This window comes from Accipiter gentilis, chromosome 2, assembly GCF_929443795.1.
Source record: "Accipiter gentilis chromosome 2, bAccGen1.1, whole genome shotgun sequence".
Taxonomy (NCBI): Eukaryota; Metazoa; Chordata; class Aves; order Accipitriformes; family Accipitridae; genus Astur; species Astur gentilis.
This window is the reverse complement of record NC_064881.1, coordinates 19667548-19739636: the sequence shown is the minus strand read 5'-3', so window position 1 is coordinate 19739636 and position 72089 is coordinate 19667548. Positions and strand designations below refer to the sequence as shown.

General features: G+C 40.7%; 2 protein-coding genes across 4 annotated transcripts; one reads left to right on the top strand and one right to left on the bottom strand.

Annotated features, from left to right (window-relative positions):
- Nucleotides 1-36140: 36140 nt before the first annotated feature.
- SBSPON (somatomedin B and thrombospondin type 1 domain containing) lies at nt 36141-47930 on the top strand. The gene is made up of 5 exons (XM_049824120.1): nt 36141-36458; nt 44662-44856; nt 45433-45523; nt 46357-46533; nt 47183-47930. The coding sequence occupies exons 1-5, from the start codon at nt 36242-36244 to the stop codon at nt 47298-47300; spliced, it is 798 nt and encodes a 265-aa protein (XP_049680077.1). The 5' UTR covers nt 36141-36241; the 3' UTR covers nt 47301-47930.
- A 13-nt stretch (nt 47931-47943) lies between these two features.
- On the bottom strand, nt 47944-71818 carry TERF1 (telomeric repeat binding factor 1). 3 transcript variants are annotated; one of them, XM_049824092.1, is made up of 11 exons: nt 71564-71818; nt 68053-68148; nt 65696-65826; nt 64931-65017; nt 63897-64046; nt 60305-60405; nt 59498-59530; nt 59117-59182; nt 58982-59025; nt 57808-57872; nt 47944-49975 (listed from the first exon to the last, which is right to left on the bottom strand). In XM_049824092.1, the coding sequence occupies exons 1-11, from the start codon at nt 71784-71786 to the stop codon at nt 49817-49819; spliced, it is 1155 nt and encodes a 384-aa protein (XP_049680049.1). In that variant the 5' UTR covers nt 71787-71818; the 3' UTR covers nt 47944-49816. The 3 variants fall into 3 exon arrangements, with proteins under 3 accessions (XP_049680049.1, XP_049680064.1, XP_049680055.1); XM_049824107.1 differs by lacking the exon at nt 71564-71818 and adding an exon at nt 69267-69556 and having other exon boundaries at nt 47946-49975; XM_049824098.1 differs by lacking the exon at nt 59498-59530 and having other exon boundaries at nt 47947-49975.
- Nucleotides 71819-72089: the final 271 nt, after the last annotated feature.

Sequence of the window (72089 nt, the reverse complement as noted above, 5' to 3'; positions counted from 1 at the left end):
ATAAGAAGTGCATTCAACAGCCTTTATGCCATTCTTCTCACCAATTGCAGTCTCACTGTACAAACAGTAATATAGAAGCAGTATCAGTTACATTATACACTTAAACAAATGTGGATGGACCCCCATGGTTTTGTCAGTCAGGCTCTTCAAGAAGGTTGGAAAAAGCATTAGGCAAAAATTGCAAGAAATTAATGTCTTTGCAAAGATACTCTAAAAATCACTCAGGAAGTGTATTTAAAGACAAGGAAATAACAGGTTTAGAGGATTTTAATGTCAGTTTACAGTTTGCAATGTGCCTTAAAGCTGTAGGCTGCTTAGATTTAGTTCTCCCACTATAATTGTTGAGATTAATTTTCACTAATTACTAGCTTCTCTAGCCAGTTCCAGTAGTCTTCCCACCAACAGCACTGTAATCTTCTCCCTACTACTTCTTCATCTAGCAACTAATTTCAGTTAGAAAGAACTAGATCCCATTTTAAGAGGAACCTTATACAGTCATCAGTAAGAAGAATGAGATTTCATGGAAAGCTTTATAAGAGGAAGGAGGAACCTTTTCCCATATGCCCACGGGTCACAAGTTTTTCTTTTATTAAAACTGGGGATAATAATACCTATCATCTACCTTTCAGGTGAATAGCTAATAACTAGTAGCTAACTGCTGAAATAAAGAATGTCTTCAAAAGCTGTATGTTATTAGTATGCAGCTAAAGGAAAAAAGAGCCTTCTGTGTGAGACATTAAAGGGTACAAAAATCTCATGGAAAGAAAACACAGGTCTGTGTTACTGAGAGAATGAAATAAGGGACTAATGAGTGAGGACCTGGTGTACTGAGAACTCAGAGTTCCCCATGAAGACAGCATGAGCCTTAGTTGCTTAACATTTTTTTAAATCAAGTCCAATAGTTTGTATTTGTAAGAAACAGCAGCAATAGCATGTGGGAGGTGAAGAACAACATCTCTATTAGTAAAGAGAGATGTCTTTATTACCAAAACTGTAAGAAACCAGAGTTAAACCTTCATTCACCTGAAATATAACACACTGACAACTCGCTATCTCTCTCAACGACTTAAGGGAGGAGGTAACATGCCTTTTTTTCAACTCTTAGAAATGTGTTGAACAGCTTTCTACAAAAGATGAATGTTCAGTACTTGGCAGAATAAGGCACCTTTCTAGATGCTTGAGAAGTTTGGAATTTCTAACGAACGTTGAAGCCTTCCATGCCACCAGGATTCTAACACTAATGTCACACTAAGAATATGATTCTTGCATTATGTCCTGTGATCCCCCATCATCCAAGCCTGAGTTCACAACTTGTTCATGTTAATCTGTCAACACACAGCAGCTAAAATTAAGGTTTCAGTACCTCCTTATTACTGAGATCAGTAGAGAGAAGCAGGGCACACATGGTACAAACGGGGACTGTTACATGCATGAGAAAGTTAAACGCTAAGTTCTAGAAATCACGATAATTTTTCAGGTTGAAGAGTGCTGAAAATGTAACCATGTGGCTGCTTCGGTGCTTCTGTTCCAATGTATATTTTAGTCTCAGTTGTTTCCAAAGGCATATATTACATGCAAGACTCAACCAAAGCACAGCCAATGCCAGAGTTTTCTTAACAGTGCTGTGGTTCCCAGAACAACATTGAGAGCTGGTTGGATTGCGAGGAATCAGTTATGGGTGAAAGCCCTTCAAACCTATGGACTATGCAAGGTACTACCAATGTCAAAATCTATGGTATAGTATAAGAAATTTGTAAGAAAAGGGTGGAAACAGAGCAGATGTCATAGGCCAGCTTCTGTTCTTCTCATTGCAAGTCTGGTAACAGGGAGAGCCATCACAGTGCCTCTCATGCTATGAAGAAGGATGCTTGCAAGAGAAGGAGATGCTCACACATTCCTTTTCAGTTTTCTTTTAGCTTTCAGTAGTTCAGTTAACGCAAATTATCAAGTGAAGGGCGAGACATATGAAGCAAGCTGACTGGAAGAAATTCAACCTCTTATGGTAACTAAGGATTTAGCCAACATTATTCAGTGTTAGGATATGTACATTGTAACACATTAGGTCAGATTTCTGGCACAATTTTTGTGCACTGGTGGCTTCAGACATCAAAGGGAGTTGCAGCAGATTTATGTCCACAGAAAATAGGGGAGTTTACCCTGCCAGTTCCATGCTGGCCTGACTTATTGACGTGCTACCCAATTGTTAGCCACATATGCTGTAGACATGCCTGAGCTACTCCAAACCTGAGGAAAAAGTTGCAGATTCTTCCCCAAAACCTGCCAGTAAGCAAAAAAAAGCACCAAGTTCTTGAAGTAGCAGCTATATAATGTAAATAGTTTGTCCTGAATAAATGACAGCAAGATTTGACTTAAGACTCGGCAGTGTACGTGAAGTATTGAAGACTTGCAGACTCATTTTCATGTTTGTCAGCAGTTAACACACCTTTCATTGATTGCCCTGAAAATGCTTTGATAAGTAGCAGCAGGCCAGTGGGAGTAAAGGGTTTGCAATCTTATGTATATTAATTATTAATTACAAATTGAGACTTAGCTTGCACTTTTTCATTAACTCCTCTATGGCTGTCTGTCATGGTGATATATTCCCAGGCTTAATTTGTTTAGTTCTACATATATTTTGATAAACAGCAGGTAGATGCTGTTATGTGAAAAAGATAAGATGCCCATGAGTGCCAAGCACTTAATAAACTTCAGGTGTTTACAAACAATGTCTACAGATCACAGTTCAGGAATCAGAAAGAGCATAAATACTGACGTATTTGAACTTCTCCTTGGAAGACTGCAGTGGAATTATCCACATGAACACTTAACTGAGAACCAAATAAGTGTAGCAGTCATGCTCCAAAGAGCATAAAGCATCAGTAATAATCTCACCAGTTTCGACATGCCAGTCTGTCAATCTAATGGTAGCTTTTAAACTCTAATATGTCTTTCAAGGGAAGGGCAAACCTCAAAGGAAGTTAAAATGTTTCACTTTGGAATGACATAGAGAAAAATTTGGTCTTAATTTTTGTTTTTATTTACTAAGATACAAAAGAACGTTTTTCAAGTTACTTAGTGATCTCTGATGAACATGGAAAAAAATATTACAGATCTCAGTCCAAGCCCTACTCAACCTAATGATCTCTGTAACCACACTGAACATAAAAAATATGAGAGTTTCATTGCTTAGTATTTACATTTGGTTCAGATAAACCCTCTAGAATTCTTAGGAAAATTTATCAGTCTGATTATGTGCCCATCTTCCAACATGCTGGCAGAAAACAATGAAAAAAACCCAGTGATTATTCTTCTCCTTTCTTGGGGAAAAAAAACAAGGCAAAGAAAGGTTACTCATTCCCTCCTAATCAACTTTTTTCCTAGGGCCAAGTGAGTAAATAGAACCATTAAAAGATGCCAAATGTCCAAGGACTGAGCCATTTAAATGTGCAGAAACTAAGCACACAGGTTGGTTATTGGCTTACCCATGGCTATCTACAAACTGCTGAACTCAATACCCCTCTGCTACTGCTAAGTGGTAGTGATGATAGTTTTTGCACAGGCCTGAAATTTCTTTAAGTATCCCATTTGTTTCTGTTCCTGCAGGAATTATCTCTGAATCTTACTTACACTATGAGACTTTCTCACACTGGATGTGCATAGTCTCTACATTCATGCTGTGAGGTCCGTTTAAGTTTATTCATTGTGCAGATTATGTGATACTGTTGCAGCTCCTTCACATTTTTGGCACTTGTCTGGACTGATGCAGTGAATTCAGCTGCATTTTAAGGGTGAAATCGCACTTCATCAATACCCGTTTTTATGTTTGCTCATTTTATATACCATATGCAAAATCAGTGTGGTCTGACTGCCAGAACACAAGTCAGATCTGGGTAAGTGCATGCTTCCCTCTGGTCCACTGCCTCTTCTGAAAAGCAAGCAGAGAAGAGCTTTTTGGTTCTCTCTCTCAAGCTGCCTCTTATTGTGCTTGTGAGCGGTGTATATATGCTGAGCCACTTGTGCTGCATGAATGAAGAAGGGGATGGGCTTTGAAATGCATCTCCTGCTGCATGTGAATGCAGGTCTGGTTTCAGAGCCAGGAGCTACTAATGCTACACCAGAGTGATTCACAAAGGTGTCCTCCCACCCAGGAAGATGTATGGTACTTGGTGAGAGGAACTCTTCTGAATTCAGGTCTCTTCAATCTAGAAATGCTCTGCCAGCTCAGGCACTGACTCAGAAAATTGTGTTTTCTTTTTCTGAAGCAAAAATGCTCCCCAGTCACTGGTATAGAGACAGGCAGTCCTCTAAAATTTGACAAATCTCAGCTGATACTTGCTGGCATAATGGCAGGTCTCTGGCAAAGAAGCATTTAACAAACTTGAGTCTCTATATCATTCAATCAATCAGTTATTTTCTATCAACTGTACTATTAACAGTTATGTATTGTACCAATCTCACAACAGAGATGGCTTAATCTTTCACTGATCAAGTCACAAGTTCTATCTAATCCCTAAAGAGTCAAATATTTTAACCCTTAGTTTATCGAAAGAAACTTCTTATCCAGTCCTAGATGCTACGGTTTTCTGGTTTTTGTTTTTTTGTTTTTTAAAATTTCATTTTCACTTGGCCTGTTTCATAGATTTGGAAGACGGTAGGTTCTTAATTTCCTAGTTGTAATAGATTCTTTGTGGGTTTATTTGCTTGTATTTCTTAAAACAAACACATATGATTTTGTGAATGTGATTTTATTAGTAAAGGTAGGTAAGCTTCTTATCTTCTCCCCTATGGGGCAATTTGGTCTTTAGTCTCTCTCAGTAATTGCCATTTCTTTCCACCTTCATTTCGTGATTAAATGCTGTCTTTCAAAGTCCAAGCTCCGTAGGAGATTTCAGTGTTTGTGGCCATTTTCAGCAATTTACCTTCCACCTTTAATTCTTCCTGTTACTCAAAATCTGGTTGCCATCTAGCATCTTTCACTTTACCAATGCGGTTGTTCTCACTTGTCAGTCTGCCAGTGACCTACTCTATTGCCCTCCCCAGGAGCACGCAGGTAAGTGCATTTCCTTTCCTGGGTAGGAGTAGATCCAGTGCAACTTCTCTGGAGATCCTACACTTACCGTTACATGAGCTGACCTCTGCTCCTGCCTGCCCTGTCTGTTCTAAGACAGAAGAACTGGAGGTCTCTCCCCTCCTTGCTTACAACCCTTCATTATCACTACTGGTTTTCTTTTTTCCCCTTTGTCTTCACCAAAGACAGTCAGTGAAGCCTGCTTCTTCCTTCTCCTTGAGCTTCGGCATAAGGAAAGTTCAGAAAATCAGTATGTACCTTCTGTCCATACAACAGGTAACTTTTACTCCCTTTTTCCATCCTTTTCTTCCCGATCCTGCTATATCCTTCCACATCAGTTTTCTAGTCCTGTGTCTGGTGCTGGTCTTTGACAGAGACGGCAGGGCAGGATAGATTAAACATGACTGATCCTTAGCTGAGGCAATTCTGTGTTTCTTTTGAACGTTTTTTTTTTCATTTATGGGAGCCTACATTTTCTCCAGTGGGGGTGTTCCTATATAGTGAATTTGGACTTACTGATAACAGTTTTGCTATTCGTAGCTATAGACAGCTTAGAAGGAGCTCCAGAATGAAAGAAGTTTGCAGAAAAGTTGAAAACCAAAGGCACAAAAAAAATATTTGTGTTTGGGCCCAATCCTAGAGAAAACTCCCATTAAGCTCACCTGCACAAGGAATGGAAGATTATCCCCAATCAAGTTTTATAGGAAGTCTAACCCCACCCAGAAAAAGAAACTGTTTCCAGTCTTTGTTTCATATAATTATTTCTATCTGTCCTCTAGAACATGTGTGTTTCTTATGACTACAGTATATTCAGTCTTAGTTTAAACAGTGATAAGTATATTTATAGATCTGTGTAAAACAAAATATTACTAGCATGTCAGCATTTGGTTGATCTTCACATTCTTGGCTTCAGAATGGTTTAAAATAAAACATACACACAAAGCAGGGTTGTTTTTTTGGCTCTGGTTTCCTCATTTTTGCCCACAACAGACCTGGCAGATGTGGAATAGCTGGAATGTGCATATCTAACAATTCTCTTCTGTGCCATCATTTGAAGCTGTAGGAGTGCAGCTATTTGGCTGTAGCACGGAACAGTGATGAATGTGATGAAATACAGATTTTGTTTATGACCAGGGGATAAATGCTGTTCAGGTCACGAAAAGAGATTAGAGCATGGGGACAAAAAGTTCATGAAGAATTCCATTTTGGAGGTGGAGGGAAGGGTACTAAAGAACTGCAGTGATTAAACTGAAATTACTAGGTAGTTACTGAGAGGATATAAAAATAAATACAAAACAGGAACCACAAAAGGATGCAGGTTTCTTAATTGCTCTGGCCTTAGGATGGCCTTGCTGGGGAATCACAATCTGATTAATCATGGTAACAGAGAAACTGGATTGCTTCACAGAAAATTTTGCTTTCATAGTTTTGTAGAGAAGTTTAAAATTGTTTCAGGGGCCTCATACCCAAGATAAACCCAAAACAAATGAAAAGAAATCAGATAGCTGTAAAAATGAGTTATGATCCAAGACTTTCTCAGATGACTACTAAGCCTTCATCAGTTTATAACAGATCAAAGAAAGTCCTTCCCAGTGTAGGCAGGACTGTTATAGCAGAACTTGTGCTCTTATCAGAGCCAAACCCTCATCCTGAATTCAGATGTAGATGCAAGCTTGATAAATGAATCTGTTTTTAAAGCTGACTGCTCACAAATATAAGTGTGAGTAAAGGTGTTTTAAAGGTGGATTCATGGCATATAATGCCCTGCATCTGTGTGCTGGATCAACTTAAAAAATAAGGCTAAAAAGATATAGGTCTATATAAGGTTCAAAAAACCAGAAAAACTCCCTACTATTTTAGGAACAGTGGGATATTCTGCATTTTTCATGAAAGTGAGTTCATGAGAGTGTTTCTGCAGTAAGAATATCAGTACTGAATAGAAAGATATCTGATTGATAGATCAGATAGAAACACCCATTACCACTGAGGTCTTTGTTTAAAAACAAATCTGTTTTCCAGTCTGTACTTGGGTTTTTTTAACAGCTCGATTATTTCTTCCAGCAGGCTCTATCCATACAGCATTTTCCACAGAACAGGGCTCAGTGGCTGGCAGGTCAACGAAATCACAACTATCCAAGTCAGAAGCAGGGAGAGAGGAAATATTTTCCAAAAAACCTTTACTGTTTCCCATGTAGTTCAAAAAGGGTGTGTCTGACCAGAAAACCTTTCATATGAGAGAGCAACCCGATTGTGTGAGGTCCTTCTCACAGATGTCCAGGTGGGGAATAGGCTTGGCAGTTAATACCGGAATGATATGACCCAGCAAAACAGGGAGATAGAGATTTTCCTTCCACGCTGGAAAGTTTAAATGTTGTTTTGCCTCTAGTAAAAAATGTAGTTGATCTGGGAGGGAAAGAGTGTAAGCCTTCACTCATTGTGGGCATGTGGATGTGGGTGTGGAGAAGAGAGCAGAGGACAAGGAGAAGTGGAGGATTTTCCACCTGTTCTGAACTTTCTTGCAGCTTTGGGCTGTCCAGGGGGTATTGTTTATCCCCATCAACAGTCAGAGCAGTCTAACAGCGTCACTAGTCTCACTGGTTGCCTTACCTGAGGCAGCTCTTGTATCAGGAACGCTAGCCATAGGCCACGGTTCTGAGAGCTGTGCCCTTTGCACAGGAAATATTCTTCAAGGACAGGTCTCACTAGTATTATGGTCCACTTCCACATCTCCAGAGACCATCAGAGTGTGCAGAAATGACTCAAGTCGTAAAAAGAAAGTTTTCCAAAGCATCCAGACATACTATCTTTCTATTTCAATATAACATAAAATACAAGAAGGACGTGACTCTGGGCTGAAGGAACTCTGTTAGCTCCTAATTTCTCCACTGGCTTTGGTGGAATTAGTCCAGGTTTTAAGTGAGCAGCGTTCAGCGTCTGGCAGGGTTTGCAGAACTTGTCTAATCAGATCCACTAGGATTTGCTGTTTTCAGCAACTGAGACCTTAAACCATTTCACCGCAGTCACCAGCTCCAGGATTCATAAGCAGGGAGTGAAGACATCACTGGCTTTATAATGTCATGCATTCCCGTGGGGAAATATAAGTCTTTCTGTTATTTTTCCTCAATTCCTGAAGCTATCCTATGACCTGTGCTCTATAGTCGAATAGTTTGACACGCATTTGTTACACCACTTCTGAGCCTAAGATCTTTTAATCATCTAACGATGATGGCTGTCCTCCTCCAAAAACATTTAAATATAATCTGATCCAATTGGTTGGCTTCGTTGGAGTGCTGAGCCAGCACGTTGTTTGAGTGCCAAGAATCAATGAAGCCAAAAATCAGGGTCAAAAGTTGCTATTAGTTGGCACATACCTCTGGCGAGCTTTATAGAGCACTGATTAAAGCACTTGTTAAGCCTTGACTGAATTCTTTTTCCTCTTATAAATACAGTTTTGTCAGATTTAATTTTTTACTCTCCACATGCTTTTGCAAGGAGGCCTGTGATCAGGATGATGGAGTAGCAACCTGAAGCAAAAAGCAGGATTTCTGCCATACCAGAGGGATTTGTGTCATTCTAGATTATTAGCTGCTCTGGTGACAGGTGCTGTCTTCTGCATTATCCCAAGATGATTTGCAAGGTAGGCTGTGAGCCTCTGCGACCACCACTGCAACACTGAGTGAGGCAGTTTTGGGGAACAGCTGCTGCACTTAGTCTAAAGAACCACCAGATGGTGCAAAGAAATAAATCACCATCAGATGGAAATTTTGCCGCCGACCCCTTCCAGCCTGGGCAAGGGCTCAGCCACTGTTTAGTGAAGCTTCACCTCAATTTCAGTGGAGACAGAAGTGAGCTCTGATCAAGAGAAACCAGATGTGATTTTGTAGGCTTTTACATCAGCCCAGGCAGACTGGTAGCTAAGCTTAGTTTTGTTTTCAGGGATTTAGATGCAAAACTCAGATACAAACACAAAGAACAGCAATTGGCTCAAATTTTGGGGGGCTGAAATGGAGTGCATTGCATGTTGAAATGTGGAAGGCAGGGAAACAAATGCACAATCCAGCCATGTTTACTTATCTTTCAAAGTTCAAATCCACGGTGAATCCAGGACTGATTCATGGATGAACTTTCTGCATCCAAATGGTGAAAATCGTGCTGGTTATTCAGGTCTTGTGTGGTTTCTGCTTCCTTGGGCTGGATCTGGAAAAAGTCTGGCAAATTCATTTTTTTCTAGTTTGTGCTTGGCCCAGGCTCAAAAGTTTGGAGTGAAGTTTTGATCCTTAGGTGTGAATCTAACCTCTCCTCTAGGCTTTTGGCATTTGGCTTTTAGGTGCTATTTGGACCCATAGCTGATCCAAATATGATACAGCACAGCTGAGCATGTGCCGTTCAGCCACAAGAGGAGGTAATCCAATGGTATGTGCCTTCAGAGCCTTCCCAGTGAACCAGAACACCATTAAAAGTATCGTTGATAATGCCTGTCTCTTCAGAATGAGTATTAAAACCCCTATTATTTGCCTCGTGTGTTTTGCATTTGGATTTTTTTACCTGTGTGATGATCTAGGACTGCAGTTCATTATACACCCTCGGCGTAGGAATGTTTCCCTTGCGCACAGGGACTCTGAAGTACAGTATTATGAATGCTTATTGTCGCAGGAGAGGGAAGTAACTGGAATCCACTCATTATTTGTGATCAAATTTAAACTTTATAAACTTGTTGAACATCATTTTAATTCTCACACTTTTTGGCATTCGTAAGATCCTGCCAAAGTTCACAACCCTTTTTGTATATATAAAGAAGATGAAATCCTGTACAGATTACGGTCATTATCCTAAAAAATTTGTGTATATAGGGCCTATTGTGGATGGTCCTTTATAGTGGATTTTGGTATAGTTATAGATAACGCAATGTCAGCAGCATTAGTAGTAATAATACTACGTTTCTGTTTCACAGTATACAGAAACTAGAGGTGTAGTCTCACAAATCTGCCTAGGATCACATTTGTCCCTCGCACCAAAATAGAGGTCTCTGGAATGAAACAACAACACAAACTGTAGTGAGGAACAGACTAGCTATGGAAATCTTGTGTTATCGTAATACAGGCTTCTATGGACCAAGGTCCAGTTCAGAAAAAAGACCATCACTCTGGAATGAACGAGGAGCCTAGGAAGCATATGCCTACCAACCTTTAGGCAGCTAATTTCATTATACTCTTTCTTTACCGAATGGAGAAAGACAGGACCTGCAGATGTTCAGACTGCTTAAGCCAGACCCTTGCCAGGACCCTTGCTCCCCACAGTGTCTGCACCTCTTTCTGACTGCTGAAACTCAAAGGTTCACCTCTTCTTTTAGGCACCCTGGTAAGGTCCCCTGGCTGGCTGGCATGAATACCTCCTATGATGCAGATTTTCTTCCAACCGTTTGAACTTTTCCATATTCAGTGTGAGGTAGTAAAAGGGAATGCAAACTATTTTCTTTTGGGAACAGTCTTCCCTAATAGCTGCTTTAGAAAGAAGAAATGTTGAATTACATTTAATTAGGATTTTTTTTCCCCTAGGAATTTGGAGGGCAAACATTCATGCAGTAATCAACTAACAATGTATGGTGCCCTCTTTTAGGAGAGTTCACCCCAGATAAGAATAATTATGTTTTCCATTTTTCCTTTGATGATTTGCTCACATACAAATGTGCCTGCGTCCTTTGGAAGAACCACAGGGCAATCAGAAGCCATTACAGCACTGCCTTGCCCTTTTCCTGTCCAGTAGTATTTTACTGATCTATACTGTCCCAAGAATTAAGCCCACTCTCCATGAACATCAACTGCAGTAGTCTTAAAAAATCACAAGTTGAGAAGTCTGAGCAGTACTCGGGCATTTATCTAGCTAGTGATATCTAAAGAACACATTTCAAATGTCATCATTTCTATAGCAAATTGCAGATATAAAAGTGCCTGTGTAATTAAAAGAATAAGAAAACAAGCCAGCTGCTTGTGCAGACTACATATTTAGAAAGAAGAGATGAAATTTGTGGAATAAAATATTCCTGTCAAAGTAATCTCTTTAGCCCTAGCATTTAGAAAGTTTGTGTCCAATTAGATCTTTGAATAGGCTCAACCCTGGGTAGAAACTCCAACAATCCTGGATGTAAAACTTCTCTTTGCATTATTTTCTGGAAAGAATTAATTCAGAACTGCATTCTGAATGCCAAGAAGAAATCAGAAAATATTTACTGTTCAACATTTCAGTTCTCTCTAAATACATTTATTAAATATGTTTTATTGTAGCATGGATCAAGAACATCTTTGAATATTATTGAACCTGATTCTGAAAACTGGAACGATACTAATGCTTACAAATGAGAATACGAAACATGTCTGATGATAGGTGATGTCACTTTTGGCATAACTGCATAATACAAATTACAAATAGGTAATGTTCTCTGAAATGTGACCCAAACAAATGATAGGAGAGGAAGAATGGATAACCAAATTGCATATGATGCTACTGTGGAGCAGTTAGTCTCACAAATAGTGAGACTGTGTTTCTGTCATGGATATGAGGAAAGTTCATTCCTCAGCAGAAGACAATTATGAGTTGGCATTGAATTCAAACTAGTACTTAGACCTCAATCTGCAAATTACTTGTGCGTGCAAGCAGTATCAGGCAATGAAAACATTTCAGGAGTTTATTATTTGTCAAGGAAAAATGAAGAAAGGAAAATATGTGATGGGGTCACTCAAGTTTTGTTACTACATTACAGAAAATGTTTCCCAAAGGCTCTTTATTCTACCATGGACAAGTCAGTTAAAGACTTGAAGGCCTAGTGTCCGTCTTATGTTCCACCTGACAAAAATCTCAGAAAGGAAGACTTAGTTTTTGCACCAGAACTTTATTCAAAAGGGTGGTATGAAAGGCACTTGAAAAATTACTTTTAACTCCATTATTTACTGGAGACTGTAAGGAGAACCAGAAGGACAGAATCATACCAGGCTGTGATCCAAAGGTCCTTACTAAATTAACAACAAACAGGTGTTTTGTCATGAACATCCTTGTTTTCTTACTTCTCTGGAAGTCAAATTTCCAGGGAGTGTCATGGATCAAGATAAGTTTCATAAAAAAATGAAGTCACTGCAGCAATATAGCCACAATGGATTCTAGATTTGCCTCAAGCTAACCACATTCTCAAACCTTAAGGTGTTTGGGGAGGTTAGTATTTTATACTGCTTGTCCCTGCATCTGTATGGAAGCAGAAGAGCTTAGTCACACAAGAAGTACCTTTGCTCTACTTTCCAGTGAGGATCTGCCTAAATTTTTCTGCCCTACTTGCCGGGTGACTCTGAAGTGTGATGGGTGAGTATATCCATCTGCTGCCTGCCACAAAACTAGCTGTCAGAAGCATTACATTTTTTTCTAAACACAGACTGTATGTATGAACAGAGGGAGCGCTCTGATGGACTGAAATGGATCTTATGCTCTTGAATTGTATCTTGAATAGATATTAGGTCCACTGTATGAAATGTTGAGTCCAAACAAAGGGTTAACCACTCTAAAATGCCAATGCCGTTATTTATTTTTCACCATCAAAGTGCAAATGCTCTCCCTGGAAAGAAAGGCTAAGGGAGCTCCATTATCATAAGGTAATCACTCTCTTAGAGACCAAAGCCCTTTGGCTGAAATACATGCCTCCCAGTGCTCAAGGGCTTTGATGATCTCATGGTATCTTTGCTTTTATGTTTACTGCTTCTTCTGCATTGTTTAATAAGTGACAGAGACGCATTCCAAGACTTTTTATATATACCACATGAACAGCATTTAAAGACTACAAGACAGGTCCTCAGCTGGTATATTACCTTACAGACTTCTTGCAGTACCTTGTTGATTCATATTTCCTGAGGATATAGCCTGCTTACTGGAAATACCTTGCAGAAGGAAGGTTTGCTTCTCTAAGCTTTTCAGTTTAAATTACTCAGCCAAAAGAATCCTTTGACTGGACTGTATTATCTTATAAAAAGGTATACTCTTATAAAAAATGCTATGTCACCTTATTAAAAGTCATCCTCTGTAGCTCCACCCAGGTGGGATATACATCCTCAAAGGAACTGAAGAACCACTGTCAGTATCTACCGAAATGACAAATGATGTAACTAAAGAAAAAGAACTGGTGAAAATGTACAAAGAATTGACTTCAGATCAACTGCCTGTAGAGAAATATTCAAAACTACAGATGACTCTAGGTCTTAGGGCGCAGCTCACCTCCTATGGGTGAATGCAGCAAAACTCCCACAAAGGCATTGTTCATGTGTTTTTGGCTTTTAAAGAAGGTATTCCCTCTCCTCAGTGTATATAACACATCCAGATACTTCATATGGTATAACATGGTTTAATGAACTTGTGACTACCCATGGTTATAAAGAAAAAATGCTGAACTGTTTCTCAGTAGAGAAATAGTATGCTAGCAAAGGAACTTCCCTGACTACTTAATCATTAGTTCTTACCTAAGCAATACTGTGGCTCCCTGTAAATTGTTTGGCCTATTAGAACCACCATAAAGTCAGTAAGAATATATGTGCACTGTGCTTGCAGAATGCAAGGATAATGTTTGTGCATGGTATTAAAGAGCTACAACCTGTGGGATCTGGCTGAAGAACAATGGTCTTGTGAAGGTCCAGCTGGTCCAACCCTCAGCATAAGATAAGAAGAGCTTCAGGAGACAGCTGGTCTCACACAGGATTGATGTTGTTAATAGGATTAAGAAAAAGTGATGCCATTGATAAGACCAAGAAAGAGCAATACCACTGAAGTAAAAGACAGGTCAAGATGAGTAATTCTTCAAAGACCAGAGACTGCAATCTGAAAGATAAAGGACACTTGTGGGTGTTCTCCGCGTGAAAATGGAAGGAGCATCCAAGTACTCAGGACAGCAGTCTGGCTCCACTCCCCAGTGACTTTAGCCACCAGACAGCACAGTGGGCAGCTGAAACTGGTGAATTGTAGAGACTAAGTGAGCATATGTTTATTCCTGCAAGTAGTTATACCTAAAAACTGAGTCTTCCCCTTGCAATGATTTTGCTTATTTAGGATACAATGACTACTAGTGTTAAGAACTGTCAGCACACATTATTGTATTGAAAGGTAATTATGTAACTTGGCATTGTGCATTCATCTCTCTTCTTCATGGTCAAACTCCTTTCGTTCCAGTTACTTTCAGACCCTTTGCCCATGGAACTGCATAAATTACAACCTCAGTGTTGTATTTTTCCTAAATGCTAACTACAATCATTTCACCAAAAGACAACATGTGATGTTTGACACATTTGCATTTTGTGATCTGACTGGAAAATTATTAAACATATATTAGGTCATATTCATGGAGTGCAGTCTGGAGAAAGGGTGCCAAAACTGACGGTTTGTGTCTCTTACTGTGACAATAGCTACCTGTAGCTACCGGTGTCTACAAAATATCTTGCTAATAAGTATGAGCTCTTTCTCCCTGTCCTCTCACCGGGCATAAATCTCTTGGCTATTTATTGTGGCACTGAACCCCAGCTAACAGGGTATTTTAGTGTTGGCTTAGAGATGCATTTAGCATAGCCACATAATTCTTGGTCAGTAGGCAGTGTGAGCTCATGCCTGTCCTCAAATGATTGTGCAGACATTCTTTCTGTTGCATTTCTGTAAGGCTGAGGAAAAAGTTGAATGATGACTATCATTTACCACATGAACAAGCTTTGAGACCTTAGGGGCTAATCTTATCCCTCCTGGTACCTCCAGTTCTGAACCAAATCCGTTTTAAGGCAACATCTGTTTACAAAGCATGCCATTCTCATAGCTTGTTCAACTTATGTGACTTTGTCACATCAAATGTTTCTTCTCCATCCTTCATCCACATTCTTCATGTAATGTGAACCGAATGGCTGTATAATTGGACAGCAAGGAACTCCTGTTTAATACATATGGAATGAAGGCACCTCAGTTCAGCAGCATTTAACCTCCTCTCAAAACACCACTGTGGCCTCCTACTCCTTCCTGTAGCTCTGATCTTTCATTGCTTGCAGTGTTCCACACACAGAGGCTTAAGTCCATTGGTGAACTAGACCAACTCTTGCTCTACCCAAAGTCAAAAGGATTTGCTTAATTGTAAACAATTTTGAATACAAGACATAAATATATATTTGTTTGAATGCATTAAAAAAGGTTTATTTGAGCAATAACAAAATAATTAAAAACCCAAACACATTTTAATACCTTTTATATCTAACTGGGTTTTTTTCCTCTTCCCTCTCAATTCAGACTGCTTCGTCTTAGCCACCTCTGGTTTTGGCCTATCAGTTTTCTACTCTTCTTGGACATTAAACAAACTTTGTATTTCAGGATAACGTTCAAGCACCATTTTACTAGAAGATAGCTAAACCTTTATCTTTGCTGACCCATACTCTACCTGAAAACAACTGGGAAGCCCTTTTCAGATAAGCATTTTGGCAGTTAATGTTCTGTTGCTGTTTTTTTATTATCCCTCAACACACTTCAAAAAGTAAATGAGAAAGGAATCATTAAATGTATCTGTGCAATTAAGTACCCTAATATATGTATACCCTAAAAAACAAACATATACCCTAATATGTTTGTTTCCGAACAAAAATTATTTCATGAGTAGCTGAACAAATGAACTCTAGTTTCCTATGGATTTGTGTGTTACATGCCTTCATTTACTCAGTCCCTTCTCCTCACTGCAGTATAATCAGCTCCTTTGCTATCTGCTTTCTGTTTGACTGCACAAGAAGTAGCAGGGTGCATTGGCCAAATGGATGCTGCACCATAGAGTAGAAACACAGCTACATTAAAATTGCCTTTCCTTGGTAGGGGAACTACTTTGGTCTTTCTATACACCTTCTGATTTTCCTAAAGCTTACAGGGACTAAATGTATTGAAGGTTTCTCTCTCTCTCTGTCAAACATACTTAAGGTCTCTATTCTTTTTTCAAATATCTGTAAAATCTCGACCCCTTTGTCAAAACAATGAAAAAAAGTACAAGAGACAGAGAGGGAGGGTGTGTAAGTCTTGCTTCCTTGCAAAGACTGGCAAAAAATACCCACCCCTACAGGAGACTGCATGAATATTTCTCCGAAGTTCTAATGCCACATGTTTAAACTGTCTTACCAAAATATACCCTGAGTTTGTCAGAAATGTTTTCCTCAGTTATTTGTGTTACTATGTAATGCAGGAAAACACATTTCAACATTTAACACCTCTCTCTGAAACATTTGGAAGACTTCGGCCCACTTTTTATTTCCAAATCAAAACTGGCACAAACACATTCGTACTGTTCAATGTAAAAAAGGTAATTAAAATTAAATGCAGTGTCAATGCAAGGTGTTCAAGAATTTGTGACAACAAAATTCTTTGCTAACATCTTTGGCCACAGTCTTGTGATTATGTCAGCTTCAGCCTGGCCAAAGTCCTGCAGGACTGCCCCATAAAACTTAGTCCAGAACTGCAGCTGGAAAATCCTCAGTGAGTCTTTGTCATTTTCAAACATTTAATTAAGAAGTTTGTTCTGCCAGCTTTCCAGTAAACTTTCCAAGCTGATTTTCCAGATATTAGGGGGAGCCTTCTGCTGCTGGCAAAGCAATACCAAAATGGACATATCTTGAGAAGAAAGAAGATATTGGTCCCCTATGCTGCACTGGGAAGGAGTAGAGCTATGGAAAACCTGTCAGGAACTTGATGAGAAGAAAGTGGGCTATTGCTAAGTCCACTCAGATGGACTGAGCACTTCTTTTCAAAGGTCTGCTGCACCACTAGAATCAAACGCAGTGGGAATGTTTTGCCCATTTCTAATCCTTGCAGGAACAATTCACTGTTGCTGGAAGGTATTTGCCTCTGGGCTAAGAGCATTCATGCATATCAACTGGGTCCAGGACACTTTGGCACAAAAAAATATGCAGAATGAGGTTAAAGAAAGGATGTTAATTGCTATCCAGCAGAGAAAAAGTGACATTATTGGCACAGGAAAACATATTGCAAGAGGTGGTCTGGAATCTCATTTGCAGCCTATTTGAATGCCATTTCTTTCTTTGTGAGCAGGGATCATGTTGGATTTTTTCTTCATCTGAAGGATATATGTTAAATACAACATGAACTCTCAGTTCCAAATTCCAAGCCTAGAGTTAACTCTGCAGCCTTCCGAATCAGGTTTATAGAGCTTAATCAAAAGAGCTGCGTAGCTCTTCTCATGTATTTAAGAGGATTGCAATATAAATGAAGTGAAGGAAAAAGTGGGTCACAACATTGGCAACCCTTTTTCCTTCCCTCTATTTTTGGTCTCAGAGTTAAAGCCTTCAACATTTCCTTGTACGGACAAAACAATTAATAAAAACCCAAACCTTACAGTGGAGGCAACCATACAACTAAAATGGCTTTACTTTACCAGTGAGGAAAATACATAAAAATGGGCAACGGCCTGTAAAAGCCCCAGCGTCATACCACATATGGTGTGAACCGATAAAATTAGTGTAGGCGATCTGCAGATAATGTCTGGGAAATGTTAACAGTAAAACTGTACATGCTGAAGGCCTCCAAAGTTTAAATAAATATTCCAAGTAAATGTTATGAAAACCTCTACTCCTTTCATGAGAACCTGTTCCAAGAAGGCCAAGTGAGATATAGTTTATTTACATGAATCCCATTTTGATCTTCAATAAAAATAAAGTACAGGCTGTGTTGGACAGGAAGGTATTGCACACCCAGCAGGACAGGGCACAAATCCCGTTCATCTCAGAGATAGGCCCAGCCTGTGGAAACAGGATATTGCCCCCCTAGGAAAGCAAGCAAAATTTTGTGCTATCCATACTCCAGTTTTGCAGCCTCCAGAGTGCTTAAAAATGCACGTTCAATTGATCCTCCTGTAGGAGGGAATCCCATTCAGTCTATCCCCTTTAGGAAAGCCAAGAAGAAGCCAAAAGTAGGGGAACATGTTCTGAAACGCTGTGTCAACACACAAAGCCAGAAAAGGCCTTCTGGTCAGCAGGGTGAGTGTTCCCCTGATCCTGGCCCAGCAGGACACTGCCGTTGGCTTTGCAGACTTAATGCTTGCCTTGGGTGAAGCACAGCCTGGCTTGGAATCAAGAGCAGAGGAGGTTTAGTGAGATGAGGGGAAGGTGGAGTTGGGACGCTTGAAGCAGGCCCATGATGTTTCTGGAGCTGGTAGACCTAACGAAGCTTTAGGTGGGGATAGGGACAAGAAGAGGTTTCAGGCACTGCAAGTGGGAAAATATTTCTTGAGAAACTACAGGAACAAGGTTTCTCTTTTCATCTCCCATCGAGGCTTCAGGCACTGCAAGTGGGAAAATATTTCTTGAGGAACTACAGGAACAAGGTTTCTTTTTTCATCTCCCATCTTCCCAAGAACTCTCTCCCTCACACAAAATGCCCGGCTGTCCTCCTGTACCTCCCCACTTGGGTGGCATGTGCGGCCAAAGGAAGAGGTTGGAGGAACGAAAAGGGTAGGGTCGAGGACCATTTCACCTCATCAAGGGAGGGACAGAAACACAGCTGGGCTAGAGACCCAGCAGAAGAGCCCCAGGGGGATGTGCTCACTGCTCGCCCTGTGCTCATAGATCTCTGCAGAGGGCAAAACCAGCTGGAGGAGAGAGAGGCAGAGGAGGATGCTTGTTGCCAGCTTGAAGTGGGCTGGCTGGGCGTCGGGGTGGCAATGCCTCTGCAAGCAGGGAGCCACGGCCAGCCTTGCTGCTTGAGAGTCCCTCCAGGACGTCAGCCTAGGGCCAGAAGAAGCCCCAGCGGATCCGAACATGAAGGATGGCTGAAGCCAGCTTTCCTATCATTCCTCCCCTCCACCCCTACTGCTCCAGACTTCATTTACGATTGACTGGAAGTCCCACTGTGTTTCATTTACAAATTAACAAATTCCTCATAGGTTCTGGACCAAAGTTTCCATAACCCCTGACTTTCAAGTGGAAACGATCCTTTCAACATGGTGGACCACCAATGCATTTTGTGGGTTGTTATCAATGGACTTGGGCAGTGGAATCAGGCCTTGATACTGTAATTTCAAGACATTTTGAGGTTGCATAGAGGTGGGGACAATGCAGAAAGTGAAAGCAGCTGCTGGGGCCATGAAAAGGGCAGAACTGCCCCCCTCGGGGCTGGCTTATGCCATTTTCTGTCTGAGAGAACTAGGCCATTTGATTCACCTGAAAAAATCACTTTTTTTATAGATTCAAACCATGGCACGACAAAGCAGGAAGAATCAAACCTGAGTGACCCACATTTTCAGTTCTTGATTTTTAAAGGCTAAAAATCTGAAATCCCAACAGAATCACATTTGTCAGGTTTTCATTTAAATGAATGTCTTCAGTTTCATAATCCAGTTTGCTTTTGGGCTGATGGTACATGTGTCAGGTTTCATACTTATGACTGAGTTACAGACCCTGAATGAAATAAATGATATGGAACCATGAATGTGTTCTTCTTTTGTAGCAGTTTTTACTTTGTAGAAATATAAAAATAAGTATTTGCATTTGATTAATAAGTTTTAGCTTGGTTGCATAACTGTGTCGTTAATTTTCTTTGTGTTCATTTAGTATAAATTAAATAGCAGAGAAGAAGTAGGTCTCACGTAAAACACTCCGACAACAGAGTTTCTCCATTTACTGTATAAGCAAATTGGTCCTTGGGTTTTTGTGCTACATAACTTATGGGGAATACCTAAAGACAGGAAATAAATAAACTTTTATTCTCTACCAGTCTGTGGGTCTGTTTATAAGCAGGTGAAATTGATGGGGAAAATACAGTGGAGAAAGTCCAAAATTCCAGTTTTTCCCTTCTGGCTTGTGCTTATGTCTGTTTTGTGCGTGATCCAGTTTTTAAAACCTGAATGCTAAAGAGAATGTGAACTGTACATTGTCTCTGCTAACATCATAATATCATAAAATAATTTCAGCATTTTTTTTTTCCCAGTATTAACATTTCAACAGCTGTATTTTCCACAGGTAGGATAAGATTTTCTTTTATTCATCTACATCATTACATTTGATATTCCCAGATGATTCTCTGAATATGTGAATTTTACTGTATCAGGTGAAATATCTTTGACAGAACAAACAGCAACATTTAACTTTTGGAAAGCTGGCAGTTTCGAAAAACTCCTTTGTATTACTTACAGATTACCAACCTTGATGGCCTAGGGTTAAAAAAAATACTAAGCTGAAATAAACTAAAAATATCAACAGCTTGCGTATTACTTAAACATCATGCTTCCCTTGACACAAAAGCAATTTCATTCATCTGCACCATTTCCTTCTGTTTTTATTAGCTGTCCAAATCTTGGAGGCAGCTCTGCAAATCCCAGTCCTACTTTTTTCAGTTTGATAGGTCACACTGAAAACTGATAAAAGATGCTTATGTTTTTTCCTGCTACATTTGCAGTGCTGCCAACCACAAACTTAAAGAAAACAAGAATATATTCCCCATAGCCTTGAAATGGTGTAAAAGTCATGAAGAAAAAAAGAAAGGTGGGTTATTCATATCTGACGTGGGACTTTTCAGCCCTGAAACTATAATTGTCTCACATTCTTCATACTTTGCGAGTAAAAAAGACAGAAGCTTCGCTTTTAATGCGAGGGGAGATTCTTATGAAATAGAAAAGTTTTAGTTTTCTGTCAGCCAGAATCTTGAGGCTTTAAGAAAAAACAGAAGTAGTGAGATTTGTGATGAAATTGTGAGAGCTGGCAACACCTCAATCAAGCTTGTTCTTCATTTCCATTGAAGTTGAAAGGAAAAATGCCAAAACCATACTTCTGGTGCAAAAAGTGATAAACCAGCAGGAAACAGTCTTGCCCAGTCAGCTTTTTCCCTGAAATGAAAGACAAGCATCTTGTAAAAGGTCTGCTCAGAGTTCCCATGAAGTCAAATTGCAAAATCAGCTCTCGCTGTCTCCAACATTAAAATAGGGTGCTCATTTATGGGGTTGTTCAAGGGAAGAGAGGGTACTCTTCTACCAAAATGAAATTTGGATATTCTCAGACTGGATAAGCCTGTAGCTCTTTAGAAGCTGGCTGGCATAGACAAATCTTTTTCTTATTGCCTCCTTACCAAGATGAACTTCTGCTACTGGCTTTACTTTGAAATATTCAGAAGTTATACTGAATACTGTGTTTCTGTTTATGTTTAAGAGAAGCTGAATTTATCAAGCTAAGTTAAATGTTTAAAAGAAGTTGAAGTTAGCAAGCTCAATTAAATTTTTGCAATTTATTCAAGAAAGTGAGTTTATTGGGTGAGGGGTACAGACTTAATACAATTAGATAAGTTAAAATAGTGTAGATTTAAGGGTAAATATGGCACCATGATGAATAGCATATAAAGCTGTATACTCATTATCTTTAAAACATGATGGCAATTCTATTGCCAAGTTATATTCAGCATCACAATATGCTTTCTACAGGTGGTGTCTTAACCCAACGCAAGGTCATGTTGCCATCAAAAATGCCTGTGCAATCATCTGTGCTCTAGTTGTGTGTGCCCACCATGTCTTTCTCATTAGCACTAGCAATTATGCAATCTCAGAGCTGTTGGATCTGCTTGCACAGCTGCCTGAAAATCAGCCCACGGAAAAAAAGAAAAAAAAAAAAAAAAAAAAGAAAAAAAAGGGTAACATTTAGCTGAATCAGTAAGCTGACCTGGCTCTCTGTTCGTCCCAAATATCAGACATGGGTGGTAGCAGAAATATGTTTGCAATGGCAGTGGAAAGGTAGGACTACCTTTTTCGCAGAAGCATGGTCTTAAAAAAAGCTTAAGCTATTCTTTAAACTGGACCTTGATATTACAATTTTGTCTGGGTAACAAAGTCTGTCTGGTTCTAACTGTGCTGCCTTTCCACCACTTTGCACTTTAGGAAACCCTTCCAACCTGTGCAAACTAGGCTTAAAAAACAGAGCAGATGAACTGACGGCTCTCTCTTGGCAGTGCTTTCTATCCGCTTCCTGCAGGTGTAAATCCCTCCACCAGGTGCCAAGCAGAAAGCCCAAGGGCTGCATTCATTTTTCTTCCTTAAGACTGCTTTGTACTACTGTAGTAAAAATGAGTGTAATCATAGTAAAAAACTGTTTGCAAGTCATGACAGTATCTAGCTCAGCATTAGCTTCTTGATGCTACCAGAATGCAAAATATCATTAAATTTTCATTTGTTTCTACAGATATTTAAGGTGTTCATTTAGTCTTTGCTTTATTTTATTTCCACCTGCCTAAATCAAATTAATTTTATATTAAAGACAAATCTTGATAGGAATCAAATTAACAGGCTGAAATAGCTACCAACACAAGGTTTTGTTACTTACTGTAGCAGAGAGTTATATACACTTCACTGAAAATCTCAAGCCACTGCTTAAAGAGTTTCTATGTCACAAAGCAAATTCACCGTTGCCTTCCTTGACAGTAAGCAAAAAATCAGTGCTTGAAAAACTAAGGAAGAAGAAAATTAAGACTTTCTACAATATAACATGAAATCCTTTAGTGGAACAGAAAGTGCATTGATCTATTAGTGTGGGCAAATGCCTAATGACTACTGCTGTGTCTTTTACTTTGCCACTGTAAAGGAACAAAATGGGGGCAGTGAAGTCAAAAATAACTGTTTACTGTGTGTAAGTGTCTTGCCAAGTCCAGATACACAACTAGCTGTTTGATGTGAGCAATCGAACACATAGCAGTTCAGAATTACTAGACTCACTGTTGCTGGGAAAACAGCTTTTTTTTCCTCATCAGAAAGCAATTATATACTTGATAACTAATTGAGCAGTTAAAATCCCTTCTAAGACAAATGCTTTGCTAAGCTTATACTTAGAACATATTTTCTTTCCATGTTTACTAGGCATCTGCAGTTTCTGTCCTTTTTCATTTTATGGCAGGATCCTGTCTCTCTGTTTTGCTTGTTTCTCTTCATACAGTGTGCAGACCGAAGGAACAACATGGGTGAGGGGATTAGAGCAAGCATTAGAGCTGAAGAGGAGAGGCAGCACATGAGCTACACAGATGCTGGAGGGGCAGGTGGCACCGGAGGTATGGAGAAGATGGCTCCCAGACTGGGAGGTCATTTGGGTGACATGCTCGGTGGTAGCTGTGGGAACGCTACTGCTGTGCAGGGCTGAAGGATGATGTCTGGATCCAAGAGTAATAGAGTAATGCTGGTAGTTTTTGTTTCTGTCCTTTTGAAGGTGAAGATCTTCTATTTAAGGCCACTTCATCTTGAGGTCAAGATGGTATTCAAGCACTTTTTGTAGCTCACACCGTGATGAGGGTTGTGTAAGGAGTTTGCATAGCCAGTTGCAACCTTTATAAAACCCCTTATAAACTTGGGTTGACTGACAGAAAAAGGCCATTTACAGTATCTTCCCTAGCCTGGCAGAGATTACTGGGGATTAGTGATCCTGCAGAGCCACCCAAAGTGTGATGTGGCTTGCCAAATGGCTCTGGGGAGCTGTATTTCTTGCTTATGGTCAAACTTCAGGCTCTCCAACATAACATCAGTTGTTGCAGAGATTCATTCCTGACACTGATGCAGCAGCAGCATTATAGGCCTGAGGCTCTCTGCTTGTTAGCTGCTTGGTTTTTAGCACCAATAATAATTCAGTCCTATTAACAAACATGCTATCTGTACTACGTTGTTTCCTTAGAGCACAACCAGAAGTTAGTACTGCCTTGTGCTACGTTTTCTCTGTGTGTACCACAGAGCCATATGCTACTCATTCAGGGGATCAGTTTTAGTCCTGCTGCTTTAACTGAGCTGTGCGGGGCAGTACTGATCTTACATTTTTAAATCTGATGATGTATAAAGAAGTAGAACCCTATTTTTGCTTTTTTTGGGATCCGATTCCTAACTGAGAGGATCCATTGATTTCAGTGGAGTTGTACAAGTGATTAATCTGCTTTTTGTGTACAGTAAGTCCTATTCTGTAGACAAATGAAAACCCATTTAAGGAAAGTGTTCACTACTTGTTTTACTAAGACACTTCCAGAGAGGATGGGAGTTGATTTGTAAGGAGGTCAAGAAACCAAGAAACACAACAAAGAGACATTCTTTTTTTTCCCCTTAAGTGTTTGCAGAAAAGAGGATAGAGGCTCTTTTATGCATGCTGGGCTGAAAATCTCCATTTTAAGAAACTGTTTTTTCCTCTAGAAAAACTGTAGAAAAATCTGCTTAAAAATCTTGTGTTTTGCAGCAGAAACAATCAGCTGCTGCCTGTGGCATCACTTCCAAAGCTGTTTTCCTTTCCCCATAAATAATCAAGTCCATTTTGTTTGAAGTCTTTTACATCCTGTGCTAAGGCACTCGTCTCATGCACACATTTGAACATGCATACTCAGGAATATGCTGGGAGATTTTTTTTTTCTCTGAGGCCAAGACAAGGAAATGGTGGAGAACAAGTCTGAAGTCTCTTGCTGTCAGTGATGGAGTTTCAAAGGTTACTGGATAAGCTCTGAGCCTCTCTGTGAACATCTTAGATCAGCTGAGAATATGTCAAGGTCTATAATGTTACCTAGAAACTTAAAAACCTCTGTGGATTAGGAAAACCATTCCCACGGCTTACTTTGCCCCTTGGGCAAACATTGTCATCTCAAAATCGGATAACTTATGGGGCATTAAAAGTCTAGAGGTTATTTCCTTCTGACAGTGTAGTTTGGTCCTCACGGGGTATTAGATGATTATTTTGATTTCATTCCTAGCTTCACCTCCATCATAAGTCTTTGCAAAATAAGAAAATGAGGCAGATCAGTTTTGTTGTACTTATCTGTTGGTGCCCGCATAATACTAGAAGATAGAGTTTTGGCAGAAGACATACTCTTTTCCAGCAAATGCAGTCCAGTGATGAAACGTGGATTTCTGTTAAGCCTGAGCAGAAATAAATAAGAGAGAAAAAAGATGTAATTCTGCTAACAGTTTCGATATTTCTTTCCCAGTAGTTAGCATGGGAGAAATAGAAATAGGAATTGGCAATCCTGATATAATAATGATTGCAAACATAGCCCAGCATTGAACTTCAGGTCAAGTAGGATTACAGAAATGAAGGAAAAAACAAGTAGGCTAAGAAACATAGAACAAAATATACCAACTAAAATTACGCCTAAGTTGGAAAAAGCTTGTTTGTAAAACTGGTGCACTACCCATCTCAGGCAAACTGCTGATTATTTTTTTTCAATTCCAGATTCTCTGGTCACCTACCCTGGGAGAAAATGTTTGTTGGAACTTGCTGTATTTCTACCAGACTTTTAATTATCCTACTGGGATGCTATTTACAGCCAGCATTTTAGGGCGAGTCTTGGAGGTGCAGTTCCCATTAACATTAATGATGTGTGCGTGCTGTGAAGATAACTATAATCCCTTTGCTGATTAAACACTTGGTGCTGTCAAACCTTTTCCTAATGCTGTAAATCTGAAGGCATCCAAAATGGGTGTAGGGGTTGGGGTTTTTTTTCCATATGAGTGACTGCTGTATTTTTGATTGCTTTGGATGAACAAAAAGATCTCTCCAAGACTGATGGTGTCAGCCAGAAAGCATAGTTATGAACGGGTGGCCTGGTTAATGTAGGTGTTCAGGATCTTTGAAAGTCACACAAAACAGTCTCTACAGTATATTCTTGTTGGAGCTAATGTAGTTAAAGTGTACAAAAACTTACAAATTTTAATCCTTCAATTTAATTTAAATCCACTGTCAGACTCCTGGCGGCCCATTCTGCATTGATATATATTCAGTGCAGCAGGAGGACAGTTCTGTGAGTTTCATGAGTTGTGGATAAAACCAGAATGTGATCCCATGTGAAAAGTAATTGTTCTCCTTTCTGAAATATAAGCTTCTCCGTGCACTAAGTGCAGTATATCTAGCTTTGCTCTCCATGGATATGTTATATCTCTAGCTGAACACAAAGCTGATGTAAAGAATTTCAACATCAAACTTGTAGGCAGGCTGTGCTGGTCTACAATCAAATTAATGTGCAGATAATTGCATGAGGAATTGATAAACATGTTTCATACAGAGAGGCCTAACTGTGGGTATCCTCTGCCCTGGAGACATCTTCTTTGTAACTAAGCCAATATGGGAATCCAGAGAGAGTCAGAAATACAGCTGAAGTACTCACATCTTCAAGTTAGATTGCAAAACAAGGCATTTAAGAGAAAGATATAAACAAATCAAGACACAATGTAGCCACAAAATTAATTCTCTCTTTAATATTATGTAGTTGCACTTATAATACATACATTTAAATGCAGAGATACTGAGATAAATTCAGGCCCATGGGTAAGTGGGTTTCCCGGGTGGGAAAAGCCCTCACATTTGTTGGCACTGGCTGATGAGATGGCTGTTCTGCTTCATTTGCTGCAGGCAAAGCTGAGCTGCCTGCTGTTGAGTTCAGGGCTGTATCTGCCTTTGCCATACAGACGCCCCAACAGAATGTAAAGCCTAGCCACATTTATCGCCTCTTTCTTCTTCTAACCATGCAGTGGTAGTAAATTGTTAATTAATTCTTAAGAGTAATCTAAAGATTTAGCTCATTAAAATGGCCCCTAAATACCTGTAGTTATTCAAGGAGATTATCCAGCCTCTCCAAAGCATCACGGAAACCTGGGTGGGAATGGAAAGCAAATGTACTGGGAGAGTCTAGGAGTTAGTTACTACCATCTTACAACCCATCTGAAGTATCCTTGAAGGAAATGAAGTATCGCCCATTCGTATCCAATTTACAATCTGCAGTTGTGTGATATTAAGAACAAAATTTTTAAAAATGGCACAATAGTAAATTTGTGTTGGAGAGAATTTGCCTCAGGCTGCATAAACCGTTTGTGCTGTTTAGCACTATTCAGTACTTTATGAACGTTCTGTACACTCTGGATAATCCATTTTAGGTGACAAAGAGGTTCCCAGGCTGCATGTACACCAGGCCAGGCTTGGTGCTGTTACTACTGAAGTAGCAGTAAAAAGAGATGCATCCATCCCGTGTCCAGAGTCTGAACTGGAGGCAAACTCAACACCTCTGCAGAAAAAATTATTTCTCGCTCTTTGTCCCCGGTTGTCACTCTCCCTCCTTCACTGGTTGCAGCTGCTGTCTGGGAAGAAGGCTCCTCCAAGCCTCTTTAATAATATTTGAACATGCCTTTTGAAAAAGGGAGAGGAAATGCAGGTATTACACGTCAGGAGGAACCCCAAATTAATTCAGGGCCATTTTATGAAGTGCAGAGCTCTCAGAAAATTTCTGAGTACATGAACTAGGCAAAACACGGAAGGGCAGATCTCTGTGTAAAATAGCATATTTCCACGTAAGTCATGTGGAGTGATGCCAGCTGAGACTGGGGATTGACCTCTTCTTTGAAGTTTGTATTATTTATCTTTAAAACAATACACAGGTTTTGTAAGTGGAACTGCAAAGCCCTCAAGAATATTTACATTGCAGCAAGAGGGCGTTTTGATACTGTGATCGCCGCTCCTGCCTGCACTTCTAGTTAGCGTTTCTATAAATAAGGAAGTATCCGTTACTGGTAGGCCAAAAAAGGAAGTGTGTAATAGTCCTCCCAGCGAGGTAAGTGCTAAGAAAACACCAACGCACTCCCAGGCCCTTCACGTGCACTCCTCTGCGAGTCTGGAGAGGCCACATACCTCCGCAAGGAAAACATTGAAAGCTGGAGATGGGAGTGTACCAGGTGATAAGTCATTCAGGGTCTCTGTGGAAAATTTCTCCCAATTCACCTGGCTGCCTCCGCCCACATGTCACAAACCCGTCATGTCCTGCAAGTGCAGTGAGTGCAAAGGACCACTGGGCAGCACCTGGCCATGCCGCAGGCAGAAGCAGCAAAGTGGAGAAGGTGGTAGGAGGGAGAAGCAAGTCCTGTTTAGTGGGTGATGCAGTCCTGAGGACACCTGAAGAGAAGCTCCTGAGAGAAGCCTTGAAGGTCACGGTGGCGACGGAGGGAACTTCCTAGACTAGATCCTCCACTAGATCTAAGTCTGCCAGGTTAATTGGTTTCTTGGCTTTATATGATGAGGCTCATTTTCTACCACATGCACGTATTGTGGTTCTGTGGTAGCTTAGTCAAAGTATATTGCTAAGAAGATGGATCGGAACACAAGAAGAAAGTGGTAACAACTGGACTAACTGCATACTTCTGAGCTTCCCTCCCCTGCAGAGGTACCTACACATCCCCTGAAGGTGTTCAGGTCCTGACCCTGGTACTTGCAGGTAGAAGAATATACTCAAATCCCGTGGTGCTGAAAGACCAGAGTGCGCCATGGTGGGCCTAAAGCAGACCCTCTAACCAAACCAAGCACCGGGACTCATCCCCTCACCCTCTCTTCTCTTTGTCATCCAGCCCTGTCCCACTCCAGCTAAAGGTCACTAGCGGATTACAGCAGGTCTGGTAGTTATGCTGCTGGCAGGATCCAGGAGTGGGAGGCTGAAAACATGGCCGAACACATATGAAAACACAGCTATTTGGATTACTGTAGGATCCAGCGACTTCTCTATTATTTCCAGTCTCTAAACCAATGCCCAGTTTCTTCCTGAAAGTGATCTCTGCTTCGGTGGTTATCAGCTTGTGACCTGTGTGGCTGTTCTATGGGCTGCTTCTAAGCTGATTAAGAAAGGTAAATTTTTGTACACTAGATATTGTGAGTTTTCTGGAGAGGTCTCTGCATCTAATGGAATATTTTAGGGACCCATAATGTGAAAAAGTTTGAAAATGCCTGCTACTTTAAAGTAGAGCTACTTTAACTGTAAGTCATCTGCCTCTGCATGGGAATTATCTGGTGAAGTGCTAAAGCCTGCATTGCACAGATGACAGGTGACTGGAGATAATATTTTTTTCTCTCTTTCTGAAATAGTTGGTTTCCTTTACTGAAAATAATATCAGGACGCATTTCATGTATGCAGCTAGGACTGATCCTAAACTTGACGTGTCTTGCTTTTCTGGTTACCATAGTATTGGATAAACTTCCACATGTCTATTTAATGGCATGAGCAATATTTGTCTTTTCTTGGTTTGTTGTTTCTTTTTTTTTTTTTTTTTTTTTTTTTTAACAGGGAAAGTGTGCACATTGTAGTGACTTATTTTGGTAGATTTTGGGCGTCTTTTTTGGTAAACATACAAGCTTCTTTTTATTTAGGCAAGATCAAAGAATGGAGTAGTACCTGACATACAGAAGGTGCTTGGTTCTTGGGAGAGCTCTTCTGGTGGATTCCTCCACGGTTCCCATTATGGATGCTACTTCCACACAGATTATCTCTCCCTTGGTAATGGAGCCTTCATCGCATTAGAGTAATTTTAACATTGACTAGAGTAGAGGCATAGTGTGGGACTGGGCTTTGGGCAACCATGAAGAAAAGGATCAAGACTCTGAGCTTGGTTTGAAATTCTGCAGGAAACTGATAATGACAGGGCTCCATATCTTGCCTCTCAGCTGAGACTGTTACATATGGAAAAGCTGTTTCTATTTCCTTCAGATTGAGTTAGGGCTCACAAAATCTCACTGCACCTTTACCTGCATGGTGTGCACACGTGTGTAAACACATGGGTAGTAGTCAGGGTACTGTATGGTCTGCCTACAATGCAGGGACTCTAAGGTCTCTTAGAGTTGATTAGATGAGTTACAAAGAGGTGCCTTATCAAAAATCACATTTGCCTAAGTCCTTCATCTGACTGAAAAGCTTTGTTCACTGTTCTGCTCTTAAACAGCAAGATATGAATGGAATTTGGATGGACAAAACAATCCAGAATATTCTACATGCTGCAGACGCTAGATGTGTGCAGTTCAGAATATTTCTCTGCAGCCTGAGAGCCAAAATCTGCCCTGTACAGTGACAGAATTACACTCTCTTATGTGAAGTGACATGGCTGTAACTAATTGGACTAAGCACGCAAACTTTCACTGCACATAGCCAAAGACAAGCTCTGGCTCCAAATGTTTTTCCCTGAATACATTTTCATGGTACCTGGCCTCATTTTAGCTCGAACAATACATTTTTGTCTACAGACACTAAAAATAGTTCATGAACTAATTAAAACAACCAACAAGCTGTGACAGAAAACAATAAAGGCAAGGAAATGGGAAAGCATTTTTACATAGCCAGCAGCTTCCCTGGCACCCTTTCTAGCTATGAAGAAGGTTATTAGCAAGCCCAGAATTATATAAACAGTTTCCTCTGCCTGCCAGTGTACACCAGAATCATCATTTACTTTCAAATTATTCAAGTCAGCAAAATCCACCTTTTCATCAGACCAGCGGAAAGATTGGCAGAGGTTTTTAAAAATGGGATTATGATCACAAAAACGACTCTCTTTCTCAACAGTTCAGTGCCCTAATTTCATAAACTCATTGTTATTCCTGCTTTCTTCATTGACAAAAAAAAGTGTGTTTATTCCTGCTAGCAGAGCACACTCATCAGCTGCAGGAGGGGGAGTTGCATTCTTCTCTGCAAAACGCACCATCATCAAAATAATCCACTAACTCCAAGATACTGAATCTTTGCTGCTGGCTGTGATAACTGAGAAAGAAATAAACAGACTGAGTTTTGGACTACGCTGATACTGGTTATAGTTTAAAACAGCAGGGCAAATCTGATCTGGAGTTAACGAGAAATAAACAGTCTTAGCCACTTTTTGCATAAATTTCAATAACAAATTTGAGGATAAGCTATTCATCTCTTCAGCTTTATATCCTGATGACAAAGGAGCTGACTGGGCCTAAACCAGGACTAAAGTTTGCCCTAGATCTGGCAGAACAGTGTGGATGCTCTGAGGCTGTGCAAGGAGAGGCCGGTGGCTGCAATGTGCAGCCGAGGTAGAGGGAGCTGCGTCTCAGGGAGCCCCTCGGGCACACCAGGAGGCCCCAGTTCAGTAAATCCTCCAAGACTGCATAACTTGGAACAAGTGAACAGTCCTACAGTGGGGTTATTATGTGCCTCAAGTTATGCAAGTGCTTAAGTGTTTTGCTGGATAGGGGCCCTAATCACTCAGTATCGTTTTCTCCTACCTTTAAAATGACAATAATGATTCCCCCATCAGGAAGGGAAGTAATTGATTTAGTCATAACTGCAGAAAAGAGGGAGTCTATAACTACCGAACAAAATAACCCAAAAGCATGAGAAACAGGGAAGTAAGTGGAATAGTATCCTGGGATGCTTATTTTATAAGAGGCAGTTCTGGTTTGGAAAGTGCTTATCTTAAACCGCCACCTTCTCTTACTCTGGCTTATCACGTGCATTTAAAAAGTAAAGCTACCTGGTAAATCCTGCAGGAAGATAGCTAACAAACTCAAGTCAAGTGGATTGTGCTCCTCACACATCATGAATAGATGCCTTCACATCTGAGCAAAGCCTTTGAAAGCATGAGTGTCCTATTTGGCCTGAAGAACCAGGACAGGTTGTCTGAATAACAGGCTGACTTTCCAGGACCAGGAGTTAGAAAGCTCATCACTTTATGCATCACTGGTTATGCTGCAAATGCTCTTCTTCAAACACAGCCAGGTGCTCGGCACGCTCCCTTGTGAGTGATCCCTGGGGAATATTGTTCTCAATGTCACTAAGACAAATGAAAATTGGAATGGCATCATGATGATGCTTCTAGATTATAATAGCATTTAGAATTAAGATAAAATAAGAACTAACATGAGAAAATGTACTTATGACTGCGATACTATTATTCCATAAGCCATGGGCTGTTTATTCAGACAGAATATGTAGTTGTAGCCTGACAGAATAAGGGGGATGTTCTACCATGTGCACTAGCTGAGCCCGTCTCATCGTTAATTGCTGCTGGTGGAGGGAGTGCTGCTGCCCTCTGCCTGCCCTGCTCTGGGCTACCTCCCCTTCCTCATGTTGGCTCAGGTGCTTCATTTCAGTTCAGCTCCCTGCACCTGTAAAAAGAGAAACTCACGGAAAAAAACCAGGAAAAGGATGTTTTCCAGCCCTGATGCACTTAGGTTGGGCATACAGATTTGCCTGACTTTTTCTGCATGGAAGCTCGACAGCAGCTCTGTGTTCATCTGCGTAATTGGACATTTCTTCAGTAACTTACAGGGAGGGTGAAGGCCTTTAAAAATCAGCTAAAAAAATCCTGATAGATAGCTCTGCTATATTCCCACTAACCTCTAGAATTCAAGCAATTTCATGCATCGTTACCAACCCCAACCAAAATCAATGGTTGTAATTGAGACGCAGCAAACCATTGTGTCTCCCACGGCAGGGCTGAACGGACACGACTGCCAGGGCAAAGCGGGTAGAAGGGGAAGGCTGTTTGCACAGCAAATGACCTCTCTCAAATATAGCCACATACTCCGCTTGTTCTCTTATGAGCGATTCGATATAGAACAGCTCGAGCTAGTCATTGAAACAGCGCTGTGCTTTCTGTGTAACAGCATGGGATATGAAACTATAGAAACCTTCTTTTATGTATCATCTACTGTGTTATTCTACAGGCTGATTGTTAGTGAAGACAAATTACTCCTAATTTTTCTTACATACAAAATGCTGCTGTTGCTTTAAGCTGTCAGCTACACTAGCAAACACCATGGTTTGGTTATTCACCTTAGTAGGGATTATTTCTTATCAGGAGAAAGTCTACTTTTTCAGAACAAGGGGAACAAGGGCCCCTTACGGCAAACTCAAGTTGTAGCTGACTGTGGTGCTCCCGGGAAGCCTGATACTGCGTAGCAGGACGGAGACAGGCTGTAGCCTTTGTAGTCACATCAGTCACCGTGTTGTCTCAATACAAAATGTAAGCAGGTTGCTTTCAGAAGGATATTTCTGTAAAATAAATAGAGCTGTGTGCAAACACGGGTCTAAAAGAAAAAGAAATGCCCTGCAGGATCTTTGAAGTCTTCTCATTTTGTTGCCATTGGATTAACCTCTTAGCAGCAAAGAAAAATGATCTCTATTTGTGCAAGTTAGGACCTTCCAGAGACTTTGCTCGTGAGGAGGTGTGGGCATGTGGAATGCTGCAGGCTGACAGATAATATATTTGAAAAAGACTTTGAAGTTGAGCTGAATGGTCCTTATATCAGGTCCTCAAAGTCACTGTGGATGTAAGTTAAACTTGAAAAATAGAAGAGAGGTATTTTACTATCAAACATGTATTTTGCTTCCAGCCTGAAGCTTTTCCCAGTTGCAGGTGTTTTCAGTCATCTGCCTAATATTATGGGTAGACGTGTACCGTAGGAATGGACAGAGAGTAAGAGTTTGGCTCTGCTTTACGTGCTTTATACAGAGAGAGCATAAATAACCATGGTGAATAATAGAGTTGGTAAGCACGGTAAATAATACAGGCTAGTTCTCTTTGGCTTTCTCTTTCTCTTGGCTCGGTGTTGTCTTTGTGGTATTACAAACCAAGGAGAACTCCATGTAAGGCAGTGGGGACACTTTGGTTGGAAATAAGAAAACAATGGAACAAGACTATTGGAACCATTTACTCATTCGAGAAATTAGTTGAAAAACACGTTTCACAGTCTTGGCTTCTTTTCCCCTCTTACCTTATAATACTGCAGTTATGTTTTAGTTTGGGAATTTGAGTTTTGAGTACCCAAAACTAAAATAGAACAGAAATGGCAGAAAAGCACAAAAATGGCCGGCAACTTGAGCTAGACCATGGTTTTCAAAATCTCAGAGCCAGCAGCAACACCTGCTTTTGGAAGGACTACCATACAGTCCTGAGATTTCTCCTCACCTCTGGGATTACGAAGAAGTATTTCGGCACCTAGGGCACATGTGGAACAGATTACTGATGACCTCTGTTCCATGCAATGCTCCTCCGTGGCTTATGAGGAAGAGAGCAAGGGCTCTGCTCATTCCCTAAGTTTACCTACAGATGCCTTTTTTTATCAGCCTTGCCCAAAACTGCTTTTCCTTGCAAAGTTATCTGCATGACAAAAAGATAACCAAAAGCAGGGCATGAGCAACAACACCTACTTTCTGTGGCCCATCTCATGTCAAACTAGAAAGAAATCTTTGCCTATTTTGCTGGAATTGCCTGTAAGGGTTTCAATGCTGCTTCATTGCCCAAGGACACATTGCTGTGTTTCTCTGTCCTTCTTACTCACAAGTTACCTAGTGCTATTCCTAATAGTGAGGAACTAAACTAGAAGGGAAAAAACCAAAGTATTTGCTGGAAAAAACTGGGCGAGCTTCTTCTCTCCTTTAATTAAGATTCTTTTTTCTGGTCGCTCTGAAGAATCTGCTTTACTGCGTCTAGTAGAAATTTTAACATTTTTCATTTTTATTCTGTTTTCTTTTACTGGACCATTGCAGACATAGTTTCTTGTTTTTCTGTAAACATATCCACTAAGACAAAACCTCTCTTTAATCTGTTCCAAACTCATTCAAGTTTTACTGACCTATCCCTTTAGCGTAAGTCATCCGCACATGATTTACCCACTTATAAATGTAGTTTCTACATTGATTTGCTAATATTTTGCCTTTCAGGTGAACCACAGGAATCCAATAAAGGAAAGGAAAACATAAAGAGGCATTCCTGCTCTCACACTGCCTTTTACCAAGGCAGGCTGCAAGTCTTGTTCTCCTCTCACCCACCACAGGAACTCCCCCAACGTTCCCTATTCACGGGTTCAAGTTTTAGGCTGGCAACATGCCAGTGAGTTCATTAGTGGCACATTGGATAACAGTGCAGACCCAGTCCTCTGGGATTTAAACAACATGTTAACAGCAACGTTGTGATGGCTAAAAGAAATTAAACTCTGGCTGGCCCGAGCTATCTCAGGGGGTCCAAGTACCCACATGTAGCAGATAATATAGTAGACTGTTACTGTCTTACTGTTTGTAAGACCAGATGTCTCTTGCCTTAGTATCTGCAAACTGAAGTGTGCAAAGCTAACATATTTTTGCAGTCACCTCACCACTTACTTTTGGGATTTGATTTTTGGCTAAAATGATCAGGTCCGTTAATCCCGAAAACCTCTTAGGACTGGAGATAACTGAAAACCAGAATCCAAATCTTTGTGTTTTAGGAAGTTACTTGGGGATCCATCCTGCTTTCCTTGTGCACCTGCAAGTACAGCTTCTTTTGTTTGTCCTGGAAACAGAGCTTTAAAAAAAAAAAAAAAAAAAAAAAAAAAAGAAGAAGAAAGAAAATGAAAAACATAACACAAGCAAACGCTCCTGGCTGTGTGGGATGCGCCCTGAAATGAGAAAGCGCCTGTACCAATAAACCACGTCCGGTGGCCCCGGGTCGTCCCCACCTGCAGGGCTGTGTGGAGGTGGATGGGGACACTCTGGGACAGCTCTGTGGGTCACTGCTGCGTGAGTCACTGCTGTACAGGGTACGGCTGTGCAGGTCACAGCTGTGTGGGTCACCGTTGTGCAGGGCACCGCTGGGGGACACCGCCATGCAGATCAGCCCTGTGAGGGCCACTGCTGTGCAGGCCACGGCCGTGTGACACTGCCGTGCAGGACATTTTTCCGTGGCTTACCACTGCTGTGACACTGCCGTGCAGGACTTCGTCGTGTGGGAGGGACATCACTGTGTGGGACATTGCTGTGGAGGGTCACTGGAGCGTGGGACGTTGCTCTGTGGGACGTTGCTGCGAGGGTCATCGCCACGTGGGACGTCGCTGTGAGGGCCAGCGCTGTAGGAGACACCGCTGGGGGGGACATCTCGGGCCACCACTCTGCGGGTCCCTGCAGTGAGGGACACTACTCTGTGGGACGCGGCTGCGTGGGTCACTGCTGGACGGGGCGTCATTGCGTGGGACATGGCTGCGCGGGGCATGGCAGCGCAGGACCTCCCTGCACGGGACACCACCGTGCGGGACATCACGGGGCGGGGCACTGCCACGCAGATCCTGCCGGGTACATCCCCGTGCGGGACACCGCCTTGCAGGACACCCCCGGGGACAGGCACCCCCCCCACACACACCCCCAGCTCCGCCGCTGCCCGGGGCCCCTCGGGGCAGGGAGCGGGGGCGGCGGCCGGCGCGGTCCTGCCCGGCCCTGCCCGGCCCTCCCTGCCCGGTCGGGCAGGGAGGGCCGGGCAGGGCCGGGCAGGACCGCGCCGGCCGCCCCCCCGCCCCCCCGCCCCCGCTCCCTGCCCGCCGGGCCCGCCCCGCTCCGCTCCGCCGGTGGCGGCCGGAGCGCGGAGCGGTGGCGGGGTCCTCACGTCGGGGCGGCACGGTGATGGGCGGCGCGGCGCTGTCGGGAGCGCTGTGGCTGGGGCTGCTGTGGGCCGGGAGCGGGGCCGGGCCGGGCTGCTCGGGAAAGTGCTGCGAGGGCCGGGACGCCGCCTGCGTCGGCCACGGCTGGAGGGAGGGGGGCGGCTACGGGACCTGCTACTGCGACGGAGGATGCCGGCGAGCCGGCGACTGCTGCCACGACCACGGCCAGGCGTGCCCGGGTAGGTGCGTCCGCCCCCCCGGCCCCGGCCCCGGCCCCGGCCCCGGCCCCGGCCCGGAGGAAGCGGGGCGGGGAGGGGGGGGGGGGTCGGGCTGGGTCGCAGCCCGGAGCGAGCCCACCGAGGGGAGGGGGTGGGCGGCGGGCGGAGCGGGGATCCCCCGGGCAGCGCCGTCCCTTTCTCTAGGTAGAGTGAGCTCGTTGCCTGCCGGTGCTTTGCGGGCTGGAGGTTTTCCCGGGGTTTGGAGCCGGGTCGTGCGCGCGGTAAGGGTCTCGGCTGTGAGGGGGCTCTGCAAGGCCAAATTTCTCCCCGGTGTCACCAGCCTCGGGGCGAGGGCAGGAGCAGGGGCCAGGCTGGGGATGTGCGCGGGCAGCAGCAGGCACAGAAGTGGGAAGCGAGACTTTTCCCGCCCTGGACATTTGCAAGGTTTCTGGATCGGCTGTGGTACAGTGCCTGGGGTTTGCCAGTCTGGAGTTACTTTCCCTCTGAAACGTGATGTTACTTACTTTTCACTCACGCTCATCCCGAGTACACATCGGTTACAGCGGGGGTGTGGGATTACGGAGACGACAGGGACATTTACTTAGCGCCGTCCGTGTCTCTGAGGTGATTCCTCATGTCTTCCCAAACAAATTACCAATGAAATAATTGGGGATGTCCCCAGGGTGAGGTTTTGTCCTCATTTTTAGCGGCAGGAATCAGCAAGGATCCACCGTCAAGGCAAGGACTTCAAAATGAGCACAGGGGAATGAGTGAGAGGGTCCTCTGCCAGGCTGTGGGGGAAGGCCTGGCTCCCAGGGGAGCCGTGGCAAGGAGGAGAAAGTGGCCCAGTTCTACCAAACTGGACCCAGCAGCCTTGTAGGTATTTAAACCCGCCCTTTCCGTGGTATTTCTACCCTTCGCAGTCCTCACAATTTGTCCTCCCTCCCTCCATCTGCGATGAGGGACACAGCCTTCGCTTTGCAGGTGCCGCACTAGCGCTCAGCCTAACGTCTCTTCCCAGCTGGCTGGACGCACGCCAGCCTACAGCCAAAAAGCCACCAGTCTCCGCTGCACAGGCCAGCTAATTAGCCTGCTGTATTTAGCAGGCTCAGCACCCTGCTGACATAGTCACATAGGTTTGGGAAGGGGAGTACGACTCTCGGACGGCATAGACCTGTCCTAGGTGATGTAAAGCTGCACAGAAAGACTCGGCAGAGCAGAGCTCTGACCCCAGGTCTCCAGAGGAAACAGGGTCAGTTCTCTCACCGCTAAATCTCTCCAGAATAACAGAAGTGAAAAAAACATGCACCGTGTGGTCTGACAGAAGGTAGCATCTTTAAAATTAGCATTGGTTTATATATTGATCTTTTGTTCAGGAAAATCAGCAGAGGGACAACTGACAAGATGCTTGCTTGTCATATAGCCACAGCATATTGTGTCTTTTCAGTAAATCAAATGGTTTTTAACGTTCAAGTATAACAGGAGAGAGCTAATAAAGGTGCGTAGTGTTAGCACTAAAAGGGAGCTGCAATCCAACAAAAATGTCTATGTTTTTCAAAAAGAAGCTCAACCTTGTGCTTGTAAAGTTCTAGTTTAGACACTTTTCTTACCATGACTTCTGGCACCTGATGATGCCCTGTTGTTATCGAGATGGTACTCTGTCTCAAGCGCAGTGGTGGTTGCCTCGAAAGACATGATGTGTTTGTGCTCCCTCTCTTTTGTACCCTGCGTGGACAGTGGCTGCTCTGGATCCAGGCAGGAAGATGGAGTCTCAGTGAAGTCTCTCTGTCTCTCTCTGTCCCCTGCACCAGAGCTGGAATTTGCCCGTCTCTGGCGGCCCAGTTCAGGGAGCTAAACCCGCAGGAAACTATTTCTGTTTTCTCTATTGCCCATTTCTGGCTGGTTTGACTCCCTGCCCTGCCTCACTGCCGGGTTGCGTGAGCACCAATGCTAGTGCAAGCAAAGGGAGGACATTTTCACGGTTGGAGCGTGGGAGGACAGGACTTTGGCAGCCTGGTGAGGTGGTCCTGTACCTCATACATCCCAAAACTACAGAACTGATCACAAGAAGTCATTCCTTTGAAGGCAAATGATCATATATACTTTCTATTGCAAGCAGCCAGTAAGTTATGTTTTGTATAAACAGAAATTCCAAATACTTCCAGTGGGAGTTTGTATCAACTTAGACAAGCATGGTCAGAAATTTTAAAGTCATTTTTGTTCCTGTTGGATGTTGAGGTCTCACCATTGAGTGTTTCAAAATTCTGTTCATGTGTTTAATGCACCGAGGGGGTTTATTGGCATAATTCATTCTGAAATACTGATTGGAATGTAGAGTTAAAAAATTTAAAACAGAAATGTGAAGAAAGGTGACCAATGGTTCTTGTGCTACAGCTTGTTTGTCAGCCTGTTCGCCACTCATGATTTCAGCACTGGCTGAAATGACATTTCACCCTTTTTCAAGTATTTAACAGGACGAAGTATTTGGGGAAAGTGTAAAGTGCCTCAAGTGTATGTAATGAAGATATGTGTTACAAATAATACGAAAACAATGCTCCAAAAGAATAGAAACTACTGAAAGGAGAGGCGTCCTAAAGCTGTCAATGCTATGGTTAAATTCTGTCATGCCTAAACGTTGTCATAGGTCTGGTACTTTATAAATAGATGGCTCAGCAGAAGTCCATGGGCTGCTGAACCTAGGTCCAAGGGCTTTTAAATAAATTTTCTTACAGGTCTTTTGAAATAAATTTCCTTATAGCTCTAACAATGAAGAAAGAGTATTTTTGAACATAGAAAGCATTTTAAATAGAAACTACTGTACAATGAGAAAGCCTGAAAAAGGAATGACCTCGTCATTTGAATGGAAGTGGTTACTCTGAGAAAATCCACAAATCCTTGTGCGCTACAACATATGTTTTGCAGTGATTCAGTGAAGATACTGTAATCCTCTTTTTTCCGGAGATGGGTAAAAATTAAATTGAGTGTGACTCAGAAAAAAATCTATGATTCACAGTGCTGTAAGTGTGTGTGGGGGGAAAGTCCTGACCACTCAAGCTGTGTTTCATATGATAGCAATATAATTTTTCTGTGTATTTTTGAACTTCCAAGTGTCTTATTAGTTTTCATATTTTGGTAGGTACCTGAGCACAAATCCTGTCCTTCAGGTTCCTTTGGCTTGCATCCTTCTCATTGTTTCAATCATTATCTACCATCATTGTGTTAAGTAAGCTGGACCAACAGTGACATAGACAGAGACCACAAAGATGTAACTATGGCTCCCTGATACTTCTTTTTGTATTTCAAGAGATGGCAGCATTCCTTTTATGTCAGTTCTGGGACCCGTTCTCTGTCATGCAGGGGAATTTGACATCTCTCCAATAGGCACAAAACTGATGTACTGTCCCTTAATAGTTGATGGCTACTGACTGCAAGAGCGACATTATTATCCCACTGGCTAAATTCCATTCTAGCAACCCAATATTCTTATTATTCCACATGACTAAGGCAATTCATACTTCTTGTTCTAAATGTTGATGACCCTAAAATTGCCACGTATTGCTGCAGATGACCAATATTTGACTGTCAGCTTGGTTTAGTTCCAGTAAGATGTGAAGTGATCGCTTTCTTTGTTATGCAGCTACTCAGTCCGTTGGGGAATTTTCCGTGTGGGAAATGTGATGTTAGACGTGATGCTATCTGCATATCAAGGTGCTAATAGGAGATTTAAATTATGTGGAAATTCTTACTTCTGCAGGTTATTCATACAGCCAGCTTGGAAGAGAGTCAACAGATAAGGAAACTGGGCTACATGACATTTACTGTCCTTTGGGTACTCTAGGTAGAACTAAGACATGTGATCAGGCATTGAAGTCTATGCTTGTATTATTAAATAAAGTGGGGCCAGGACTGTTTTCTGGCCCTGTGGCCAGGTGGCAAAGAGACTGTGGTGTCCATACTACATTTAGCACTTGTCCTGGCTAGCCTATGGCAGGGTCTAAGACATTTTTACTGTCACTGGTTTTCTTTTTTTCTAGTTCAAAACGCTTGAAACAAATGTCTGAGGGTTGTACTGCACCCCGGTAGAGCGGTGCCTTCACAGCCACAGAGACTGTGCCATGTGCCTTGGGGTACCTAGATGTGTCCGAGGGCAGTGCCTGGTGGTGCAGTGCCGGGTATCTGCACGTGGCAACGGGAGCCATATGCTTTTTCCATGTTATTTGCCAGTGCTGTTCTACAAATCCTACGCAGAAGCTGTCTGGGAAGGTGTTTATCAGCAAGTAGAAGAAAATGCCACAGAACGCTAATGGTTAAGCAGGATGGACGGCTGGTGCCTCAGTGCCCAGGATTGCTTTGTGGTTCTGTGCCGGTTCCTTAGAGCATGGGATGCAGCATCCTTCGCCACTTGTACGCCCGGCACTGCTGGGCCACTCAAAAGTGGGCAAGTTTGGTCAGAACAGGTGCACAGTGAGAGGAAAGGAGGGGAATTGTAATAGCGCAGTATGGACATCTGCCGGGTAGACTCTGTCAGGGGTTTTGTCTGCTTTATGATGTCTGTAGCGCTCCAAGAAATTAGAGATGTAGTGACAGAGCAAACCCAGTAGTTTCAGTGTCTTATGAAAAGAGTCACAAACACCAAAGAAGTTACCACATTTTACTCTTTTTTCCCAAAGTCTTGTACTTGGCAGAATCCCAGAGGGCTTGGATATTTTCCTGAAAGAGTAGTTTGGTCCCATCATTTTCCTGCAACACTGAAACAAGTACATAACTAGTGGTTAAGCTGTTGTTGTAGTTTAACCCGTGCCAGCAACTAAGCACCACGCAGCTGCTTGCTCACTTCCCCCTCATCCAGTAGGATGGGGAGAATTGGAAAAAATAGTAAAACTCGTGGGCTGAGATAAGAACATTTGAATAACTAAAGTAAAATAAAACATAATCATAACAACAATATAATAATAATAATGATATTGATGATAATAATAATGGTAGTAGTAATAATGGTAATAGTAATAGTAATGAAAAGGAACATAAAAAAAAAGAAGATAAATAAAACCCAAGAAAAGACAAGTGATGCACAATGCAATTGTTCACCAGCCACTGACCAATGCCTGAGCAGTGATCCGCCCCTCCTGGCCAACTTACCCCAGTTTATATACTGAGCGTGGCGTTCTGTGGTATGGAATATCCCTTTGGCTAGTTCGGGTCAGCTGTCCTGGCCATGGTCCCTCCCAGCTTCTTGTACACCTGCTTGCTGGCAGAGCATGGGAAACTGAAAAATCCTTCACTTCAGATAAGCGCTACTTAGCAACAACTGAAACATCAGTGTGTTATCAACGTTATTCTCACACTAAATCCAAAACGCACTGTACCAGCTACTAAGAAGAAAATTAACTCTATCCCAGCCAAAACCAGGACAGCTGTAAAACTTCTTGGGGATTTAAATTGTAATCAGGACATACAGATAATCGAAAACATGTGATATGATCCATTACAAGCTAATGGGAAACAGCATACATGGGAAAAGAAAAAGCTTTATTTAACTAGATAGTTAATGAGAGGCATGACCCAAAACAATTCAGAACTAATTTAAGATAGTCTAGCCATTCATTATAACATATATTTTGTACCATTCTCTAAGCATCATGTTGAAGACCTGCCTTTATAAAGGAGTGGAAAAGCAGAGTAAAATGTGATTCACACTACATGGAAAATAATTTTAAGCTTATTTGCAATGTGCAGTGAAAACAAGTCTTTGAAGAACTGGGGAATTTCCATATCAATAAGAAACTCTAATATTAACACAGGCACACTGTTTTTGTAAGATACTATGTGCTAGTTTTTCAATTACATGACATTAATTGTAACTTTATTGAAAAAGCAAGCCCATCAGAGGACAAAAAGCAGCTAATGCTATTAGGGAAAGCAGCATGGACGAGTACAGAGTGCTACAGCGTTTTGACTGCTTGTCTCATTTCATGGTTAAGGAAAGCTGCAGACGTGGCCGTTCCCTGCTTGCCCAGCAGCATACCGTGCATGCACAGGAAAGCTGCTGCTGCCGCTGGTGTCCAGGCAGAGGACATTCCCTCTGGACACACACACTGACGAGAGGGGAGGCAGCCTGGAGGAATGTGGCTGACCAACCTGGAGCACCTACCAGCTGGCCTCCAGGAAAAGAGGCTACTGGGAGTGGACCACTGGTCCGATTAAATGTCCTCGTAGGTCACAAGTTGAGGACTACTCATGTAGGGAACCGGCTGCTTATTCTCAGAGGATTCTTCCTCTTGATGGACGCCCATGTGCAAGACATTTTTCTTACCTGTTCTTTCACTGCCGAGGCTGTGTAGACTTGAAGTTCCTTGTTGGAAGGGTTGTGTTAGTTCCATCTGTAAGCACCCAGAGATCATCCTCATCCAGCCCTTCAGGGGTCAATGCTCAGTACAGTTTTGAAGAGCTGTAGTATTCATTTTGACTGCTAAAAGTGAAATTGTTAGGCTGTACAGTTTTTAAAACCAGGGGCTTGGTGTTTGTGGAGGTGAGGCTAAGAAAAGTTCAGTTTCATGGAAACATGTTAAATGGCTGTGTGTTTTTTACTGTTGTGTGCTGTGTTAACGGACAAATAAAGTGACGGCTTGTGTGTTATGGAGCTTCTTACTCAGGAATAATGTGTCAATCACCTGTTTCTGTATTCTGGGAATCAGGCTGCAAACCCTTTTCTTCCAGAGTAGATTATTTGTATACACTTGGAAGATATCTGGCATATTGTCCGTGCTTACATTAGCAAGGTTGAGACAGAGCTACTCTTTTGCCAGAATGTAAAGGAGAAATACAAGAGAAGGGAGAATTATAGATCAGAAAAATTAGTATGACGCTTAATATAAATGAGAACTACAAGGAGCATGCCATCTTTATTGGATGTACTGCAGAGAATAAAATAAGGAAGGAAATGGCTAGTAGGTAACAGATATGATAGATCTGAGCATTTCTGAGTTTCAAGACAACTGAAACTAAGAGATGCTTAGACTATCTACATCTCTCCTGGAAAGTTTACAAAAAGTGACAAACATGAAATAAGGGCTCATTCTCTACGTAATACGATGATATAGTTTTTTTCTAAAGAACCTGTGTGTTATTTAATCAAAAAGGTGTCAAAGGCCATAAACTGGGCTAAAGGTTTCAACAGTTGCCAGAAAAACACCACAGAATACAAACCAAAGCATTTTTTCTTTCTTTCTTCATCTGAGACCTTCAGTGAACTCACCTAATATATGTGAATTTAACAGATGAAGAGAGAAGTTCTTTGTACCTCTGACTGTTAGGCTGGGTTAGGAGAGACCAAAGGTACAAGTGTATTCTACCTTTACTATGGATGCTCTGCCTGAGGGATGTGCAGTTTCTTATGATTCAAAGTTTACTTGCAAAATAATGGCGCTTTCCTCAATGTTTGGTCAAGTTCAGAGGAAGTTTGTGATCCGTGAGAACTAAAATTCAAATATCCAGCGGGCTATTCTATAGTTGGAAAATAGCAAAAGAAGACCTTAAAATCACATTTTTACATGTTTTATTTAGTATGTTTAAATGTCTGCATTGTTGCACAGCTCTGTCTATATCAGTAGCTATACAGACACAGAAACACAACTCCACACATGTCCCTGATAAACAAAACCAAAATTATCACCAAAAATTGTCTTTGCAGCAAGGGCCGTGGAGCAGGACACCCTGCGTTAAAACAGCAACAAAGCTGTGGCAGTAGAACTTATTTCAGTGTTGAGGAAAAGGGGTTAGAAATCAATCTGAGGGGAATCAAGAAGGCTGAAAGTTTTCCTTAATTCTGCTACTTTATGTTCCAGCCTTTAAACAAAATCTGGTGGTGTAGGAACTGCCAAGGTAGATCAGACCACTCACTGGTCTAGATAACCCATGAGCTAGTCTGCTTTGGGGCTAATGCCGTATGCTTCAGAAAAGGGTACAGAAGAACCCCACAGCTGTAGAGAAAGGTTTCCCTGAGGAGCTGTTTCTTTCTGGACCCTAAGGAATGGAATAGGGAGCCAACCACTGCAGGCAGGTTTGAATGTTAAATTTGAAGATGCAAACTCCTAGAAGAGCATTTAAAACCCTATAAAGGTATGCAAGAAAAAAAGAGACACAGTGTTATTACTCAAGCTTTTGAGAGCAATTAGGATGAAACAGAAGTCTTGACTACTCGTAACGTTTTAATACTGCTTTGCAGCTCTTCCATGTGTTGTGGGGGAGTGGAGTCATTGGAGTGGCTGTGCAGAACAATGTCAACCTGACCTGCGGATACGTAGGCGCTATGTACAACAGGAACCTAAAAATGGTGGGGAACCTTGTCCTGCTCTAGAGGAGAAGGCTGGCTGCCTGGAATACCTGACTTACCAGGGAGAGGACTGTGGCCATGAACATGGTATTCTCTTTTTGATTTATCTGTACATTGTGCCCATCAGGGACTTAATAAATTTTACTGACGTCAATGAAGAGAAAAAAAAGCATCTCTGCAGCTAGCTGGTTAAAAATACAATTTAAACCCTTACCTTCTACTGTCATATTGCTCTTTATTCAATTCTTATATTTTTTTTCCTACTCAGGCTTTTCTTAATTTCTATTAAGTAAACAAATAAGCTGCGTGCATTCCTTCAGTTTGATTTAAGCCCCTCAGAAAGTATCAAATTATCTCTGTGCAAAGTTAGAACACAAATTCAGTACAGAACAGGAAACAGAGCTCCTTGTAGGATTCCAGCTCATCCTGTTTCCTCACAGACTAGATGGCATGCCTAGATGTCTAGAGATATATTTCTTCTGAATAAGGAGAGCTTAGCTGTAGGGAATGGGGTTGAAGTCTGAGGTTGCCAACATTTTATCACTTTTTCAATGAAGTCAGTCAGCATCACCATCCACAAGCTCCTGATTCATTCACCCACTGTTACAGTAATTGAAATGACTCAACTGTGTCTTGCTGCCTTACCGTAACTTTCTTCCTTAGTCCCTGCTTTCATAACTACCTCTGAATATGGTAAAGAAAGAAAACGACGAGCAGCATCTTCTCTCTGGCCTTCAGACAAAGAAGAAGCTGGGTAAACTATTTATCATATGCATGTGGGTCATCTTGTTCAACAGAAAATAGCTAGCTACAGGGAAAAATGTAATTAAATTTGTAATAATTAAAGAATAAGCTATAGCTTGTACTGTTTTTCTCTCCTGCAGTTCATTTACATGTTCTAGATGTTGTTTTTTATTACTTGCTAATTGTCCTGAATTAGACATTGGGGTCATGGCAAGTCTGAGAATAGCTGCTTTTGAAAGCAAACAGTAAATAATGCTAAACCAAAGCTGAATGTATCCGTAAGCCTAAGTCTGAGTAATTAGATATAGGTCTCTGAACAAACAAAATGGGCTGCATGTGAGGGGTCTCAAGAGACCTTTTTTTTAAATTAATTGACACAGGCAGTAAAAAATTTTGTTTGGTTACCAGTAGAGATGGTTATGAAGTTCAAATTAGGCGATTACCGGGCCTGTAACGCTCATACTGCTTTGCCCTATGCTGCACTCCCCAGAACAATAAAGCCTATAGGTATTCTTAAAGCCTCTTTTCCGTTTTCTCTTTTAGCAGCATAGAAGTAAAAACATGGGTTACTAAGATCTATTTTTCAACATAATTTAAGAATACAGAACACAACCAGAAAGTGAGATTATACATAAGCACTGGACTAGGGCATGGAATGGAAAATTTGCGTAATGTTTTTAAGAATCCATTAATTAGGTTAGGGTCAGAAACGGACTTGCTAGCAATGATGTCTAACTTGCACTTCACAGATACCACACATATGATATGTAAGTACATTTGAAGTGTATACCTAGCCTGTGCTTTATCTATCATAAATAATTTAGTACTTTTCCCTCTGAGCAGATACTGTGTGGAATTTAAAACAGAATCACTTTCACATCACTGTGCTTTGGAGAATCGGCCGTATGCTCGATGGATGCAGTACCTACGAGAAGGACATATTGTGTGTGTAGCTTGCCAGCCTCCAGCCATGAATACTGACACGCATCGTTGTTCTGGAGATGGCCATAATGCAGACAGGTAAAGAAAGCCATTTTTCTGCTGTGTCTTCTGTAGCAAAACCCAGTACAGAAGTTAAGACTTCTCAAGGTGTCATTAAAAGCTGCATTTAGTATACCTAAAAAATGAAATGGCTCATATCACTTGTAGAGCTCAGATTTACCCTTTCAGCTCTCACAGAAATTGCTTTTAAAATCTAGATAAAATTGGGAAATAATTTCAACATAAGAGTTCAGTGCTTTGAATGCTTTATTTGCTGTTGTGAAGGAATGATGCAACCTCTGTAGTGCAAGAGATCTTTTTACAGTTACGGGGGCTTTTACTTAAAAATGGTATTTCCTGCAAATCTGATTTCAGGTTTAACAGTGGTGGATCAATACTCCTGTCAAACATATACACCTGGTTTCTAGAACAGTAGTTTTGAAAGTAGATGTTTAATATTTGGAATAGATTTTTATTTGATCCATACATTTATTAATATGCATACTACTTAATACCTGTACAACCAGCTACTCAATCCACCATCTGTATACCAGAAAGCATTTTAAGTGCTAGATGAGCTAATTAAAGTCTTACATTATTAAGCAAATCTGTGTTCTACAACACAACCTAGCAATATGAAAAATACAGTTTTCAGTACATTAATTCCTCATTTACTGTCATATTTCAGAAGTAAAATCTTACACTGGGAAGCAGTTGGCAACTCTCAGTGCCAAGGAACCTGGAAGAAGATTCGGCAACTGAAGCACTGTTCATGTCCCCTTGTGCATAGCTTTATTTTTACATAAAAGTTTAAAAGACCTTTAAAACAGCAACAACAAAAAGATTAAGAAAATTAACACCAATACCAAGAAACCTGCATGTTTCTGCTGCATTTTCTGGAACCTAAAAAAAACTTTAAAGGAGTCAGAACTTTGGAAGAAACATTTTGGGAAACTCTCTCTGCCTTAATACAAAACGCTAAGACCGATCTTTGTATTAGAACACTAGAAGCATTTTTCCATGTTTGTCTTTTGTAATTAAAGAGCTGATGTTTCTAATTGTAGTAGCTGCTTTTCCTAAAGTTCTCATTCTTTACTTGCACAGTCCTGTCTACAGGCACTGCTCCTACTCAGTAATGAGCCAGCCAAACATTCTCAAGTCTGAGAATATTTACTGTCATCATTAAATAGCAAGGGTGAATAAAAATGAAAATTTGAGAGCTAAAACCGGGTTTCACTTTAGATCCTTTGTTCCTTCCCAATATCATCTAGACAGTTGTTTATACTACAAGTGGGTAAGTATTCCTGCTCTACATTGCATTTTTCATGTTCAGCCACCTTCATAAAAAGATATGACTAGTCAGCATTGTTAAGGAAGTAGTCTTGCTCAGAACTACATGTCACTAATACACAGTGTGAACTTTATGGCAGATGAACCTAAACAAGACTTTGTGACTAAACCTCGGTTAACATAAAAAAAAAATATTACTAGTTAAAACTGCTTATGTACAATGATCAACAGAGAAACCTGCAATATTAGAGCACTGGCAAGACTGCTATGCAAGTAGCTCAAATCCTTGGTTTGTTACCTGTAACTTACCTTCAATTATTGTTAACAGCATTAAAGAGGCTGCATATTGCATTTTCTCACTTGTCAGATACCTGCTATGACTTTTGAATTGTTGGCTTACAGCTGCTCTAGCATTCCTTGCTGAAGGACAAAGCCTGTAATTTTATCAAGATCCTAAAATTCACAATGTCTGCTAAAAAGAAATTATGCCTTAAGGTTGAGAAAATTTACTGTTAAGACATGCAGCATCTCTTTGGAACCTAAAGACTACTGCTTGCCGCTGTTTCTAGGAGCTGCAAGAAGGAACCGTAGCATCTGGTGGCAAGAATGAGGAAGGAGATCTGGCTGAGGTCCTGTCCACAATAAGAGTGTGAAACAAACCTTTGTAACTGTACTTTACCATTTTATCTTAATGGAAGCAGGCCTCCAAAACAGAAAGCAAAGAGATTATCTTAATGCTTCCTGAACATTTCAGCCTTCAAGAATATATCTCTTCCTTTGTAGCCAGGAAAAATATCTGAGAGGTTTATTTTGACCACTTTGGACAGATGCTTTTCCTTGTAAGGTTATTGTAAAATAAAAGCCTTATTCAAGGATAAAGGCACAGAAAACATCTGAATTGAAGAGATTTCACTTTTAAAAGAATGCTGTGATAAGTTAATTCAAGTCACTAGATTCACACCAGTATGACAGTGGAAAGTGTGGGTTTTCTGAGGTTGTGGAACTCTTTTGCACACAACCTGAATCAAGAGGGACAGCGTAGTACCATCATCCACTACAGTCTCTCATAAGTAGGACATTTACAGTGACCAACTGACACCCTGATAGTTAATTACCCCCATCAGAGTGTATCTTTGCTTGCTATCACTGCAGACAGTGGAGGGCATAGATGAACCATGTCTCCTGAGCTGTGCTACCAGTGTCAGTATAGACTCATTATTGAGCCATGAGCTTTCCCTTTCCTGCTGGTCTAGAAGAAGCCACTTCTCAAGACAAGTTATGTGGCACAAGATAATCAAGAGATGTTAAGAGCTAGTATCATACTGTTACCTTTCATATGTTTTCCATCTCTTCTGCAAGAAAAAAAGTGTTATTATGCTAATATATCGAAGTTCAAAATAATCTTCCACCTAGAACTTAAGCTTAATTCTTTAACAACAACAAAAAAGCAACACCTTTACTACTTATAAATATAAAATTACATAAATTATCACATTTTTAACTGCAAAAAAAGGAATCAGTTTGTAAAATTAGTAATACCAATACATACATATTTTTTGCTGTAACTTACTGACAGAGATGACAAATCTGACCAAAATTTCAAAGTGAAGCAAATCAGATTAGAATGGGTTATATGGCAGGAGATAAAATGATAAAAAGCTCAATCTGACTAGAGATAAAACCCTTTTAAAATACAGAACACTTGACTCTGTATTAGCCTCTGTCAAGCTAAACATGTTGCCAGTCATTTAGTGCCCTTATGTACATAACTGACCTTTCTTAAATCACTGCACGCATTTTCACATTTCAGAAATTAGGTCTTGCGTGGAGATAAAAGGCTAAGCTTTGCATTTAAGTCATCGTTACCCAAGGAAGTGAGCTTACATGAACATTTTATACCTATCACTATTCTGTTTCATGTTTTAGGACAGCAACACTGCCGGACACTCTGAGACTAAAATAAGTTATTATTCTGAAAAGCTAGACTAGGTCCTTATTTAGGGAAAGGTTGAGCTGATTCCTGCAGTCCAAATTAGCCTTGTTCGATCCTGCACAGTGTTCTCCACCGGTCTTTTAACATGACACTAGTTCGGTTGTTGAAGTCACCATGGACCAAAATTTTAGCCCAGTTACCCACTCCAAACTCCCTTATTCCTGATTTCAGTTCCAAGTCTTCTTTGTAAGTCCATCGCTAGGGGAAGAACAGAGAAAAATATTGGTTACGTGAACAGAGAAAGGTACTAATGTAAAAAAGCTCATAGCAAATATAAAAGCAAGTTTTTATACAGCTCTCTAGTTATTACAGAGTACAGATGTCTGAGGGTCAGTAAGGTCATTTTGATTTCTTCTGAGCATCACAACTTGACACTAAATACAACAACAAAGGTTACCAAGTCAAGCGTTACAACACAGTAGCAGACATCACCTGGAACAAGAACCACATGCTTCAGCATTCACAAGTTACAGGAGGAAAAGGGAAGAAAGAAGACATTAGACAAAGTTTTGTTTCATTCAAAACATGCTTTCCAAAATTGTACTTTATTAGCTAATTGAGCCAAGACAAACCTTGACTGATCCTAGTATGCCTCACAAAAGAGAAATCAAGAGAGACACCATTTACCAACAAAGGAATTTCAGTGTGCTTAGAAAAAACAAATCCCAATATTTAAAATGCTGATAGAAGTAAAATGATACATATTGCATTTGAAAGTGAGATCAGCCATATCCTCAGGTAACAGCTATGCATTTGCTTTTGACCGTTTGTTGAACCCACTACTTAATTCTCATTGTCATGACCTACAAGCTTTTTAATCTTTAGGGGATGACATTTCTCTCATAAAAGGAGAGAAAATTACTTGCAGTTATACATCTGCAAGCAATCCCTTCCAATGAAGTTCTCCAGACCAGTTCTTCCTTAGTCACTTCTCGATACAAATATCTCCATACAAACAATTTTAAGACTGCACACAGAGTGAAAGAGAACTTATTTTTTTAAAAATCAAATACTTGGTTTTTAAAAACTTACCTTTAAAATAAAGTGTGAGGGAGAACTGAGTATCAACTTTCTTTTATTGTAGCTTTATAGAAATATGCATATATAAAATAAAGTTTACAGATCCTATATATCCGATCATACCTATTTTTAACCACTGCATTTTTAATACAGGCGTATTACATACAGTCCTTTTTTCACTCTGGAATAGCAATTAGCAACTTTAATATGAAATTATTTTAAAGCAACTTATTCTGCTAGAATCTGATCCTCTGCAAATATCTTCAAATCCTTGCTTGCTTAATATACAACTAATCATACTGATGTATGATCAGCATATCTCCTTAGGCAAACTGAATTGCATCTCATCTATGCAAATACAGGACAGGATCCCCAGTTGAAACAACTGTGTAGGAAAACCGTTTCTAAAAACTAAGTATCAATTTTTATTTAAAACTGCAGTTTGCTAGCATGTTCCTTCTAAATTTATTCCCCAAAATCTGAAATGTAAAAAGACTTAACTTACAGAAAAAATACAAACTTAAAAATGTTAATGAGATTGAGATGTACAGAGAATTGTAGTGTGTAGCTGTTCCATTTAATTTATCTGTGTTCACTTCTGCTTCTTGCACTGGAGATGTCCTGCTGCTCCTGATGGTCTTATGGACCATAGTAAGTTATGAAAGGAGACAAATGGTCAATTTTCACTGCTCTCATGCTGGCATTTCTGTGAGCACCAGCAGATTCCATATTAAAAATCATTAGTTACTGGACTTTTACAAAACCTGCATGTGTTTACATGCATGTCATGAGCAAATGACTGCTGAAAATCCAACCAAGAATCTCTCTTGTTTCTGCATTTAACCATTATCTGTGTTGTACTTATTTTGGAGTTGCTCTGAAATAGCAAAAAAGTCAGCATTTTTGTTCATAAGAACACCATGAAATTTACATAGGCAAGTGATCAAAAGCACTGCAATTACTTACTCTTGTTCAGTGTGTGAAAGCAAAATAGTTAATGTCTCAAAGGCCTTTGCAGGCCTCATAAGTTAATAAGCATTTTCAGCTAACAGTCATGCAGGTCAGAATGATTTAATTGACAAAGAAGTGAATTATTTGTAAAAGGACGTACTGTCCAGAGCCTCCTTGACTGATGAATTTCATTCGCTGTTGTTATGTACCATATGCTGCTTATCTGACACAGTTTTGGTGAAAAATGGGTTGTAAAAGTTGCAGGAACTCTGTAGCTGCCCAAGCTGGGCAGAGTTCACATCTGCAGAAGCTGTCACTCCGCTACTCCCTGTCCTCTCCTATAGCTATAGCAATAAACTGCTTCTGCTCTGACCTCATCTAAATTGCAGTTCAGGTTATTTCCATGACAGCATCTGGTGCTGTGAGTGGGATTCACATGTCCTTCAGTCTGGAGGACTGCAGGCTGCTCTCTGCCACTGCTTAGAAAGGTACAGGACCTTTTGAAATCCCTGCTGGGGCTTCAGCCAAGGGTCATCTGTAGGCTCCGGCGGCATACAGGGGGCTGCTGAGTCCCAGCTTTTAATACAGGTCAGCCCAGTTCCCCACTGCCAGCTAAGAGGGAAGGGTAATTGTAATACTGATCTGGTCAAGGTAAGTCTGGAAAAGGTACTTCTGGTATCTGGTAAAATTTAAGAGAGGTTGGTCAGGAAAGTCTGGGTTGGTTTCAGCTATTAACATGGTATGAACAAGCCAGATTCAGCACAGAGCTGAAGCCACATGCAGCTGCCCCAGCGGGGATTGGCATTAACTTAGCTGCAAGGGCAAGGGGTGGAGGTTTGGTCCTGGATTACCAGTTATCCCCTCCTCTTCCCTGTCTCTAGCTCCAGTACAAGCTTCCTTAGGACCTGATGTTAACAGTCCTGACCAGCACAGTGGGCCCAGGATAGACATTGTGACCAGAAGGAGCCCTTGTGTGTCCCGTAGCTATTCCTTTGAGTCTCTAGTTATCATCAGGCTGGAATGCCAGCCCGGCAGTAGTGACTGTGAGCTGACACCCAGGCAGCATAGGCACCCTCTGCCTTTCCCTCATCTCCTTAAATGAGCGAAACATTTCACCTTTTGCCTGAAACGGAGACATCTTGCAAGTATACACTGGAGTATGACTGGAACAAAGTGCCCATGGGATGAGTGTGTGAGTGCTCGTGTGTAGTATATCCAGCTGTACCAGCCAGCAAGCAAAAGGACCTGCAAATGCAAATATTTGCACGCTTGTGAACCTAGAGAGGGGTGTGTGTGCTTTCACCAGTGAACGTACACCTCTACCAGCCACAGAGGAGGAAGAGACTTGGCTGGCTGCATTTATGTCTCTCATGGGTACCACGTGTGGATGCTGTTGAGGGCAGCACCTTGTCCCTGGCAGTCTGTGCGATCAGACACGTCAGTGTCCTCTCTGCATGTGTCCTGCGTCTGTATGTCTCTGGGATTTGTGCTCAGCTTCACTACTGGACAAACCTGCCAAGAGGAAAGCAGCAGCCACATCCCCCAGCCTAGGCAGGGACCCTGGGTCCCTGGGTGCTGGGCTGGCCTCCAGCCGCCAGGCGGGAGGGTCCTGGACGGGGGCTGCTGGAAGAGGCGGCCACTTCTAACATCCCTTAACAGTTTTGTAGCTAGCAGGGCCTGGCTGAGTTGTGAGTATTCCCAAGATTAAATGTATATAATCCTTCTGTGATGGGAGACTGATCCTTTGCTAATGTGCCCATAGTGTTAAGTTTGTAAGCAAACTTCTAGAGCATTGTGGGGGCACCCAAACAGGACCAATGCTAGTAAATCCTCAGGTTAGTTGGAACAAGTGGATTGGAAAAGAGGTGTTTGTAGAACATTAGAAGAGCAGTAAGAGTTGTAAATGGCTGAAGCTAAAGGCCTAGTGATCCAAAGTTGTAGTGTATGGATGAAAAGAAAGGTTTGCCAGAGTATGTACAGAACCTCCTCCTGTAAGTAACAGGTCACTTCCAACTATCAAATGAATAAACAGTGCTGGCTATAAAGCAGGAGGGAAACTGAGAGTCAGGCTATGGCTGAACTCTCTGCAGTTTGAACTTTCAAAGTTGTGAAGAATTGGGTAGAAAGGGAAATGCACAGTTGCAGAGGAATAGTCTCAACTTACAGAGATTTAAACCTGATAAAGATGAGTAGTAGAACCTAGTGGTACAGAGAAAATTGGTGAATTATGAGGGAACGATCATCTAACTCTGCAAATAATCTACGCTGTGGAAATGTAAATCTCATGGCTGCTGTCATTGGACAAATGTATACCATCCCGCTTACGCACAAGGGATGGGTAGGACAACCCAGGGCCAGGCACTATGATTGTCAGTGGCACAAGAGGTCTATGTGTCCAAAGACAGTCAGGTAAATCCCACATCCATTGAGACAAAGTTTGTTGGATTGTTTGGGTTTTTTTTGTTTTGTTTTTTTTGGTTGGTTGGTGGTTTTTTTTGTTTGTTTGGGGTTTTTTGTTTGTTTGGGTTTTTTTTTGTTTGTTTGTTTTTTAAACTTTCTCCTCTCCTAATGACCTGGAACCCTTCCAGGGATCCTTAAAAGATTCTGCCCTTAAGAGCAACAACAATTCAGGCACGAGGGATGGGCCAGGTGACAATTTTGGGTGCCACTGAATTTAAGCTGCTAAAAGCAGCAACAGCATTCAGAGCTGAAAGGCAGGGGGATGGCTCTGGCAAGGAAGGAACTTAGATAACATTCAGCCTGATCAAAATTGTATTCTGGTTATTCTGCAAGAAGAGAAAATTTGGCATCTGCACAAAGTGCAAGCTGAGGTACACAAAGATCAAACATCACATCTGAAACCTGCACTTACTCCAGCTTAATGCAACTATCAGTGCCTCTTCAAGAAACTATGATCACTGATAAGCCTCGCTAAGCAGTGAAAGAATTAAGAGTGGTAGTAGTTCAGCTGTGTTTCTAAACAGTTAGAAACCTAAAACTTCTCTGAAGTAGTCTACCCTTTATAAAAAATACCTCCTTTTCCCAATACTTCCTGTTCCACAGATCTTTTCCAACATTAGCAGTGAATGGTGGTTTTTTTTTACCACCATTTAAAAGGCCAGAGATTCCATTAGAACCATCTAGTTCATCTAATTTCTGAGCATGCCAGAAAACTTTCCTAAATAAAATCTTTATTCAAGTAACACAGTTATGCTTGACCTACAGCACCAGATAATTCACATTTTTCCAGCAACAGAGACAGTCACAACCCTTGTTACTTATTGTAATGATTAATTACATTTGCTGTTAAAAGGGTTGGGTTTTGCTTGTTTTGCTTTTAAATTGCTTATATTGAGCTTTTTTTAAAAAAATAAATTTCTTCAGTTTAACATATAAATGAGGAGCCCGCCTTACAGGTAAACCAAGAGACTGACTCATTTTCTTTTCACTGAGGCACTGTATGGAACAGTAACTTGCCCCCTCTCTCCCTACTAACAAACAGCCTGTGCCCTCTGGGATGGCAGTTACATAGATGCTAGCATTGCACCATTACAAGCTACCAAGACTGGTTGAGAGACTGGACATAATGAAGCACTATGCTTGAGCTAACATAATCACAGCGCCTAGTCCAGAGTAGCGTGACATCTGGCTAGCTCAGAATGCTGGCAGAGCAAGCTCGAGCTTGCCAGACAGACTGTGTAGACATATCCTTACATATGTAAAGATCTTGTTACTCCTTAGAGTCAGTTCTACTCTAGTAACCCATCTTCCTTTGATTGTGCATTCTGGGACTCTGCTCTGTTTTGGTTTTTTTCCTCCAAGTTTAAATACATGGAAATTTTTTTCCACACAAGTCTGACTAGATTCTGAAAACCCAGATTTTCAGACACATTCTTTAATTTAAGCAAACTGTCGGTCAAATTTTAGACAACTCACAGGACTTGCCATAAATATACAGGATATAAAGTCGAGTACAAACAGTTCCCTAAATTCTGTGACACTTGCATCCCCTAATTTAGGAATGAGAAAATAAAGTACACTTCCTTTCAATAGCACTGCAGATTGTTGTATGCAGCTAAATGAAAACACAGCAATGAAAGGCTGAAAACAGGCACTGAACCATTGCAATGAAATGCCATTTACAAAACAAGAGCAAACAATGCCAACATTGAAAGAGGGACTACATGGAAAAGGAAGTTCTAGAAGTCAACAGCTCTGACATTCACTGCATTCTTTCATGCATGGAAGCAATTTTATAACCTAGATTAAGCAGAGGAGCAGATTTATTTTTTAAAAGGCCCATATCATTGCTTTCTATACAATATTTATGAGAGGTCTCACTGGCAGGGAATATGGCATAAGTTTCAGACAGAAAAGGCAGCATTTGCTAAGTGTTTAAAGAAACACAGTTCTGAATCTTAGTTTCCTTCAAGTTTTTATAAAATTTTCAATGAGTTCTTCAGTACTATTAGATGTAGTTTTCTATAAATTAGTCTTTACATTTCAAATAAAGTTGAACTATAACAACAGAATTAAGCACAACTTCTATTGTTTTTCTAGTGAGATGTATGTACAAACCCTAGACCCGGATACAGTGCTTGTAACTGACCCCATAACAGACTACCTCAACATAAAAATTGGTGAATATGAAGCTGTCATTAGCTCTGTGCTAGTTGTGGTCCAATTAGTTTAAATCTTGATGTTGAAAACAAGATTGGTGGAAGTGTGCATGCTTACCAGCAACTGGCTGACAAGGTACCTATCCAAGTATAAGTTGGAATAAAGTAATTGATTATGTTTTTGAAGGCAACAAGCAAATCCAGTAAGTACTGATATTTATTTCTAGGGCACTGGTTCTATCTGCAGCTTTTAGGGAGACTCTCGGTGATTTAACTATTCCTGAGATTTGTGGCAAAGTAAAAAAACTGTTTGTATGTAGCAGGGGGCTTAACCTCCAAGGACAGATGAGCTATCATTAGGACCTCAACCAATTTGAGGACAGCACGCAACTGAAGATTTAACCAGTACATCACCTTTAATAAAAATGCTTAAAGAACTAGGAATAAGTACAACTGTCCTCAAGGACAGTCTGAAAACACATAAGCCCCTCTCTCCCTGTTATAAGAAAAATGAAATGCCAAAAGGAACACCAGAAAAATGAAACAGCTCACACCAAAATGCATGTATGTTGATAACTTCCATTGTTATCTAAACAGAAAGACCCCATAGTGCTTCCTATGAGATTTTTTCCAGAGGACTTCAACAATGGGTGTATGTTTATTTAATATTAATTTCATTCAGAAGTGTTTATCATCTTATCATAACAATTGAAGAAAATTGGCTATGTGCAAAAATCAGTTTGTAACAGTCCACCCCAACATCAAATCAACTTCAAATTGCCTTCTATTAAAGCATACACTTCAGTACTTCGCACCAATAGGGAATTCTAGCATTAGCGAACATAGTAGAATTATTTTAAAGTAATGCAATGAAGCAGGCTTACCCATGAAGAGAACGCAAAGGACTGCTTGAAATGTAGCATTATAAAAAGACCCTATTATTTGGTTTATAAAAACTAGAATAGTTTCCCAAGTAAATATATGTTTTCACTCATATGAACAAAGTATTGAATTATAAAATTGCTAAATCTTTAACATTCTAAGTGGCAAAACAGAAGGTCTTTGATGTTTGCCCAAAACTCTAATGGGCAAATGACATCCTGAATTCTTTAATCCAAACAGTGGAAAGAATTTTTTATTTTTTCACATGTTTTAAAAAGAGTCAGACTAAGCTTTAGTAACAGGGTATTTCAACAAATTAAAGGCTCAAAAGCATTAGCAACAATATTTGAGACTGCACAAAAAAAAAAGAGGTACTTTTCTTTTTTAAAGCAGGAATTAGAACTTAAAAAACGGTTTCAGGAGCTGTAGCACAGCTTGAGTAATGTGGAGGATCTTAAACCCAGGCATTTTGGAGACAGACTCAAATGAAGCTGGGAAAAAATTCTATGCAGTGCAGATTGATTTTATCTCCATTTAGATTAGAGAATGGGTACAAACCCGTCTTCTTCGGCCACAAGCCAAAGCATCTCCATGTTTTTCCAAATTTTGCAAGCTGTTCAGACCTAAAAGACAGTTAATACACATCTAGATCAATGAGGAGTCAACATTTAAGGCGTCAGTTTTGCATTCTACTATTTACATGAGACAAGAATGTACACTATTTTGATATTCTTTGACAGACTGGGAAGATTTCAGTGTCTGTTTATATATGAATATATTTTTATATATGCATATGAACCTCACCTTAGTCCAAGGACTCAAAAAGTAGTTCAAAAAAGACACTATATTTTCTACACAACAAAGCTCACAGAAGAATTATATTTTAAACAATTAGGTAACAATTGGTACATAATAATGAAACATGTTATTTCATTTTGGGAAAAACATTTTTACTATACATACTGTTTCCATTTTACACAGAGAGAGAACTGAAACTAACCAGCAATCAGGGCTATGATACTTTGTATACAGGTTCCATCATTTCCAGAAAAGGTGTCAGGTTCTAACTCTGGCAAGCATTCAAGGCACCTTACCAGTCTGTCCTTCCAAGTACAATATGGCCACATGCAGAAGCTATTTATTTTATATTAATGTCATCTCTTTGTGGTAAGAGGGTGCTAATGGTTTTCAGAAACTAATTAATATATAATCCATGTTGTAAGTTTTTTAAAAGTAATACCAGGAAGATGCACGGACATCCTAACTTTGTGCGTTTTACACTAGAATTTGTTTTTCTAAATCAGCCAACCTCTTTAGTTCCCTTCCCCCAAAGTTATCTAGGTTCTAAGTCAGAAAGAGACAAATTTCAGTATTCCTCTGGCAGCTTTCTTTTGCACAGAATACCATAAATCCCAGGAAAGCAAACAAAAACCCAAGTGAATCAGAAAATAGCGAATGATTTTGCAAAATGAGTTGCCACAGCACCTTAAACCATTTCATACCTTCCTAAATATGGCCCCCACCAAATCTGCATTTGTGCAGAAACCACTGACAACGATTGGGAGGTTTTTTTCACCACAATCATTTTTATATTAACCTAATCACATTGGAGAGCTGTTACCAAACCACTAGCCCATTTATCGAGGAGGGTGTGAGGCAGGGGAGGCAGAGCTTGGGGGGGAAAATGTTTGATATGGCTATTTTGAAAGTGTAAAAATAAGCTAATACTCACTCTGAAGAACACTGCTCACTCTGGGTTTCCGTCCTGAATGAGGCCTGCAAGGAACACAGAACTGAAGTAAAAATACACAGAACTTCATGAAATGTCCATGACCAAGAGCAACAACAACAAAAAAATAATTTTTACCTTACTGTGGGGTTCTTTATGCCTCCAGGTGGCTGATCTGTAATACTCTGTTGCTCTTCCATTGATCTTAAAAAAACCAAAACAAACCACACACACCAAAAAATAACTTCCTAGGCAGCAACTTGCCATTTATGTGATTCAATAATATTTAAATGAAAGAAAATCACAAGATTTCTCTACAGAAACAGCGGCATTCAAACACTAACTGCTTCAATCCATTAACCCTCTTAACCTTGGTTCCCTATACCTGGAGAAGAAACTTACAAGACATCACACATTTAAGTTGAAGACATGAGGCATTTTGCACATTATTTTTTCATACCATCTTCACAATCTAGGAATTGTTTCCATAGGTTTTTTTGATCAAGTCTGTCATCATACCTCTCAGATGTAATTGTGTCAGGAGCTTCCCTTCTGAAAAAAAACCCCCAACAACAAAAAACCAACAAAAAACCACCACCTTATGACTCATCTTCCTATATACTCTCTCTGCATCAGTCAATTTCCTTAACTAAACAATGCCAAGTATTCCAATTATAAAACTGCAGAAACACAAGTTCTATCCCAACTAAAGACTACAATTTATTCTCCATGAAAAACAAGTGGTGATAAGGCTGGAATATTAGTATTTTTCAAAATTAAGTCAGAGGAGGGGGGAAGGAACTGTGCTTCAAGTTCCCCCAGCTTTTCTTAGAAAAGCACGTAATTGTTTTGAGGGTTCACATTGCCAGAACCATGAAGCAACATAATTATTTCCCATCACACTAGTATCACTAAGAGAATCTTGGTTTTAGCTGTGAGGAAGAAGTAATAAGACTAATTCCCTTTCCTTATCCTCTTTTTTTCTCTAGACAACTTATAGCCTGAAATTAGGAAGGCAGGACTAAATGGAGCTCAATCAAGCATAACAACAACAACAAAAAAAGGAATTGTTTTTATTGTTATACAAGACTGACAGCTGTTTCAACTGAAAAATGTGCATCTTCAACGCCAAGCTATTTGATGTAAATGCCAAAGGTAACAACCATAGAAAAGCCAAAACTTAAAAACAGAGAATGTGCTTGTAGTTAATTTTCTATTGGACAGTAGTTTGGAATTTAACATCCTTCCTTCTACCTACACTTAGTTCTACAAGTTTCAAGTTACTGTCCAAGCCTGTCCCTTAGTAGTATAATGCTTAATACAAACCTTTGATTTGTTTCCAAATTCCTTTTGTCATTTTCATTCACAGTTTTGTTTTGCAATGCTGTTGCTCCCAGTCCTTTAGACTCCACGTGTTTTGTGGCTGCCTGCAAGAAATTTAATTGATGCTTTAAAATTAAAGCCAGCCAGTACCTAGATAGCAGTTTAAACTAAGATTAATACATGTACTCTCTATTAGGACTAACAGTGCTTATTTCACAGACCCTTCAGAGATATTACTATTAAAATAAGTAGTTTCAAAACAACTGTAGCATGTCAAGTTGAAATCCATCAAAATCTTTATCAGCTAATAACTCAGAAATTTTAGTTATAGTCACAAGTGATATTTATATGGACACAAAAAATACAACGAATACTTGCATAATAAGAGAACATATAGAAGTGTGAAATACATTGCAGAAATTAACTAAGACTGCAAATACTATCAAAGTACTCCAAAGTCTGTTTTTTATAACTAGATTAGAAAGTGAAAACTGGCAGGCCTCACAAGTTCATCCAGTTCTGTAGCACATGGCAGGATCAAGCATACCTATAACACTTGCAAAAGACACATGTCTAATCAGACTTTAGGCTTGTAATGTAACCATTCCTGTATTAGCAAAAGAATTTTGTAACATCCTGCCTAAACTTTTAGCCACAAACTAAGATTATTTCTCTTCCATTCTCAAGAGGAGGAAGGACTAGTTCACTATTCTTTATAGAATGTCGAGAGGATTGCAAGATTTGTACTTTTCCATAAATTGCTCCCACTTACTTGCTATAATAAATAACAACTTTAAAAAAAAAAAAAATCACTTAGTTCACATGAAGTCATTCTTGCCACTTTGCTATCAACTTTATTCTCTAGCATCTTAAGGTATAGTTACTGCCCAAACCGTAAAAACTTCCTGGCTGTGCACCATCATTACTAAGCACAGCCATCTTCCATCTGACACTGTCTATACATCCCAAGAGGTGATCAGTTTTGCAACACTCAAATATCAAAATGATTCAAAGTTGACAGAGTCACTACAGACCCAATATTCTTTTTCTGCTTAGCCAGTTGCTCCCACTTTTCATCTGTTTCTTCCTTCAGGGCTTGCTTTTGCCTCCTCTTTCACCCATCCAATTTTTAGTCTTCTTGAAACCCTAACCTGTCCTTCACAGTAGTTAGCAGAATCTCTCAACATTTATAGGAGTCACATAATATAAAACCACCCTCAATTTCACTCATTCATCCATGAAAATACTGGAAGGTATTCTGGTCACAGAATACTTCCATCACAGAAGAAAATGTTTCAGTGTCAGAAATTTCATAGCTACCCAAACTAGCACATTTTTCAGCTGCAAGTTTTCAAAATACCAACTCCTTTATAGTGGTTGATAGTAGCAAAACATGTGAAAGTGAGGACATATCCATGAAGACAAATGAGTAGAAAGGATTTAGCTAAAAAAAAAGTTTAAATCCACTATATTGTATTTTAAAAGTTAACAGTAGCTTTCAAATTGTACTTGTCCCCAAAAATAATTATTTTGAAAGAGAAATTAAAGTTACAGAGAAAAATTACAAAGTATTCAGATCAATGCATTCTTGGTATAGGTCTTTTTTTCCTTGTAATGCATTATCTGCAGACTGTTCTTAGGGCAGCTAATCTATAAGTTTCTTGAAGCACAAGAACTTCATCAACAGTAGGAGCTGCAATCTTGTAGATTCCAAGCTTGACAATAATCTAGAAAAAGCAGCCTACAAAACAGTCTAGCAATGTAGACCACCTTATGGTGGATGAAAAGCTGGACATGAGCTGGCAATGTGTGCTCGCAGCCCAGAAAGCCAACTGTATCCTGGGCTGCATCAAAAGAAGTGTGGCCAACAGGTCAAGGGAGGTGGTTCTGCCCCTCCGCTCTGCTGTGGTGAGACCCCACCTGGAGTACTGCATCCAGCTCTGGAGCCCTCAGCACAGGAAAGACAAACTGTTGGAGCAGGTCCAGCGTAGGTCCACAAAAATGATCAGAGGGCTGGAACACCTCTCCTATGAGGACAGGCTGAAGGAGTTGGGGTTGTTCAGCCTGGAGAAGAGAAGGCTCCTGGGAGACCTTATTGTGGCCTTTCAGTACTTAGAGGGGACCTATAAGAAAGCTGGAGACAAACTTTTTAGCAGAGCCTGTTGTGATAGGACAAGGCGTAATGGTTTTAAACTAGAAGGGGGTAGATGTAGGGTAGATATAAGGAAGAAAATTTTTACAGTGAGGATGGTGAAACACTGGAACAGGTTGCCCAGAAAGGCTGTAGATGCCCCATCATTGGAAACGTTCAAGGTCAGGCTGGATGGGGCTCTGAGCAACCTGATCTAGTTGAAGATGTCCCTGCTCATTGCAGGGAGGTTGGACTACATGACCTTTAAAGATCCCTTCCAACACAAATTATTCTATGATTCTATGATTTTACTTCTACATATAGCACCTTCATATAAAGAAGAGAGATTAACAGTTACAGCTAGAGCGTTTTTTCCGTAGAGAACACAGGGTACACTGCTGGGAAACAGCTACATGTATTGCATGGCAGAAGTGCAAACTCTTTACAAAGTTGTCTCCTCCATGTCCCACAGTAACTCAGTCCAAAGTAAAGATTTCAGAAGTAAGATTTGCAGCACTGGTACAGACAGTAGGACTGATGTGCAGGCAGTGGGGGTGCAACACAGAGGGCCTAGGTATGCTAGTATGGAGTTCCAGGCCTTCTCCACCACCTTCAAACCTCCATCTCCTCTTAGACTCAAAGAAATAGTCTTGAAAAATAAACTTGAAAATTGACAGCCGAGTGAAACCATTAGAAGTTATTCCTTGTATTATACTTTGAATGCATTTAATAAGTTCTCTGGTCTCTCTTTCTAGTAAGAAAATGAAAACCCCAGAGGAACTTCAGGTTTGTTTATTTAAAGTTCGCTTCTTATTACCTTTAGATGTTTGTGCTTTTGTAATTGAGTAATTCAATATTCTTTTATAGGAAGTAAACATAAGAGAAATTCTTTACAATCCTCCTGAAGATGAGCTGCAGGAGGAATGTTGTTCTTGCCAATTTTAAATCACTTTTGAGCAAGATAGTTTATAAGGAGCTTTTTTATTTACAGGAAGACAACAGTTTTCTATCTCCTAACTCCTCTGACATGCCTAAAGCTTTTAGCCAAATTAACATGTGTTGATATTTCAGGTTTAATATGAATCATATAGACTTAAACAAAATAAATATTTAATATATAATTACATTATCTTTTAAGGAGTCTCAGATCAAAACTGCTTCTCTTAAACACACACTAAATGACAGACCTCATTTTAATTATGCTCTTTTCCTAACTACTTTTCTAATTAAAACAGTTGTGGAAAAAACATTCACAGAAGATATTTTAGAGGAGCCTTACTCCTACTAACTTTCTCCTAAAGTTATATACAACTTTTTTTTTTTTAATTAATAAGACAATCCAAAGGAAGGTAAAGCATCTAATACAGTAACTGAATGTTGTCTAAACTCCCTGGAAAGTATAAATCTATTTAACCTTATCAGGTACCTCTTCTGAAATGAGTTTTGAAAATAGTTTTGACATACCTGTATTAAGAAGTTTGTTTCAGTTCTTTTCATGAAAGGTTCAATGTAAGACTTGATTTTACTTGTCAAAAGATCGTAACTGAAGGTTTGGAGAAGGGGAACATATGGATCCTTACTTTTAATTATGCTTGCCAGCTTCACCCTTAAAGGCTAAGAAAAGCACAGCTTTATACAACACAAAAAATATATCCAGCTGTAAACTTGGCGTCTATGCTAAACAGGACATACACAAAGCTAAACACAATGATTATATAGTTTTCTGAATATGCCTATACAACTTTATGCTACAGTTTGAAAGGGTTCTAAAGTTAACTAGGCATAGTACCAGGTGTTTACTTTATGTGCTCATTAAATGGTTAAGTGTAACTTTACAGTGATCCTCATTTTCATTCCCTTTATGAATAACACTGAAAGCAGGGCTGTCAATGGACCAAAAACACCCAGAAAAGGCCAGTCATTACTGGGCTCTCTTTTCTCATTTGCTGCCTCAGGAAGACTGCCATTGAAAGGCATTTACAGTGTTCAGGAAAAGGACTATTTAGTAGAGTAGCATTAGGGGCACATTGACCCTGATAATCACAACTTCACATTTTGTCTACCAACCACTCTGAATCTTACAGAGACCCATATAGCCCAGAATTAACTTCTGTGTGCAGGTTGCATTTTTATTTATGAATTTAGATACTATTACCACAGCCTACACTTTCCAAACACCTGAATCCTCTGAATGAAGAGTGTACCTGAAGAATAAATTATACACATGCTACTATTTACAAAGAACATGTGTCCTAATATACAGTAGGAGATAAGAGGCAGCATTTTTGCCTCTGTCTTTCTGCCTGCAGTCCTCCTTTTGCTCTTTTCTCCACCCCAGCAAACTCAGGTGTGCGCACTAGCCTTTATTTTAAAAAGAGATATGCATAGGCAGTAATTACAATGAAGCTATGCAGGTAGCATATGCTAGCTTTGGAAACCCATTCCCCTCTTCTCCTCTGAAAATGAGAGTGCTTAATGCAGGTTAAGCAAGTTACTACCTTATCTGATTCTGAGTCTGTAAATAGCCTTTCAAGAACTTCAGCAGCCTCCTTGAAATATCCGTTTTCCATATGGACTGCTACAATCTACAACAAATTAATTACAAGATGTGCTGAAACACATTTCACCTGAGATGCAGAAAAAACAAGTGAAGTCACACTTCTACAGTTTTGTAACACTTCCAAAATCCAGGATTATATATTTAAGGGTCACCACATTATCTAGTTAAAAAAGTTAGTTCTGAAGTAATATTAAACCTTATGTATAAAGGCCTAAAACCTCTCCATTGGGCATTAAAAGGACCCTCATTGATGCAAAACTTTCCATACTTACCTACTAAGTATTGCTTCCATCTTTCCCTGACAGACTTTGTCTCAGTAGCTGTCAACATGGTTTTTATATTTCTCTTTGAAATGAAAATTTTTCTAATACAAAGAAGCACTTTAAGAAAAAAGAAAAAAAGAAGCTATTTATAATACATTTTAAAGCTCAAGATACTAGTGGTTTTGAACTGATCTCTCAATTGATATCTCTTTTTTTTCAGATTGGCAGCTTTTGAAACAGTTTTGAACTGGGACAAACAAGAACCAATTTAGATAGGAAAAAGTCCCCTGTACAGATCTATTTACTCTGCACTTGAAAAAACAACAAACTTAAAAGATTCAGTTCAGCCTGCTAATAGCCCAAGCTTTTTGTAAGAGGACCCTTGTTTTAGCAGAAGGAATAGGTAGCATCCTGAAGCATTTTGAGTAAGTCACACAGACCTGAATTTGAATCAAGCGGCGAATATCTCCATGAAGCTTTTCCAGTTTAATTTCTTCCCTTTCAAGCGAAGTCCAGAAAGACAGAGCAGATTCCAAAGGTGACATTCTTTCTTCATTTTCAAAATGGCATTCTGAGTGGGGGGTGGGGGTGTGAGTATTTAAAAAAACTTAAAGGATAAAGCTAAATATATTACATTACTTATACACAATAAAATAATATGTACTATACTTAATTTCAACTCCTTTTTCCTCAAATAAATTTTAGTCTTTCTCTTCAGGTGTGTTTAAGAGACCTGAAGTAACTGCCTTCTTTTCAGAGAGACTGGTTCTTCCTACTCTTGCTAATAACATTACTGTTGCATTTTTAAGGGAGATTATGCATCTGCTAATTATTGTTCACTTAAAATGCCACTTGTAATAGTGCTAATTTAGCATCATGTATTTGGGCTGGCATTAATAATACTCTTACATTAAGCTTGACATCAGATATAAAAACATTTGGTATTGATACTGTTAATTTTGTAATATAACCACTATCCCAAGTTTTTCTCCTCAGTCTATCTCTCTATTCCCAGGTCTTAACTTTTTGTTGTATTTGAAGGGCTTAAACTGAGAGGGAAATTCAAACAGCTTAACACAGGAGTGTCACTGAAAAAGCAGAAGGAACCTCCCATGTCACTGTACCACTGTGCCAACACCAAGGTTTGTGCAAACTCCCAGCAAGCAGGAACAGGGATCAGTTCTGGTAGAAATGTAGCCCAGCCACATAACCATCCACTTACTCTAATAGTTTCCCAGTCTGACCACTGCACATCTGCACAGTTGAGTGTGACAACAGAACAGATGCAGTAGGACCTGGCAGGTGCACAAGACTGCTTTTTTCTCCCATGGCACTGCCAGCTTAGCTCAAGATGTTCATTGAGCTACAGTCTCACTTATTCCTTCTCACTTATTCCTTCATTTTATATGACATCATAGCAGAATCTCTCTCAATATCTTCTTATTTCTTACAGTAAGTATTTTTCAGACAGAAGGTAAACAACTTAAGCAATACTGAAAAAAAAGATAATATTTGCTACCCACTACAGCAAAAGAGAAACACTGAAAATTTAATTATATGTATATATAGACATTACAAAAATAACACTTCTGTGTTTCTCTAATTATTGTTTCACTCAAGTAATATGACACTTAATATGAAGTTTATTTTAATATTGTAAAAACCAAAGTGTTTAGCTCTTAAAGAGCTGGCATCTGAAACAGCCTACTCTGTTTTAAGGCTCAGCACAGATCAAATATTTTAATAATTGGAAAAGAATTAGGAAAGCTACCATACAATATATTAGCCTTCCATGTCCATTGTGCAACTACATCTGATGTAATGCCTACTAAGCACATGAAATCTTCCTCACCACACAGGTCATTCTCTACAGTGATGGATAAAGACACATGTTGAAGTCATATTCCCAAGTGTTCTATATAAGAATACAGTTTTAAAGCATTATCAGAAAATTTTCATAATTTTAATATGACCCATTTTAAATATTAGAATGTGATTCTCAAGTTGAACTAAAACAAGAAGAGTGTTATTACCCAACAAGCAACACAAGACATTTCATTTTATAAAAACAAGCCTTTGTGGCACTGCTAGGCTAGAATACACTTTTTTCTTCCATGCTCATGCTAGCAAGGCAGCTTCTGAAGTCCTTAAATTCCAATGAGTTTTATCAAGCAGTGATAAACTTGCAGCAAAAAAGTTAAGTCTTCCAGAAACTTGAGTGTGGAAGCAAAACCAGCTTGGCTAAACCAGTAAGTTGTGAATACTGCCAAACAGGAGACATGGTAGTGAATAAGAGTCCCAAGGACCTGCTGCCAGCTGAAAGTCTTACAGCCCTCTGTAAGGAACAAGGGCAGTCATACTTTTCATCCGTATTCTTATTCCTACTGTCTCTTCCACTTCAACCTCTAGAGTTACACATGCAGAAAGAAACACACATTCTGTGCTTTAAACTTGCAAATATTGCTCACTAAGAGCTAGTCAATCTTTTCCAGTATATTTCTTTAGTTGATACTACTCTGACAAAAAAGACCTATAATTTAAGAAGCATATAGTCATTCAAAATCAAAGCAGCTAAATTAGTCAGCACAGAATAACACTGGTCCTGCATACAGCTCCGTCACATGTGGAATGTAGAGAGACCAAAATTTAAGAGTTTAGTCATTTTATATATATTTTTATATATATAGATATATATATATATATAGTAAAGGCTACATGAAAGCATGCCTAATACATCTTTGTGCAAGTTCACACAAATCTATTTAAACAAATGAAAAAAAAGAATCAGAGTACTTACCAAGGTTTTTTCCTTCTGCAATTCTTATCAAAAGCTGACAGAGATACACCATTTTTTTCTGATGTGTAGGTATTTTGGAGAGGCCATCAATAAGAGCTGGAAAAGAAGAGAAACGTTAAGTCAGTCTTGCTCCAGCACTGCCACAGTGTGGCTAGAAATATACTAGACAGTGTGTTATCAGACTTTAATAATCTACTAAATTTCTAATTCATCAGGAAACTGATGAAGCACATTTAGTTCATATTCTTCCATGTTAAAAGAACTTAAAACATATTTAAGAATTTGACCAGAAAAACCTATCACTCTTGCAGTTCACAACAGTAACCTAGAAGTTGTAAGATGCATCACAGGCTTATTTCATCAAATTAGAAGATCACAGTATCTTACATAAATAATGAAGTTTCGTTTGGCTCAGTAGCTTATTAAGAAACATTCCCTGGAGCAGACAGTTGTCTTTTGGTGGAATGCCCACAAAACATAAGCCACATGCAGACTGGTAACACTTGCACATTGCTACAACAACCGACAGACCAAAAGCAGTAAAAGCTATGAGGAGAGCTTCATCAGAAATGTAAATCTACAAAGGAAATCCTCCTCGCAAGGTTGGAAGGTCACAAGGATTATTATAGATTTTAGAATGGGAGCTATCATGAGATTATTCCATCATGCTGTTTACTGGGAACTTCATATTTTAATGTGCTGAATATAGTCATTTGTCTTCACAGCATAATACAGAAACATTCAAAATGAAAAGTGAAGAACGTGGCAAGTGACTTGTTGAAGCTGCAGACTGAACACCCTAGTTGAGAAGCGTTTATGTACATGTTTTGGTGTCAGCCTAGCAAGAGCCAGGATTCTGGGGCATGGGACCCCCAAGTTTGCAGTGACACAACTGGAGCACATAACACGTTGTTTTACTGGGAAGTACTCAGCCTGCTTGCTTATTAGTGTATGATCATCTCCTATGAACAATGGATAAGCATGAAATTACAAAGTAATTAAATAGCCCTGAATGATTACCTAAGACAATATCAAGCAGGATATTGTCATTTGGGCTTGGAAGAACACATTTACAGCTGCTTCAGTGAGGACAGGTGATACAAGAGCTTTTAATTCCTATAGCCAAAATAGGAAATAAAAAAATAAAATAAAAAAAAGAACATCGCTTAGAAGAGCAGTAGTGTGCCACTCGTTATAATCACAAATTCACACACCTTCCATAGCAGACAGAGTTCAATTTCAGAAAGTTTGGATGAGCTCAATGATAGAGATAAGCACCAACATCGTGCCCTGAAGATGGAGCCAGAGCATGGAAATTTTGGAAGTAGGCAGAATACTGTAGCTGAACACTTCCACAAAACAAAAGGGGTCATCCTGGCAAGTAGCTTAAGATCTTTCAGCTGTCTCTGTTCTTTTAAGGTGCACCTACATTAGTGCTTTAACTCAGAGCAGGGGTGCTAAAGCAAACTTCCTGTGCTTGGTTTGTACAATGGAGCAGTCTTGAGCACAAAAATTGAATTCCATTAGAACTGTTCTGAAAAAGAAGAAACTCTGAAACATTTAGTGTGTGGACACCAGGTCCTTAGCAGCAATTACTCACAAGTAATGTGGACAAACAGAAAGAGACACAGCCTTAGTAATCTTTTATAGACTGTTCTCCCTCCCCACTCCCAAGGCAGTTTCTCTATTAATTTGTTTGTTAATAGCTCCCTCAGTCATAAATTGCTTTCCTTCTTATGGCCACTCAAATGTATTTCTCATCTTAGCCTTTCATTAGTAACTCTAGAAATCCAGTTTCTTGCCATGTAGACACTTACACAAGCTAGTTCAGGTATCTAGACCATAATAACCTGTCAAGGCAGGATAAGGTAGGCAAGGCATGTAACCTTGCCATGCTGTCTTTAAATCCTTAATTCCATGTAGCCTAGCTACTTCTACTTGGCAGTGTACCAAGCTATACAGAAATATTATTTATCTCCTAATAAAATAGCTTGTCTTGTTCCCTTAGCATTCCTACCTTTCTGTACTTGCTTCAGTTTGAATTGACCTTCTTGTTGACAGCCAATCATTATTTCAGTAGGGTCTCACTTTGACATATGCAAGGGTAATGGTTCTGTATTTCTATGACAAAAAACACACCCACTTTTCTAATGCAGTCTTATGACTGTGCTTAGCTTTTTCCATAGACTTTTATACTTCTGACTCTAATCTTACAGCACCAATATGACCAACTCTTTCCTCTGTTGCTGAGCAGAGCAGGAGCAAATTCCAAATTTGCTATTAAAGTGCCACGTGACCTCACATTCTGTACGTTTTAATTAATTGTTTCTACTAATACAGGCCTCAAAAGTTTTCCTCTTCTTACCAGGAGATATTCCAATCTGCTTCTGTGTTGACAGTGTCTCTGCTTCCCACCTATGTCTTCATGAAATTTCAGTATGATTCTCCCACTAAGCCACGGTCCCAAGGCCAAACACAGAGAAGCACCATTAATAATTTAATCTAGCGGCCCCCCATTCACTGTACTTAATTATCTTTAGATTTCTTACCTCTTACAATTTTTCATATCAATCTCCTTACTAATCATTCTGCATGCCATTGCTTTCCGTTCTTAGTATGACTTGTTTAAATTTTTGCAATCATGTTTACTCGAGTCAAGAACACACACACACAAATTAATCCCCAAAATCTCTAACCTGGTATGTTCAGGAAAATTATTTCTAACAGAAAAACCACCATAAATCCAACAAATTTATCTGAGACCAAGACATTTGCTTCCAGCTGTTAACTACTCTCATTCTCAAGTATTTTTCATTTTAAATACAATTTTTTCCCCTTCAAAATCCCGTCAACAGATGTCTCCACCTTTGTCTGCTAGACTACAGTTCCTTGAAATACTTCTAGTTCTTCTACCATAACCCTGAATATAAAGTCAAGGAACTCAGCGTATTTAAGTAATTCTACTCTGGTTTTTACCACGTTTGCATCTCTTCACAAAATCCTCTTCAACTTTTTAGTAGCCTTGAACTCTCAGCACCTGAGGCCTCAACTTCGGTGACTGCTCACGGTATACAGACAACCATGTTACACGTTCAAGCTTCACCGAATCAAGATGACAAGTTAACAGCAATGCTCGTATTCACCGAATCACCTAAAAGTCCTCACGCCCGACCCCTCAGTAACCACTGTTTTCTTGGAACAGTCCAGCTTGCTTCCCTCCCTGGTCTCTTTCAGCCAAAACACTGGAACTCCCCGAAATTGCGATTATCTCGCAATAGTCCAGCAGAGCTACCGCCGCATGCTAAACTCCAACACCGGTGGGTCAAGCAAAAACTCGGCCTGCGCGCTTTTATTTCCGCCGCGAGCAAACGCCGAGCGCGGCAGCGCCCTCCCCGGCGCGCGGGAGACAGCTGCCCCTCGCGCCCTGCGAGGACACGCTCGCTGCCGCCCGAGAGCCACGCGCGCCCCCGCCCTCGCAACCCGGCCAACCGCCGCCGCCGCCGCCCCTCACCCTGGGCCACGGCCCTCCACCGCCGGAACGGCGCCGCGCGCCCCTCCCCGAAGTGCCGGCACAGGCAGTAGCAGGCGAACTCCAGCATCCAGTCCGCAGCCACTGCTTCCGCCTCAGCCGGCGGGCCGACGGCGGCGGCGGAGGAGGAGGAGGAGGAGGAGGAGGAGACGCCGCCGCCGCCGCCGCCCGCCTCTACCGGAGAGCTGCCGGCCACTCCTGCCATCTTCAACCCGCGCGCCAACGGCTGCTGGCTGGAGCCGCTCCGCCAACGGCCCACCTCGCGCTCCCCCAGCCCCGCCCCTTGCCGCGCGGCAGCCACTCAGCGCGGCCGCCTCCTCCCGGCCCCGGTAGCCGTCACCTCCGCCGGTGGGCGGGGCCGCGCCAATCAGTCCGCTGAGGAAGGGGATAGGCGGGGCCCGGGCTGGGCGTGGCGGTGGCGTCATGCGCCGCCCGGCCGGAGGGCGGGCAGCGGGGAGGTTGTGCGCCCGCCGGGTGCCGGTAGGCCTCGGGACGGCGGGCCGCGCGC

Bases quoted from the DNA above. Each gene is read 5' to 3' on its own strand.
- SBSPON (XM_049824120.1), top strand. From the start codon at position 36,242: ATGGGCGGCGCGGCGCTGTCGGGAGCGCTGTGGCTGGGGCTGCTGTGG. The intron at 45,524-46,356 runs GTAAACTATTTA...CCCTCTGAGCAG, and splicing joins TCAGACAAAGAAGAAGCTGG to ATACTGTGTGGAATTTAAAA. The intron at 46,534-47,182 runs GTAAAGAAAGCC...GTCATATTTCAG, and splicing joins GATGGCCATAATGCAGACAG to AAGTAAAATCTTACACTGGG.
- TERF1 (XM_049824092.1), bottom strand. From the start codon at position 71,786: ATGGCAGGAGTGGCCGGCAGCTCTCCGGTAGAGGCGGGCGGCGGCGGC. The intron at 60,406-63,896 runs GTATGTCAAAAC...AATTTCTTGCAG, and splicing joins AAACAAACTTCTTAATACAG to GCAGCCACAAAACACGTGGA. The intron at 59,026-59,116 runs GTAAAAATTATT...TGTTCCTTGCAG, and splicing joins ATAAAGAACCCCACAGTAAG to GCCTCATTCAGGACGGAAAC.